At 37.4% G+C, this 72,089-nt stretch overlaps 1 protein-coding gene across 1 annotated transcript; it reads right to left on the bottom strand.

Moving 5' to 3' along the window:
• Positions 1–30,699: 30,699 nt before the first annotated feature.
• On the bottom strand, positions 30,700–48,777 carry LOC111915409 (uncharacterized). Its single transcript, XM_052768858.1, has 6 exons — positions 48,596–48,777; positions 48,325–48,488; positions 48,041–48,216; positions 47,754–47,996; positions 30,938–31,030; positions 30,700–30,789 (listed from the first exon to the last, which is right to left on the bottom strand). Exons 1-6 carry the CDS (start codon positions 48,775–48,777, stop codon positions 30,700–30,702), a joined length of 948 nt encoding a protein of 315 aa, XP_052624818.1.
• Positions 48,778–72,089: the final 23,312 nt, after the last annotated feature.

Consider the following 72,089-nt stretch of genomic DNA (forward strand, 5'->3'; position numbering starts at 1 on the left):
GTGAGGTGTTTAGCCAGTGTTAAGTGGACACGAGTGCCTTCCTCAATACCCCACCTTGGAAATTGCTTCCTAAGGCGTTCTACAGGAGTTGCCACTTGTTTCTTTATGAATCTAGATCCTAATGTGCATGTTTCAGCGGACCTTCATTACTCCGCCTATCACTTCGATTGATCGGGATCGTGTGGTTTTGGGTTTAATTACTTACGTTCTTCTAAATGTTAGCATATTCACTCGATGCATTAGGGTAGCTACGTTTTGAAGTTCATGGTTGAATTCACTACTAGTTTCTGGGTTTGGATTTGACTTCTTGCATGTGTGGTATTTCTAAATGATTTGTTGGGGGATACTACAGGAAGGTTGTAAAAATTCCTCATATGAGTACTTCAGGGTTTTGAAACTAGAAACCAATTGGGGTTTGTGTGGGGTTTGTCATTATAAATCGATCGAGTTTCGTTAGTCGATGGCTAAAGTGAAAGGGTCCTTTATAACACATGGAACTGGTATGGGTAGGGCCACACCAATCCACGTTGAATGCCAATGTCGGTACTTCTCTTTGTAAGACGTTCGTTAGTGGGATAGGGCATTCTACGTATGTGTTTTCAGTGCTTTTTAGTCTATCTCTATTATTACTATTATGAGAGTTTTGTTTAATGATTAGGGTGTTTGTTCGAGTAGATTTTTAAACTTGTGACTCACGGAACTCTTCCGCGTTCCTACTATCAATGGAATGTATGCAAATAAGTTATCAAGGAGAAATGTACCCAGAATAACCGTGGAGTCTTCAATAGCCTCCTCTTGGCCCATTGCGAATACTTGGCCTTCTCCGCCAACATTCATGATGCTTGACTCCAGGCAGTCCCTTCGGAAGTGTCCCGTTACTCCGCACTCATAACAAGCGCGGTCTACTCCTACATTTGCGGCTAGAGCAGTTGGTTGGGCTAGTTCTCTGCAGTAGCGGACGGTGTGTCCCTTTTTATTGCACCTAACGCAATACATTTCACGGCAGGATCCGTGATGATGAAAGTTGCATCGGTTGCACTTAGGCCGGTTGCCGTTGTACGACTTTTTGGGTGTAGGGGTATGGTTTGTTGATTGCTTTTTGGCGTTTCTTTGAGTTGATTTGCCTCCCCTCTTGCTCCAGGGTTTTCGTTTCATGTTCTTGTTTCCGTACCTTGCGGTATTCTTGTAGGTAGCTACTGGTAGGTGGCTTCGATTGTTTCTCTGATTAGGATTTTTGATACCGTTTCCTTCCCTGCTTGAGTTGACAGAGTTATTGTACACTATAATGGCTGTCACTGTGGCTATAACTGTAGCTTGCAGAGTGGCAGTGTCCAATTGTAGGAATGGGGTTGCGTTGGTAAGTTGATTATTTCCAGTCCTTGTTATGCCACTAAAGTTTGCTTGAGACAGTGCAGCTGTTACTGCCGCAGCGATAGCAGATTGCACTATGTTGGGGTCATATTGAGGAGGTGGTGGGGTTGCATTTCTACGTGCTGATCTACGAGGAGACATTGTTCTGATAAGGAAATAACATGAAAAACTATAAGTTTTAATGATTCGAAAGTCGCGCATTAGTGATTTGTTGTATCAGAAGTTTGGCTTACCCCTTAATAGGGTTTTGAGTTCGACTCATGAGGAGAGTAGATAAACTCATGAATTTGAGGGGTATGCAAAAGGGTTCAATAAAGGAAATACATCATATATTATCAAACATGGTGCGTTACATTTTGTAGTTAGGAAAATCTTGACCTATCTAAAGGTCTCCGGTTACAAGGTTTAGAAAAGTAAGGACTTTATCCGAGGTCTTATGCTATGACACAATTTTGGAAGTCAGACAGGTTTTATTTGTTACGCGAGCTGGCTACATAGGCCTTAGATTCTGCCAACTGACGCTCCATCTCGAGCATACGTAGTTCATGTCTTGCCTAGCGTGCCCGAAGTTCTATCACTTCGGTTTGAGTTGTTATTAGCTCTCTCTGTAACGCTTCAGTTCGATTTACGATTCTCCCGTGAGCTAATCCTAACTGTCGGATGCAAACTGTGTTGACTCCAGTGTTCGCATCATTTTCCTCAGTTCGACGGAGGGTCGATCGTCCTTGCTCACCAATGCGAGAAATCCGACAAACCAATATAGGAAGGGCTCTGTCTGCTAAGCCTCCCTCGCTTAGGTTGTAGAAGCTTCGGTCTCCGTTGAATGGAAGGGGTTGATCCTGATCGCGGCTCCACCTATCCAGGTAAGTTGCCCAAAGGGGCGTCGAGCCATGAAATTCCGGTCGAGGATTTGGATTTTGAATTGGAGCCGTTAAGGGTAGGTTATTGTTCTCTGGATCTGAGTCTGATTCTTCTTGCATTCCTTCTTCAGGATCATTCTCTATCCCTTCTCCGTTACTTTGGTTGAAGTAGTAGGGGTCACCGGGGTGATGGAATCCATCCATTTGAGTCTATACGAGAATAGGGTTAAGGATTGGCTATAAGCTAAAGCACATGGAATTTACTCTTTAAGTTTAAGGGTTGAAGGCACTCGAATACTCCCTTAGTATTCTTTAACGATATGCTTTTGGTAAGTTTTAAATTTGTTGTCCATTGCAGACACTCCTTGGCATACGTTAGTCGGCTCTTGGACAAATATAGTTGATCAGGCTATATTCTTCCCAGTTCCGATTATATGTCCCAAGGCATACTTGCACTGCACAACTTATTTATAATACTTCTATATTGTTTTAATTATGATACTAACCATGTTATTAGAATGAAATGAATGCATGCCTACTTTACAAAAACTAAATAAATTTAATTTTTAAAAGTATGACTCTTGCTCAGAGTGTTTTTGCCCAGTTGTGTTTATAGTTGTATACCAAAATGGTTTTGATATACTTAATTCACTATAAACAATGCTCTGATACCAATCTGTCACACCCACAAACCAAAACGGCGGAAACGTTCGGGGGCGGAGGACGTCATATTCAGTATCATAACAGTTCATAGAAAGGAAAGTACACACCACCATATATATTAAAGTTTCCAAAATGTTTACATAATTGTATTCGTTCCATGCTCAAAAGTCAAATACATAAACATTTTTCAAAAGAAGTAATTAACGTCAGCACATTAACCTCCAAAAGTTGATTTCCAAATCTGCTTAGCGGTTCCCTGAGAATACAAGTTATTTCAAAGAAAAAGTGTCAACAATTAAGTTGGTGAGTTCATGAGTAGTGTTTTGAGAAAATGTACGCCATTCGAAAGTTCGTGTATGTTTTCCAAAAAACGCAGTGTTTCAAATGTAAAGAGTTATGATTTGTTGTGTTGAAAATGAATGTATTAGATCTAGAAAATCCCATATTTTCCCTAATAGTTAAGATAAGACTTGTTGTTCTTTCCAAGAAAAACCCTTATTTTCTTATAAAAGTATGAAATGCATATGAATGTTCGTGTTATAGGTTGTAAGTAATTTCACCAGGAAAATCCCTTATTTTCCTAACATAACTGACAGTCTCTAAGACCGAAAATCGCAAGCAACTGACGTGCTTAAAAGTTGTGGCATAGTATTATATAATAAAGCTATACGAAGATTTCACTTGTTAGATGAAGAATAGATTTAATAGCTACTCGTTCATAAAAACATAACACTATAATAATTGTATATCCGATGAGTTTTATAACCATACTAAACATAATATGCCTGTTGCAACTTTCTTCAGGCGTCGTAGTGTTATGACAAACTGTCACCCCAAAGGAAGGACTGTAGCTTAACAGTTAGGGCACGGGATCATGACTTCCCGTATAGATCTATACACATTTGACACGTTCTCCGAACGGGAGACTCTGGTTATAGACAGGACTTGTAGCGATACCTTCTAATAAAAAGGCAGTAGTTGAAGATGTACGTATCTCATGGATTCTCAACTAAGTCTGTATTAAAGTAATAGTTTTGTGTGCAAAGTTTATCCTTTTTCACAATGTTTGACAAAGCATCAATCATAAGTTTTTAGAATGTATAAGACGGTTTAGTAATGAAGGATACTTTGGAATTACTAAATACTTTGTATAACTCTAATGCATGTAAAGTATGACAAGAGTTTTCACATTGCAGTACTAAATCACAAGTGATTCGTTTGATAAAAATAAGCAAGTGAAATATTATGAAATACACGATAATAACCGTATGTTTACTTGTATTCCCCCCCCCCTAAAAGAATATAAAAGCATTTAAAATATATTTAAAGTGTGTTTGAAGGGGTATGAACTCACTTGGAAGTTTGAAGATAGCGAGATGGAAAACCGGGCAGAGTTTCGTCTCGGGAAGCGGATCTTTCTCGGGAATCTCGAGAGTAAAATCGACTCTCGGGACTTTAGTAAAAATGACCAGGGCTTCGGGTTTGAACGGGCACGGAAAACGAGGCAAAACGCAAGAGAAACGAGAAGAAATTAGCAATTATTCCGGAGACCCTCGCATCTCTATTTATAGTGGTCTGGGAAGCCTCGGTACGCGGGGCGTACTAGAGTACGCGCTGCGTACTCATGCGTCATGCATGAGCGCATCCTCGGTCGAAACATCCGAGCGACGTGGACAGTTCGGAGCCCTTGATTCGAGTACGCGGGGCGTACGAGGGTACACAGGGCGTACTCCGGTCCTATCTGCTGACTCGCCTTCGGATATTACCAAGAGTTTTTATTTATTTTTATATTTATTTTAAATAAACTTCTAAAATTCACATCTCCTTCATACGAACTCCGTTTTCGACGTTCTTTATATCCACGCGTAGGTGAGACTAAGATCTACAACTTTCGTTTAGATTCCGTTGGCAAATTATGAAATTATTTTAATTATTTATTTATTAACATGACGTGATTAAGGAATTTCTTTAAAAATTCATAACTTCTTTATCTGACGTCGGTTTTTGCCAGACTTTTTACCGCTGAAATACCATTGACGAGACCTTTGATTCTCGTTTAGGTCATTCCGGCCAAAAATCGCTCGATCTCCGATTCGAGTTTTTACGTAACTTCATATTGTCGGTTTTTGTCGGAAAACTTAGAATGGTCATAACTTCTTCGTTATAACTCGGATTTTAGTGTTCTTTATATGCTTGGAAACCTTAAGACGATATCTATTACATAGCGTACTTCAAACAGAGCCTTTGAATACTTCATTTTTTCGATGATATTCTAATTACTTTTTCAAAGAGGTTATAAGACTCGAATTTCAAGGACCTGAAATGACGGGTTGTTACAGGCAGATCTGGGGAGACAAATGTCATAACATTCCAACGCCTGAAGAACGTTGTTACAGGCAGTCTGGGTCATTATCATGGTTATAAAACTCACATGGAGTATTAAAAACACATTGATTTATGGGGTTATCAAATACCTTAGCGATTTTATACGTACACAAATATACTATTTTAGGCATGAAAAACACCATTGCATTTCATTTTTGGGACTTTTAAACTACCACCCACTTATGGGAAAATATTGGATTTCTAAAAGCAAATAATCAAAATAGTCGGGTCTAGGTAGAAGGCTACTTTTTATACTAGTAGAAAATATGGGATTTTCTAGGGTTTTCAAACGTTTACAATTACTTACAAACATGTTCATTGGTACAAACTTTCCTTCAAACATTTATAGGTCTTTCTTTATAATTTTACAAATCAAAGTCACATAAATACTTATGAATTCACCACCATTATTGCTGATACTCGCTTTCAAAATAACTTGTATTCTCATGTCACAAATAGACAGGTATGACTATCAGGTTTTGTGAAGATGGAGCGGTCAAGACTCGTCTTTTATTTTGAATATTCATTTTGTATCTGGCATTCTTTTAGTATTACCAGCCATTTGGAGGTAAAAAGCCACTATCTTGATCACTTGTGTGCTAGATCTCTCTATTAGAGAGTTTTTGTGTGGTGCTCAAGAAGGTTCTCCAATCTCACATACTAGGTAATCTACTTCACTCCTAAGTTGAATAAATCCACATTGTGTTAAGATCTTCCTACAAAACCTCACCAATCTCGTGTTTATGCTCCTTAGAACTCCTTAAGTTCAAAGATCTCCTCAAAGGAGCTTGCTAGGCCAAAATCTCCTTCAAACTTCTCACCAAACCCGAATCCATCAACCAAAGTGAGTTTATACCCCTTGTTTTCGTTTTACATTGTTTTTGTTGCAGGATACAAGTTGCTTGTGTTAGATCTATGTGTTTATGCATGTTTATGTGTGTTTTCCATGTTATATGTTGTAATTGTGTGTTGAAACTTCATAAATTTCGAAAGATCTACTAAAGCATGGTGATGTTTGTAAATCAAAACACTTCATGCAACTTATCATGAAGATGAAGGATTAAACATGTTAAGGATGTTTGAAACTATTTAAAATCGTATAAGGGGCCATTTTTGGACAAATAAACAAAAAGGTGAAACTAGTAGTGCATTCACGATTTTTCAAGGACCAAAAGAATCATTTTTATATAAAAATGGGTCTTAAAGATATTTACGGTTTTAAAAGGGCCAAAAGTGTTAATTCTCACAGAACGGGATTAAAGATGTGCGCTCATACTTTCATTGGCTAAATTTGTAAACTTTGACTTTTGTGGGTTAAATTTTCATTTTTAACAAATTTGAGCCAAAAATGTAAATTTTCAGTTAAAAAGGCTGAAAATGTAAATTTTATTAAACTTGGGCCGAAAAGGTTAAGTTTACATACATTTGGGCCGGAAATGTCAAATTTCATCAAAATTGGGCTGAAAATGTTAAATCTAACAAAAGTGGGCTAAAATCATATTTTATTTAAAATAAGCTCTTAGATGTAGACTTTTAGTCTTAAGGGACCTAAAGTGTTATTTTTACCAAAAATGTGTCTTAATTGTAAATTTTCGGCTTAATGGGCCAAAAATGTTGTCATTACAAAAAGTGGGCCTTTTATGTCATTTTGGTAAACAATTGAGCTAAAACAAACAACATAATAACAAAGGGACTAAATACGTAAATTTTCACTTTTATTTGGCGTGGAATATACCTTACATGTTTATTGGGCCTTTGTAGTCCATTTACATGCTTATTGGGCCTGGAATATACATCACATGTTTATTGGGCCATAGTGTTCCATTTATATGCTATTGGGCTTGGAACATACCTTACATGTTTATTGGGCCTTAGTGGTCCATTTAAATGCTTATTGGGCCTGGAATATTCAGTTCACGTTTATTGGACCTTAAAACATAAACACATACACGGAAACATTATTTTGAAACGGTAAATAATGTGATACAATATTTGTGTAAATATAGTTAACGTTCTTGTGAGACGTGTTCTTTCATTCGTTCCTACCTAGTGTACAACCTTAGTCCTGTAGTTATAGCCAGAGTCTCCTGGCGGGAGAGCGAGAGTTTGTGTATAGATCTATACGGGGTTGACAGGCCCGCACCTGAGTTGTTCGCTAGCGGTAGACTAGGCCAATCTAGGGTGACAAATGTCATACCTTAAACAAGTCAACGCCAGAAAAACGTCATGACTGTTAGATCAGTCATATCAAGTATGGTTATAACAACTCACATAGAAATTAATTCCACTATAAAATTTACGGAATACACATATACGTTTCTATAGTGACAATTCTATGCAAATACCATTTTACAGTCTTTGGGTTTAATACACAACACTTTTACAAGCAGAAAATATCAGATTTTCTGGGAAAACATACATTATGAATTACTTTCTACTTACAACAAAAAACATAGGACTTTTCTGGAATACTCTCTTTATCCATTTTCAAAACAGAAAAAACACATGCTTTAATACAAGATTTGATACAAAGCGTTCAAACTATTTATTTCTTTTACAGAAAATTTTCGATGTTCTGGTGTTTACAAAGTGAATCAAAGTTTTGATATAAATATGCTTATGAACTCACCAACATTATATATGTTGCTCATTTTCAAAATAACTTGTATTCTCAGGAAATCGTTAAGCAGGTTGGCCTTCAAGAACTCATAGATTTTGTTGTATTTTTGCTATCATCATACACTTATATTATTAGAATGTAATTTGTAAACCAAAACATTGATGTAAACAACGACGGCTGTATTATTGTATGTCTGATGATGATCTTGTCGTGATTCAATTATATACACGGTGATGGTATTACAAGATGAAGTCACCCAACCCCTGGATGTTTCCGCCGTTCCTTGGGTTCAAGGTGTGACAAATATGGACAAGGAAGGTTCCCTCGTTAGCACATAACAAGGTTTTTGGTTGCGAGGCTTTCGTAAGACGAGAGAGTCACGACAAGCTCGAACCTCGTAGTGAGTGATGTATTTTCATCGGCTACCCACAGAAATCCTTTGGATATCTCTTCTATAGACCGAGTGACAATTTCGTCTTCATTGCAAGGAGAGGGGTTTTCCATGAAAGAGAACTCATACGCCAAGGGTATAGTGGGAGGCAAATTCACCTTGAAGAGATTCAGGAGTTAAGTGATGAAGGAACCTCAAAAACTAGCGCTCAACCAGAGGAGGAAGCTCCTGTTGAACCGATTGACGAGTCCGTACCTCTGAGACGTTCCACTAGAGTTACTGTTCCACCTGTGTTATATGGTTCTCTTATAACAGCTGAAGGTGATACGTTTATCAATGATAGTACATTGATAAATTTGGATGAACCTAACAACTACAAGGAAATCATGGTAGGCCCCAAGTCTGGAAAATGGAAAGAGGTGATGGACAACGAGATTCAGTCCATGTATGATGTGACAACACGAAATTTCCATTCGGTCAAACCCTAAAAGTCAACCACTTCGTATCGTGAATTAATATCATTATTTCTTATTTTTAAAAAATATAAAGTTCGTTTGATTATTTTAATATGATTTTTAATCGAACGGGTGAAAGAAAGTGTCGTCTCGGGTTTATTTTGAAAACCGCAAACACTTCGCGTATTAGAATCACCCGACTAAACTTTTATGTTTTGGGTTTAGGAATCACCCAAAAACCGTAAACTCATGCCTACGTATGAGTTTACTCCCCAAGAAACTAGTCATTGTGTTTACTCCCCAAATAGTCAAAAGAGTAAACTCCAAGTTTTCTCTCAAGTATCATCCAAGTTTTTATTCTAGATCTTCAAACTATGTGTTCTAACCCTTTCAAGTTAGTATATCACTTAATCTGGTGATTGTATATCCTTTAATCCATTCATTTATGTGTTTTGACTAGTTTTTCCAAAACACCAAGAACACCAAGAACACACAGTAGTGTTCTTGGACTTAAAGTTCATTTCAAGCTTCCACAACGTAAGTACTTCTATCCTAGAGTCATTTTAAGCTAGCTATACATGTTTATACCAAGGAAAAGTCCCAAGAACACCAAGAACAAGGTGTTCACGGATTTGGGAGGCTCCCAAAACCCTAAACACCAAATATAGTGCCTTAGGGTGCTTTAGGGTGTCTAGATGCTTCACAATGCCTTAGGGACTTGTCTAGATCCATCCTTGATGGGTGTATCACACAAAAAGCACTAAACTCATATATTTTTATGTGTTTATGGTTTAGGGATCTCCCAAAACCGTAAACATCTTAAATGTTGTGTAAATGTCCCATAAATGGCCCATGGTTGTTCCTTATGGCTAGAATCTAACCTAGACTAGTGCCGTGTTTGAGCTCAGGAATTGAAAACCGCCAAATACCAAACTTAGGAGTTTAAGGTAGTAAGCTCATGAGTTTAAGGTAGTAAACTCATGAGTTTAAGGTAGTAAACTCATGGACAAATGGTCCTTAGACCGTAAACTCCATTTAGGAGTGTTTTGATGCCACACAACACTTCCTAAGGCTAAATCATGAAGTAGGAATGCTTGGAATAGCTTAGAAGACTTCAAACCAACAAATGGTCATAAAGTGTAGAGTTCACGACTGTAAACCCTTGAGTTTACTGCCGTAAACTCCATGGGTAATGGTCATGAAAATAGTAAACTCCAAGGGAGTTTACCCTTGAACCCCAAACACACTACCCTTTCCCTACAACACTTAGATGCAAGCCTTGAGACTTATAACACTTGTATAAAGTGTTTAGCATGTCCTAGAGTGTCTTAACTTTGTTTATTAGTTGTTTAAAGACTAATTGTGTATATACATATATCCTTATATGTTATTAGGATCTTTGTGCATGTTTAAGTCTTCACTTGACACCAAGCACTTATCTGACACTTCCTTCCGATCCACTTACTACAGGTGAGTTCATACCCCCTTAATTAATGTTTTAACTATTTTTAAATGTTTTATGGGGGGGATACAAGTAGAATAATGCTAGTTATTATATTAATCACATGTGATTAATAAGCAGCATTTAAATGATTGGCTACTCATTAGCCGTTTTACCAAACAGTTTACTTCAAATGTTTTTCATAAACACTTTATGTGTTTAAAACTCCTTATTACACTGTACATTTTACTCTGTAGGTTTTATTTCAAACTTATTTACAATTGTGATTCAAACAAATGTTTCCTTATACTAAAGTTGTTTTATCAAACCCATGCCTTCAAACCGTTTTATAGATTGACATCAAGTCGATCTTTTCTTAGATAATAATTATGTTTCAAAAGTTTTACAAGACTTATTTTATGCTTTTATATTATACATTGCATGCCTCTATATGTATAGTTATATAAGAAATGTTTAAAAGACTTAGGAAGGCTACCCACCTTGTTTCCTTTTCCTCGATTTGGATGTGGCCTGATAGGATATCGGGTACTCGTCCGAAGGTCGTTTAAATATTAGTAATATATCATGTGTACATATATAGTCATAAAAGGTCCTTCCAGTTCATCCAATGCCCGTGGGTAGCAAGGGTATACATCCATGTTCATACGTACCAGTTATATTACTAGTAAGCTACCATATGGGTAGTTTAGGAAGATAATAGAACTATTACTAGAACGCAATACTATACAATGAGTCAGTTCATTCATGAGTCATACTTTCTTGAACATTACAGTACATTACTATACTTGCTAGATTGAGAGCACGTACACTACAGCTAGAACATTACAATACATTACTATACTTGCTAGATAGAGAGCACGTACACTATAGCTAGAACATTACAGTACATTACTATACTTGCTAGATAGAGAGCACGTACACTACAGCTAGAACATTAAAGTATATTACTATACTTGTAGATAGAGAGCACGTACACTACAGCTAGAACATTACAGTACATTACTATACTTGCTACATAGAGAGCACGTACACTACAGCTAGAACATTACAGTACCTTACCATACTATTACATAGATATGGTCACATGATCACATGTACATGAGTACACTTACAGGAATTACTAGTACATTTTATATGTATATATTATGTTATATAATCCTCATTCTTATCTTTACCTTGTGATTCAATCACATAATCGAAGAGATAGATTGGATTTAATATCCTAGTACCCAAGGATACGTTGCGGGACTGACCATTCCTAGAATCTCTGTTAGCTACAGAGGTAAAAGCACATCCACGGATGTCAACGGTTGATACCATTACTGGTATACTTTTGGGGACTGACTATTCCTATACCCAGCTGTTAGCAATAGAGGTAAATGTACATCTACAGATGTCTTCAGTTAACATTGTTATTTGCCCGGGTGCCAAAGGGTAATACTATTACAGTTAGGTCTTGGTAGAAGACTACATTCAGAACAGTTTGGTCTTAGTAGAACACTACATTCAGAACAGTTTGGTCTTGGTAGAAGACTACATTCAGAACAGTTTGGTCTTGGTAGAAGACTACATTCAGAACAGTTTGGTCTTGGTAGAAGACTACATTCAGAACAGTTAGGTCTTGGTAGAAGACTACATTCAGAACAGTTAGGTCTTGGTAGAAGACTACATTCAGAACAGTTAGCTCTTGGTAGAAGACTACATTTAGAGCAGTTATGTCTTGATAGAAGCTTACATGAGAACAATTAAGTCTTGGTAAAAGACCCCTTTTGTTACTAGTAGGAATCATAGGGATTTCTAGGGTTTTTCAAACGTTTACAGTTGTTTTACAAACATGTTCATACTTACAATTCATACACATTTTCATACTTATAGTTCATTTACATTTTCAATACTTAAAATCCGTATACATACAAATACTTACATTTCAAATACATACAAGTATTTACATACAAATTAAGACACTAAAATACTCATGATCTCACCAGCTTTAAAGCTGATACTCACTTTCAAAATTACTTGTATCCTCCGGTCATCATAGACAGGTACCGATGCAAGGATTAGGGAAGATGGAGCTCGTTGAAGACTCATCTTTTATTTTGATTTATGCTTTAGTGTTTATCAAAATTTGACAAAACACAATTGTATAATAAATATATTATTAATGCAATAGATGATGTTGTTGCTTGTTTACTACTTTTCATTGTTGTGATACTGTACATGACGTCCTCCGCCCCAGAAAATTTCCGCCGTTCATGGTTTTGGGGTGTGACATATGACAATCATGTTTGGAACTTGGTTGTAAATGTACGAGGTCGTAAGACGATCAGGTGCAAATGGATCTTCAAGAAGAAGACCGACATGGATGGGAAAGTACACACTTATAAGGCGCGATTGGTTGTGAAGGGCTTTACTCAAACTCCTGGAGTTAACTATGACGAGACCTTCTCACCAGTAGCGAAGATTAAATGTATAAGGGTTATCCTAGCATAGTTGCATTTGATGATTATGAAATATGGAAAATGGAAGTCAAAACCGCTTTCCTTATTGGGAAGTTGGCTGAAGATGTTTACATGAGTTAGCCAGATGGTTTTGTCAATGCAAAGTACCCTAATAGAGTGTGTAAGTTTGAGAAGTCCATTTATGGATTAAAACAAGCATCTCGTAGATGGAATCTTTGTTCGATGAGAAAGTCAAAGAGTTTGGTTTTTCGAGAAACAAGGATGAGTCCTGTGTATATGTCAAAGCTATTAGGAGTATAGTTAGCTTTTTGGTATTGTATGTGGATGACATACTACTCATAGGAAACTACATTCCAACCTTGCAGGAGGTTAAGTCCTGGCATGGAAAGGGTTTCGCTATGAAGGACCTTGGGGAAGCTGCTTACATTCTAGGGATAAGGATATTAAGAAATAGGAGTCAAAGACTAATAAGGCTTAGTCAAAGTACCTACTTGGACAAGGTGTTCAAACGTTTCAACATAGTGGATTCCAAGAAAGGAGAAATGCCTATCCAAAGCACTACCAAACTGAGTAAGACTCAGAGTCCGAGTGTCGATGATGAGATAGCATAAATAAGTCGAATAACATACGCTTCTACAGTTGGCTCGATCATGTATGTTATGACATATTCTCGCCCTGATGTAACATTTTCTTTGAGCATGGTTAGTAGACATCAAGGAAACCCGTTAAAGCTCACTGGACTGCAGTAAATAACATTCTTAAGTACCTTTGGAGGACTAAGGATTGGGTCCTTACCCTTAGTGGGAGTGATGACTTGAGAGTGAAAGAGTATAGTAACACTAACTTTTAGACCGAAAGATAAAATTTCCGCTCTCAGTCAGGCTGAGTACTTAACTTGAATGGGGGAGCAATAACTTGGAAAAGTTCCAAACATGAGACTGTAGGTGATTCAATGTGCGAATCAGAATACATAGCAGTAAGTGAAGCATCGAAGGAGGCAATATGGATAAAGAACATCATTGGAAACCTTGGAGTTGTACTAGCTTTAAAGGAACCTATGGAGATCTTCTGTGACAACGAGGGTGCGGTCACCTTAGCCAATGTACCAAGGGGTCATGGCAGATCTAGGCACATCGACAGAAAATATCACTTCCTAAGACATCGAGTAGAAGAAGCACTCCTCATAATGAAGGGGTATCGTCAAAACAGAACCCAACAGGTCCCCTTTCAAAGGGACTGAGTAGGGTAAAGCACTTGCAGCACGCTAGGAGTATCGGGCTGAAGGACGATATTAGTTTTAATAATTAGATAGACATTTAGTAACTTGTAATAGCTAAAATGTAATTGATATTTGATGATTGAATAAAAGGAGTTTTATTTATAAGTAAAGATACTATCTTGAGTCAATTATTTACTATTGTTTCATTTTTGCATGTTTTGACTTCCAGAATAATAATATTATTCAAACTATCCACAGTCGATCATACTTTGGTAGTCAGTTATGAAAGTAGACTATCATGAATGGGTTTTTGTAAGATTATCTAAGGTGTTAGACATTGCAAAAGTTTGCTACAAACACTCATGAGTTCTCTTGAAATAAGATTTGAGTATTGGACTAAACCTACACTCACATGAATCACTTCATGGATTTATCATGAGTGATTGTCAGATGATAATATTGTATAATATTCAAACCAAGATATATGAGTTTTTGATTATGAGTTAATTGTACATTGATAGTACAAAACCACATCAGTAACTAGATGTTATAAAACGTATTATTGTGTATGATTTAACAAGTAGTTAGTACAAGCATTTAAGTCGAAGTTTGTCTGTTCCTTTTATCCTAAGAGGATTCAAAGCGATATCTTGGGCCCCTCGACGATTTTGTTTTGACTTACGTGTCGGACCCGGTCACAGCTAAATTGATGTGTTTAATGAAGTTCTATGTCAAAAAAATCAGAAATCGGGAAACAAACTGCAGGACAATGAGCATGACTATGTTCCATGTACTCATCCTGTAACATCCGGAATTCTAGGCATGATAGTTCGTGTTTCGATTTTGAGGATTTAGGAGGGACTCAATGAGTCGAATGCCTGAATCGCCGAGTCACGATGGGTTGAACACGTGGATTTAATGAGCGGATTTGACGAGTCCAAGTATGGACTCGCCGAGTAGGTTCTGGGCCGAGAAAACCCTATGTTCCAGGGTTAGGCCCTATTTAAAGGAACTTATGACCTTGGGTGCGCCTCATATCTCCTGTGTGAAACCCTAAATCGACATTAGAGCCATGGGAGAGTTACTATGATGCAATCAAGTAATTTGGTGGGTTTTATAGAAGGAGAAGAGTGTGATTCAAGCAAGGAACGAGAGAGGGACTGTGGGTTTAACATTTCATCGCAAGGGACAACTGCAGGAGGTATATCTTGCATCCTTTTCACCTGTTTTTGGTTAGACCACGAGAATCGGGAGTTTTACGGTTTAACTCCCCTTCTATTGTGATTATGAGCTAAGTGAGTCATGATCTGAGGTGGGAAACCTCATATCTGAACCTTGAGAGGTCCAGAGAGTCCCACTCTTTCAACTTTATTCTGTTCCATTGGAGTTGTGAACCTAGATTGCCAATTTAGTAGCTATTTAACCAAATAAGACCCTATGAGTGGTGCGTGAGCTTAAAGGTTGGAGCTTTACGTGATTATTGGGTGTTAGAAGGTCAGATCTACAAGTTAGACAAACAGATCTGAATTCAGGAGAACGTTTGAGCATTGCCATGGAAGCAACTCGCCGAGTTCATAAGTGGACTCGACGAGTCGATTCGGGGTTGCCCTACAATTCGTGACAGCAGTAACCCGTCGAGTGAAGGGATGAATCGACGTGCCAAGTGAGGCTAGAAGGATTCAGAGGACCCGCATGGACTCTCCGAGTCTCCCATGTGCACTCGACGATTCGGGTCAAAGTTTGACTATTGACTTCAGTTAACCTTAGGGTTTTTGTCAAATTGATTCAAGAAAGGTCAGGGAAGGGTAGAATGGTCTTCTACACATTCTTTAGAGATGAGGACAGGAGAAAGTATTGATTAGAGATGTTATCATTTTCATAGGAGGAGGCTAGGTCGGGGTATCGAGTACGAGAGGGTATTCGACATCATGCGAGGTGAGTCTTCTCACTACACTTTACCTAGAGTGGTAATTATGTGTGACCGGAAGGTCTTATGTGCTACGAGTAGAATGCGATGTATGTCGTTATATGATATGTATGTGCTATGTATGTTATGAGTAGTATGGTATGCACCGGAAGGTCATTATGATATGGACCGGAAGGTCAACGGTGTATGGACCGGAAGGTCAAGATGATGAGGACCTGAAGGTCATTACGGGTAGAGCCGGAAGGTCTACTAGAGTTGGGACGGAAGTCCCTTGAGACACATGGATTGGAAGATACCATAGAGTTATGGCCTTGAGTGGTGTATGTGTTGTATGTGGTATTTTAGGGAACTCACTAAGCGTTTATGCTTACCATGTATGTGATATGTGTTGCAGGTACCATTGAGGATCGCAGGGAGGCGATGGCATGATTTGTACACACTGATGAAGATTTATGTACTTGAGATTCTGGGGTTGTTTATTGAGATAATATGTAATGACACGGAATTTGTTATGAATGAAATTATGTTTTAAAAATGAAAAATTGTTTTGCAAATTTACGTTGTTACAAGTTGGTATTAGAGCCTTGGTTTGAGGGATTCAGATGCACCTTCGGGTGTATTTGAACTCAAACTCAGGATTTGAGAAAGCTTTTCATAAAAGAAATAATTTTTCAAAAAAGTAAAGGAATTTGAGAAAAGCGGAAAGAAGCAGTGTGTACGATTAGCCAGCGCCCGAACGGTGATTTCCCAAAATACCCTTACATTATGTGTTATGAGATATGATATGATATGTTATGCATGTTAGAGTATGCTAGGTATTCATATTAGGACTAGAGTGGCCTGATTTGTGATGCCTTAGCCTAGGAGATTACTGATGCTATGAGATGCTTCGAGAGTAATTAGGTAGCAGTAAGGAGCTTATGAGAAGTCTACCGAAGGGTAGCCTATGCGTAGCGAGATGTAGAGTACTCGTGATCTGGGATCCTAAGAGGAGGACTTGGAATGAATGTTGATGCGGGGTGGAAGGTAGTATAGGGCCCGTACTACTAACAACACCGGATCAGTTTGCAGTCCAAGTAAGAATCCGTAGGGTACTAGGGAACAAGTAGGCCTGAGTTATCGAGTGTGAGTATACTCGAGTGAGTCTCTGATGTTTTTATGTTGTATTTCGGAGACATCATGGTTGGGACACGCCATAGACCAGAGACCAGCAACGTGAGTGACGAGGAGCTTCGTCAGATGATCCAAGATGAGGTGGTTGCGACTATCCTCGCAGAGATACCAGAGATGTTGGGTCTATCAAGACCACCGTGATTGAGACGTTTGTCGAGAGATACACAGAGGTTACTGAGGTTGTGGCTGCTACAACTACTGCAGCTGTGGCTGCTGCTAGACCTCAGGGGAAGAGGTGACTCGTTGCTGTTTCGATAGTTCAGCAACACGAAGCCACCGGAGTTTGATGGGACGCAGGACCTGATTGCTGCGACGAGATGGACTTCTGATATCGAGGGATGCTTCTACACCTGTTCGTGGCCGGAGCATCTGAGGGTTCAGTTTGCGCTGAACCAGCTTCGCTTGGGAGCGAAGGACTGGTGGGAGTTGTGTCGGCAAACTTCACTCTTTTAGAGATCTCAGAGGTGGCATGGGAGAGGTTCACCACCATGTTCAGAGACGAGTATGTTCCCTGGTGGAGAGGGAACAGTTGGCATAGGAGTTCTTGTCCCTCAAGCAGGGGACGGAGTCCGTGGCTATGATTACACGAATGTTTCATGAGAGGGCGTTGTGCTGCCCTGAGCACGTGTCGTCTGAGTAGGCACGCATGAGTCGGTATTTGAGCATTGAGAAGTGATGTCATGGTTCGAGTACCATGATAAGTAACAGGATGAGAAGTGATGTCATGGTTAGAGTACCATGAGTTGTAGCAGTTCAAGAGTTGATGTCATGGTTCGACTACCATGATTCGTAGAAGATTAAGAGGAGATAACATGGTTCAGGTACCATGATTCATAGCAAATCGAGAGATGGCCACATGGTTTGAGTATCATGACATGTGGCGGTTCGTGTTTCTGGTTTTTACCTTTTTTTCCGTGGGGATTGTCCAAACTGAGATCGGAGGTGAATGAGTATGGGGCTAGAAGGCCATGATGAATGTTGAGTGAGCTCCGAGGGATTGTGGGTGATTTGCCAGTTGGAGTCACAAGACTCAGGGATGAGTAGGGATGGTGCGTCATGGGAGAATACAGTCTGGGTCGGGCGACCGGCCGATAGTGGAAAGGTCACTTTTTGTGACCCGAGTGGTGCTAATTCCATTTCCTATGGGAGACAGAAGAGTTATTGAGATTTTGGTTTTTGAGTTTGGGGGTGAACCCTATGGGATTGAACGGACGGTGATCTTCAACCAGAGTATCTGGCGGTATGTCTGCCACGATGTAATGATATATCATGAGTAGGTTATCAGTTGGGACTGAGATGGTCAAGGACCAGGGTGAACCCTACTTAACTATAGTAGGGTGTATGTTAGTTGTAGCAGCGGATAATCTAGAAGAGTATATCGGGGCTGTGGCTCTGTTGTCTATGACGGGTATCGAGTGTAGGAATGGAGTCCCTGTTCACGTAATGATTCATGTGTTGGAACGTTGGTTGAGAAGTTATGGATGAGGAGTATGATGATTATTTCCGGACTAAGAGCCATGATTATTACCGGACAGTTGAGATGTCTGGTAATGGATTGGTATGAGATTCTGAATGATTAGAGGCACTCATGATGAGAAGTTTCTGAGGATTTCATCAGAAATCTAGGATATTGGAGTTGCTTGAGCCCCATCGGGGAGATCATCGAATGTTGCATAGCACCTTCCAAGAATAAGTGCAATATTTATGGTGGGAACGGTCTGTGAGATAGATTGTTAGTGCGCTAGTTGATGATGGTTCGAACTCTAAGCGGGGGAAAATCAGATATAAAGATTTATGGAATAGATTCATAAGACCATGGTTATTGATGGTCGAGGCGAGGTGCACAGCGAGATAATGCATGTGGTGTATGTTTGAGAACGAAGGAGTGTCTATATGGCAAGTGACCATTGGTCAAAGAGTTTGTGGTGGTTAGGAATTCTTCGAGGCTATAAAGGTGAGCTCGAGATGATTGGCTAGTAAGATTAGTCCGACAATGGAGGGAATTCTAGTGCATTGTATGGGATGTTATGCGGTTCAGAAAGGGGCAGGAATTGATTAAGCAATAACTTCAGGGTCGTTATGAGTATTCCTGCATGAGTTTTGAGCAATATAGAAGGAAGTTTTGGATTGTCATCAATGTGTTCTGAGTCATTGACGATTCCTTCATGTTTGAATTGAGAATTGGGATACTCCGTAGTGGCATGTGGTAAATGAAGATTTGTTGTGAGATTCTAAGGGAATGTGTGGGTGTATCTGTGTATGATGCTGAAAAAAGGAGATCAGGGGTTGAGGCAGTACATCGTGAGGTTCTGTGATAATTTGCTGAGGTATCCGTGTACGAAGACCTAACATTCGGATTAGTTTTGTGTATTTGCGGTATCTATGGGAGCCGTTGGGTATTGGCATAAGGAGGGATTATTTAAGAATGAGAATTGTTGCGGGAGAGGTGTCTTGGCTATGGAAGTTGTCATCAGGAATAATAATGTGTAAATTGTATAAGTGTGGGCACGTATCTATGTTAGTCCGCAGAGCATGAGTTAGTGGACGCAGGGTGGCGTTAACGTGAGAATGAGATGGTGAGGATAAGTCAGAGGTTGTTGTGATGCTACAGGAAGCCGTAGTACTCACTAGTCAGAGGTTGTTGTGATGCTACGGGAAGATGTAGTACTCACTAGTCAGAGGTTGTTGTGATGCTACAGGAAGCCCTAGTACTCACTATTCAGAGGTTGTTGTGATGTTACGGGGAGCCGAAGTACTCACTAGTCATAGGATGTTGTGATGCTACGGGGAGCCGTAGTACTCATTAGTCATAGGATGTTGTGATGTTACGGGGAGCCGTAGTACTCACTAGTCAGGGTTTATTGTGATGCTACGGGGAGCCGTAGTACTCACTAGTCAGAGGAAGGTTGTTGCGATGCTACAGGGAGTCGTAGTACTCTCTAGTCAGCAAGAGGTGGTTTCGAGGGAGTATCCTTTGATCATAGCATGACGTAGAAGAGTTTTAGTTCTGGGTAGCCCTAGTTATGAGTCCTTGGGAGCCTGGTGGTCGAACGAGGGGCAGGACCAGGGTCTCTTCATCGATCGAGAGTCATGTTATTCTGTGATTGGTCCCATTTTGAGGAGTATTGTTTGTCATCCGAAGATTTAGACCGGAGTGGGTCAGTTCTTTGGTGCGGAAGGTACCGCAAGGAGTATGTATCCAGGGAGTAGTGTTCGAATGAGGTCAAGGGTGAAGCAATTTAGTGGGATTGCGGTATCTGTTAGGGTAAAGAGAACTTTGTGTCTTGTGTGTCACCGGGCCGAGATAGTTGTTGTAAGAAGGAAGTCAGTGTGACATTTCAGGACAGGTTATGGGTGACCTCTGGAGGTGCAACTGTGTAGTCAGGAGTTGACCTGGTATTTAGTATTAAAGAGGAATATGAGAATCGAAGTTGGGGCTTATGATTGTGATGTCTGAGGACACTTCCAAACGAGCATGGTTATTCTCTTGGGTCTAAGGGCTGAGTGTTGAAGATTCTTTGTCCGGATGGGATCTGGTAGTAGTTTAGTGGAGGAGCCCTGGTGGAGTGTGAACCCTTCTGTCTCTTGGGTGTGATTCAGATCATTTAGCATGATGGGTATGAGTGGGCGGTAGCCGATTGTTGGATTTGGTTTTGAGGACCAACAAGTTATTAGGCTTGGATATTCGAGGAGCGAATAGCAAGGTGATCGTTTGAGTAGGTGGTGTGGCGGCAGGCCAGGCCACTAGAGTTTCCGGTTATTGGGAAGGAGTATCTTAGCGGCAGAAAGGGTTGGTTCAGCTCTGGACTCGGGAGTTTCTGTGTGGGTCCATGTGTCCATGAAGGAAGATATCACTTTAGTGTGAGATCCTTTCAGAAGTGTTTTTCGGGTGTTTGGTTTCCTTCTATATGGTATGAGGAGCGATTTCGAGGGCGAAATCAAATTAAGTGGGGGAGATTTGTAACATCCGGAATTTCGGGTATAATAGTTGGTGTTTCGATTTTGTGGATTTACGAGGGACTCGACGAGTCGAATGCCTGACTCGCCGAGTCACGACAGATTGAACACATGGATTTAATGAGCGGACTCGACGAGTCCATGTATGGACTCGCCGAGTAGGTTCTGGGCTGAGAAAACCCTAAGTTCCAGGGTTAGAGCCTATTTAAAGGAACTTATGACCTTGGGTGTGCCTCATATCTCCTGTGTGAAACCCTAAATCGCCATTGTAGCCATGGGAGAGTTACTATGATGCAATCAAGTAATTTGGTGGGTTTTATAGAAGGAAAAGAGCATGATTCAAGCAAGGAACGAGAGAGGGGTTGTGGGTCTAACATTTCTTCGCAAGGGACTGCTGCAGGAGGTATATCTTGCATCTTTTCACCTGTTTTTGGTTAGACCTCGAGAATTAGGAGTTTTAGGGTTTAACTTCCCTTCTATTGTGATTATGAGCTAAGTGAGTCATGATCTGAGGTGGGAAACCTCAGATCTGAAACTTGAGAGGTCCAGAGAGTCCCACTCTTTCAACTTTATTCTGTTCCATTGGAGTTGTGAACCTAGATTGCCATTTTAGTAGCTATTTCACCAAATAAGACCCTATGAGTGGTGCATGAGCTTAAATGTTGGAGCTTTATGTGATTATTGGGTGTTAGAAGGTCAGATCTACAAGTTAGAGAAACATATCTGACCTCAGGAGAACGTTTGAGCGTTGCCATGGAAGCAACTCGTCGAGTTCATAAGTGGACTCGACGAGTCAAGTCGGGGTTGCCCCGCGATTCATGATAGGAGTAACCCGTCGAGTGAAGGGATGACTCAACGTGCCAAGTGAGGCTAGAAGGATTCAGACGACCCACATGGAATCGACGAGTCTCCCATGTGCACTCGACGAGTCGGGTCAAAGTTTGACTATTGACTTCAGTTAACCTTAGGGTTTTGGTCAAATTGATTCAAGAGAGGTCATGGAAGGGTAAAATGGTCTTCTACACATTCTTTAGAGATGAGGACAGGAGAAAGTATTGATTAGAGATGTTATCATTTTGATAGGAGGAGGCTAGGTCGGGGTATCGAGTACGAGAGGGTATCCGACATCATGCGAGGTGAGTCTTCTCACTACGCTTTACCTAGAGTGGTAATTATGTGTGATCGGAAGGTCTTATGTGCTACGAGTAGAATGTGATGTATGTTGTTATATGATATGTATGTGCTATGTATGTTATGAGTAGTATGGTATGGACCGGAAGGTCATTATGATATGGACCGGAAGTTCAAGATGATGAGGACCAGAAGGTCATTACGGGTAGAGCCGGAAGGTCTACCAGAGTTGGGACGGAAGTCCCCTGAGACACATGGATCGGAAGATCCCATACAGTTATGGCCTTGAGTGGCATATGTGTTGTATGTGGTATTTTGGGGTACTCACTAAGCATTTATGCTTACCATGTATGTGATATGTGTTTCAGGTACCATCGAGGATTGCGGGAAAGCGCCGGCATGATCTTTACACACTGATGAAGATTTATGTACCTGAGATTTTGGGGTTGTTTATTGAGATAATATATAATGAAACGGAATTTGTTATGAATGAAATTATGTTTTAAAAATGAAAAATTGTTTTGGAAATTTACGTTGTTACACATCCTCTCGATATCTTAAAGACTAGAGGATTATATGATCCCTTATCTGATGGACGCATCAGAGTTTGACAATGGCTTTTTGAGAGCTATGATTGTTAATCAGATTTTGAAGTTACATTGGTAGTTATAGTTATTAGACTTATCCAAGTGGGAGACTGTTGTATTAGGTGTCTAAGCCCATAACTATGATTGGTATGTACTTGACCTGATAGTAGAATGCTCCATTTTCGGGTTGCCTTCACCAGAACAATTTGACAAGATGGATATTTGAGAAAGAGGTTATTTGTGATTTATTAATATATTATAAGAATAATTTATTAATTGAGAAATCATATTATTTAATTATTATTGATCAAGAATTAATTTGGAATTAATTTAGTGATCAAAAGAGACTGATTAAATATACAGGGACTGATTATGTAAATCAGTGAAACATACGGTTTGAGCTAATGATCCATGATTGGTTTGTGTTGGACTAAGCTTATGTGAAAGTCCATTAAGTGATAATCCAAATCAATTGTTGGATCATATGATTAAGTTTAATAATTAGGATTACAAAAGACTATTGGTATTCTACACTATAAATGTGTACCCTAAGCTCTAAATTCGGACACTACTTGCATTCCAAGAAGGGCTAACCCATTATGTGTCTCATAAACCTCTCTCATATTCATCTAATTATTTATTGGTGTTTGTGACTTGTTTGAGGCATCACACTTCTTTCAAGGCCAAATTCTACAAGCTACAGCAAAAGGTAATCTTCTAACTAGTTTTTATGATATATTTATCAAAGTTACATGCTAGTTAGGCTTTACGCTTTGGAAAAAGAATATTGCATGTATAATTAGAGAAAACTTATATCTAAAGCATTAGTGTTGTATGTGCACTGTAGGAATGTTAGAGTACACAAAAACCAACATAATCAAGCTACTAGGAGATACGGGCCCCGCCCACACTCCGTTGACTATGAGATATGGGCCCCGCCTACACTCGGCTAACCATGAGATACAGGCCTGCCCACATTCGACTAACTATGAGATACGGGCCCCTCCCATGCTCAGCTATTAACCATACATACAAGTATCACACAGACAACAAGGATAATCAAATCTATCAATCAATCATATATCCATAATCAAATAATGCTATGAGATACGGGCCTCGCATACACTCAGCTATATACGAGATACGGCCCACGCCCAACTCAACTACTAATCAATACACATATCATATATGGGCCGACCTTGGTGCCTTCGACCCATTCAAACTAGGAGGAAACTCACCTTACAAAGCTGACTGCGGAATCTCGTGGTAGGAAATCTCTAAGGGCTACTCTAATTACTCCCCGACTATCATTATCACAATAACACTTAGTCAAAATGCAATAATCCTTCTTAGGGTAAAATAACCATTTTACCCGTGGTCAAAGTCAACATTCTGCGTTGACTTAACTCGTCGAGTTGACCCATCAACTCCCCGATTTCCATAAATCAGAAACCCTGAAATCGCGATCCAACTTGTCGAGTTCTTCAGGAACTCGTCGAGTTTCTCCTATCAACAGAATATGGACTTTCCAACTCCACTTGACGATTCCGTCCTGAACTCATCAAGTCTTTCCTTCTATAGGGTCGGGGCATTTCGACCCAACTCGTCGAGTTCCTTTATGAATCCATCGAGTTATTCAGTTTGATAATCTATCTTAATAGCTCAAACCCGAACTCTTTAAGACCTAGATCTTGATCCAAAAGCCATTAATACTTCAAGCCAAGTCATACAAAATGAGATCTCGACCCTAGACCCTACATGAACACATAAAGTCTCTGACTTTATCTCCATGCATGGCCTTTTAGAGCTTAAAAGGCCAAAATGACATCCTAAAGCTTGCATGGGGCTTCAATGGCCATAAAGTTTGCACCTTTATGCCATGAAAGCCCTTCAAGATCCTAGATTTGGAAGTATACACACTTGGGACGTCCATTTCCCAAGGATCAAGATATTTGGACCAAAGCCCATTAAAAGTGAAAATGAAGAGATCTAAGATATCATTAAGAAAATTTGTGACTTGCTTACCAAAAAGTGACGAGGATGGGGTGACGTTTCTGGATCTACTCCCTCCTTCTTGAGTCCTCAAGCTTCTTCTTCTTCCACAAGCTTCAAATACATAATTTTTCTCTCAAAAATAGCTCACATGCTCACACAAAGGCATTAGGGTTTCGAGATTTAAGGTTTGGGACCTGGAGGCTGTAAATGAGGCTAGCCTTTGGAGGTTAAGTTGTTTAAATAGGATACAAAACCCTGAAAATTAGCGTTTCACTCTTCCATTCCTACTCATCGATTTGAGCCTCTCAACTCGTCGAGTAGACTTTACAACCCTCGTCCAATTCCATTCTTACTCGACGAGTTTGGGGCCTCCAACTTGTCGAGTTTAGATACAAAAGAGAATAAATTTTTAATTAAATACATACCAGGAACTAGTCATTAAATTCTCCCCCATTTTTCTTAGACTTCGTCCTCGAAGTCTGCTGCATCGGGAAATAACTTCGGGTAGTGCTCCTTCATCTCCTCCTCAGGCTCCCAAGTCCACTCTGAGCCCTTTCGTCTTCTTGTCGAGAATGGCTACCGGTCTCGCAATGTAGTTTAGGCTATCATCAACCTGGATATCCTCTAAAGGTACGACTGCAGAGTCATCCACTAACCACTTTCGCAGCTGGGAGACACGAAAAGTGTTATGGATCTGGCTGAGCTCTACTAGAAGATCCAAACGGTAAGTAACTCAGCCCACCTTAGCCAAAACCCTGAACAGACGACGTACCTAGGTCCCAGATTGGCCCGCTTCCTGAACCGGATTACACCTTTCCAAGGTGACACCTTCAGGAGAACCATGTCGCCTACCTGAAACTCCAAGTCTGAACGGCTCCGGACCTGAGCAGTGTGAAGCCTGCTCTAGACCAGATGAATCTTCTTAGTGGTTTTGAATACCACTTCGGTACTCCCCATGACTCTCTGACTGACCTCGCGCCAACATATTAGGGTCCTGCACTTCTTCCCGTAGATCATATTGGAGGGAGGTCGATCTATGCTAGCGTGGTAGCTGTTGTTATATAAAAATTCCGCTAACGAAAGATACGTATCCCAACTGCCCCTAAAAGCCAACACACACGCACGTAGGATGTCCTCTAGAGTCTGAATTGTCCTCTCACTCTGCCCATCGGCAAGAGGATGAAAGGCTATACTGAAGTGAAGATGTGTGCCCATCTCGTCATGGAACCACTTCCAGAACCTGGAAGTGAAATGGACATCTCTATCTGACACCACTGAAACCGACAGTCCATGATGTGCCACCACTTTGCATACGTAGATCTCGTCTAGCTTCTCAACCGGTATACTCTCCTGGATCGGAATGAAGTGAGCACTCTTGGTCAATTGATCCACGATGACCCATATCGAATCTACTCCATGTGCGGTCCTGGGAAGATTCGTGATGAAATGCATAGTGATATCTTCTCATTTCCACACGGGAATATCCAATGCCTGCATCTTGCTGTGAGATCGCTGGTGTTCGGCCTTGACTTTCTGGCAAGTCAAGCACCGCTCTACGTACCATGCTATGTCCCGCTTCATGCAGGGACACCAGTAATCAGGGCGAAGATCCCGATACATCTTCATCACCCCGGGATGGATAAATAACCTCGACTTGTGGGCCTCATCCATCAGAGTCTGTCGTACACCGCTCCAATATGGAACCCTGACCCTCATATGCAGGGTCAACAACCTACGGCTGTCATAGTCAAATGAGGCCACTTAGCCTATGATCCTCTTACACTTTCGGAACTTTTCCTTCATACCCTCAACATGTGCCTCTTAGATCCGCTCCAACAACGGAGTAATCACTGTCATCCTCAGAAATATATCTCGTATCGAAGCCGCCACTAGCTTACGGCTAAGAGCATCGGCCACCACATTTGCCTTGCCCGGGTGGTAAAGGATTTCACATTCGTAATCCTTCACCACATCTAACCACCGACGCTACCTCATGTTCAGATTCGGCTGATCCATGAGGTACCACAAACTCTTGTGGTCCGTCTAAATGCTACAGCGAACCCCATAGAGGTAATGCTGCCAAATCTTGTTGGATTAGTGTCTAATTCCATAACTATTTTGGTATGTACTTGACCCGATGGTGCATGGTCCTCTTGGGTTGCCTTCACCAAAGCAACTTGATAAGATGAATTACGGAGAGAGATGATTAATTATGATCTATTAATATATTATGAGAATAATATATTGAAGGAGAAATCATATTGTTTAATAAATATTAGTCATTAATTAATTATGAATTAATTTTGTGGCTAAAAGAGATTAATTAAACTTAGGGGCTAGAACTATCAATTTTGTGATAGTTGAATATTGAGCTAATGGACTCCATATTAGAGGAGTGAATGAATTCTATGGGGAAACACATTACAAATCATCCAAGGCCTCTAAGGAGGGAGTCCATGGGCTACTTAGGGCCTAAGCAGTCAAATTAGGGTTTCCTTGTTAGATAACCCTAATAGCCTCACATATTTAAGGACCCCCTAGGGCACCAAAAATGTGGCTAACTGATTCCTTAGGGTTTCTAAACATTTTTGAGTGCCTCTCTTCTTGTTATTCTTCATCCTCTTGCTCTTGGTGTTTGTGAGCTATTACAGGTGTGACATTTGTGACACAAAGCTTTCAGAAGCCAATTACAAGGAGGAATAGATTGTTATTACTACATAACAATCAAAGGTAATTTCTAAACCCTTAATTCGGTTCATAGTATGATAGATCTAGGGTTTATGGCTTTGGATGATTATTGCATGTTCATTAGACAAACTAGATCCAAAGCTTTGGGGTTTGCATGTACACCATATGAATGATGTATTGCTCAAGGCCCATCAGTACTATCAGAGCCTAGGGTTGTTTGTTAATGAATTTAATGCATATTTGATCGTTTATTGCCTGAAAATCGAATTTTTTGCCCTCTGCCTGACTGACTTGGCGAGTCAATGGATGAACTCAGTGAGTCCAATCCCTGACTCGGCGAGTCCCGGGGTCAGACAGAGGGAAAATCGGGATTTTATGCTCTTTTTGTTGTGGGATAATTACCAAAACGATTTTTATTGATAAGATTCGGATTTTTATTTATGCTCTTTTTGCTGTGGGATAATTACCAAAACGATTTTTATTGATAAGATTCGGATTTTTAAGATATTGGGTGATTATCCTTACCAAAATAGTAGATAATTACCAATTAATCAAATATTTGTTGCCTTATAAGATAATGTTTAATTTTTTAAGCTATTTGGTGAATTATCTTGCAAGTAACTGGACTAGGTCAAAATTAGATAACCATAATTAATTGTTAATTGCCTTATTTGAATTGTTGATCTAGAATATTCTTCATAATGTTTTGAAAAGTTTCAAAACTTTCCCTCAAGTTTTTGAATTTAAATTTTTTGATTAAAAGTTTAATTTTGAAATATTTAAATTCTAAACCCTAATGTTTTGAAATGTTTCAAGACTTGCCCTCAAGTTTTGGAATTTAAAATTATTTGATTAAAAGTTTAATTTTTGAAATTTTAAATTCTAAAACACTAATTTTTGAAAAAAATCAAATTGCACCCTTATGGTTTTATTAAATTAATTAGGTGTATAATTAAAAGAGAGTTAATAAATCCATAGTGATATGGTTTACATTTAATTAAATTAAAAGTGTATTTTATTCAATTAGACCACCTAGTATTTTAAAAGTGTAAAATACACCCTTATAGTATATATAACATTAAAAGTCTAATATTATATATGTATAACTTAAACTACTAGTCTTGCCGTTAGTAGGCCTCATTCACGAAGTCGTTCTATAAGGGGGGTATAAGGTTATGGCCTATAAAATGGCCGTTTATTGGGTTTCCACTCTCACCCACTGCTTCCTTGATTGGTGGAGGGTCATTAGCCAATCGGGTAGGATAGGGCAAACCCTTTCCATTAAAAGTATAATGAATTATAAAGTAACTAAATATTTTTTACAAAATTACCAATCCTAGTTACTTTAGGTAAAAGTGAATTGATGCAATTCCATGAAAATAAACTTTCTACCCTTGCGAAGGCGTTAGTGGAGCGTGTGTGGTTAACCTTCACATCGAATAGGTGACTGTAATATTGTGGGCACCATGTAAGTTTGCATGGTTATTCATACCCTGTTTTGTGATCCTCGGCATCCTAATCATAAATCGAGGGGGATATCGAGATTTAAACATGCCATTGAAAAGTTCACTGAATCTCAAAGAAGCTAGATGTTTTTCACTACATTTGAAACCTAATCTCTTTTTCGTTTTTCATAGTGGAAAAATAGTGAATCGTCATTCACTTACCTTCAAATGTTCTGCAATTTGGGTTACGACATCCCTCTCCCAAGTTGTGGAGTATTGTGTTGGGTCCTAGCCTTAATATCTCATTTTGGTGATTTATTAAGGAATGAATCAATCAACTAACTTGATTTTTCTCCCGTTATGTAGATGTCTGAATCTAACCGTGGTCTTCCGAAATCCCATTGAAAAGTTTTTCCTGCTCGAAGTGCAAATCTGTTACACAATGAAGGTGAAAGATCGATCCCTGCATTGTGGACTAGCTTGGTTTCACTTCCTCCACCTCCTCCTGTTGTTCTCCTAAACCCACAAAATCGAAGAATTGAAAAATTCGAAATTACTCAAGCCCTGTTGGCAATGAAACATGAAGATGGAAAATCCGTTTGTGCTCACGTCCTAGTGATGAAATCACACATCGATAGGTTGACAATGTTGGGTGCATCTTTTCCAAAGAAGTTGGTTGTAGACTGGTTTCTTCAGTCACTCCCTAAATCATATGATTAGTTCATAAGAGAGTATTATATGATGGATCTGTTGGTTTTTGAGCATTCTAACACTCTTATGGTGTACATGCAACCCTATAAACCTTGGATCTATGTTTTCTCTATTATACATGCAAATATTAACTATTCCAAGGTTTCATCCTAACTAGCATATTATGAAGCACCTATACTACAAAGTTCTAGTTAGATGACATACCTTTTGATGTAGCTTGATGTGTTCAAGCTTTAAGAGATTAGCCCCAATAGTGTGGAAGCCTCAAATGGAATCACAAATCACCAAAACACCTTGGAAGAACTTGAGAGAATATGTATGCACACTAAAATTGGCCCACTCTTATTTTCACACACTTGTGCCAATTTTGTGAGCCAAGGACCCCTTTATATATTATGGAGGATTAGGGTTACATCCATGTAAACCCTAATACCCATGACCTTTCATTTACATAGGATCCATGGGTTAAAAGCTCCATGGACTATCCATAAAAGCTTAGCCCAACCTAAATGAACTTGGCCCATTCCATATATATAAGAGTCCATATTTAATTAGTTACTTTTGATCACTTAATTAATTCTAAATTAATTCTTGATCAATACTAATTAAATAATATGATTCCATATTAATATATTAGAACTTATAATATATTAATATTAATCATAAATATACTATTCTCAAAAGACTATCCATATATATTATGTCGGTGAAGTGCAACCCAAATGGACCATGCCGGGTCGGGTCAAGTACATACCAAATATAGTTATGGACTTAGACATTAATCCAACAGTCTCCCACTAGAATAAGTCTAAGGTGGTGTTTGGTTCACAGAATGTTGTTGAAGGAATTGGAATTAGAATTGGAAAAGGAATCTGTCGGGAATTTCAATCCAATTCCATATCCTGTTTGGTTGGCAGGAAATGGAATTGGAATTAATTCTAGATTACGTTTGGTTGGCAGGAATTGGAATTTAAATCCTTGTATAATGACAAAATTGTCCTTTTTGTCTATTTTGCTTAATTTTACATTATTTTTCAACTCATTTTTAAAGATACGTTATATAAATTATAAAAATAGTAAGAAAAGAACTTTAATCATATTGACAAACAAAAACAGTCAGGATTTTATATAATTGATGCATAAACAAGACCAAAATCAAAGTACAATAGTAATTAAAGTTCAAGAAAACTTTAGAACTCAATTGTAACAGAACTCTATCTTTCCCTTGTTACTCACATAGTTACCATCAAGAAAATTTTGGGTATCCTTGTTCTTCATAACACATTTCTGCATATACGAAATCACAATCACTAAACCATTATCAAAAATGATAAAAATAGATAAAAAAAAAAAAACAGAGAACATTGATAATTTGATATAGAAACTCGTATGTGTGAAAGAATAGCTGGTTAATTAGGACTGAAGATCGAGAAACAAGCTCATTGTCAATTCCATCTAGAATCAATTCATCCTTAACGTTATTATATCTGACCACAGTCACTCCATAAAGCATGTCCACCTTCTTCACCTATTTGTAAATAAAATAGATATATTAACAAAACACATTAAAGAAAAAACAAAGATAAACTAAGTTCGTATAAGGAAAATATCTCAAAACGAAATAACATGCATCTAAACTAAAAACGAACTGTGTGCAGAAGATTAGGCAAGAAACTACATGTTTTTTTTCACATTCCTCTGAAGTAAACAATTTTAGAGCAAGATTAATTCCATAAAAATGTTATTAGCATCGATTGAAGAGAAAGAAAGGGATTTGTTTTCAAATTATCATATCAACAGGGTCACAGTTGCGATTGAAGAAAAAGAAACCCTCTAGCAATGTCATAGTAGCTGCATTTGGGGTCGACTTCAAAAGGGGTTGTTTGGTTTGAATGTAACATGTGATTAAAGAGAGAGAGGGCGATGAAGATTGAGAGAGATACACACACACATAGAGAGAGAGAGAGAGAGAGAGAAATCACTTGTGATGAAGCTCGTCGGACAATGGTTGTGACAAAGTGGAGAAGACGCGGTGCAGAAGAAAGGTTGTCTACTACACGCGAATAAGATGAATATGATAGGTTTACCTGATGAATCATGTTTAGTGAGGGAAAAATCGTAATCTGCTACTTTCCATGTTATGAAGGAATTAATTCCATTAACATGGTGAAGGAATGAACTTTCCTTCATTTGAAGGAAAATTATCTCATTTAGGATTCCTTTTCCTTTCCTTAAATACGAACCAAGCAAAGGAATTTGAGGGAATTGGAATTCTTTTCACTCAAATTCTATTCCATTCCTGCCTAACAAACAGCCCCTAAAACTATTGTTGAGTATGACTTCAAAACCTAACTGGCAATCGTAGCTCTTAAAGTCGCTGTCGAACTCTGACCTAGTCAATGACTTGTCCATTAGATAAGGGATCATATATTCCTCCATTCTAGATATCATATGGACTGAGACATAAATTATAATCATTCTCTCTGTCCATTTGTTGTTTCCCAATTTTCAATTTATGATGACTGACTGATTGAACAAATCAACTCAGTCTTGGCTTGGCCAACATATGACCGACTGTGGATGGTTTGAATAACTTAATCATTCAGGAAGAGCAACTTAGTTATTCTGGAAGTCAAAAGATGCAAAGTGAAACACAAGAATAAATGAATCAAATATGGTATCATACCCTATGAATATAAATAAACATTTTTATTTATCACCATACTGATTACTCATTATTCATTGTTTCGGTTTTATCAACTTTATACTTGAATTAAAAACACTAGTTATCCTATGCTCCAAGCATGTACACTATGTTTTTCTTAAACAATAGCTTTTCCATACACCAAGTATGCACTCTATGTTTGTCTATGATCCTTACTTTGTGAACTAGATCGATTGAACATAATTTCAATGATTCTCTTTTCACACTCCCAAATCGTTATTGGAAAAATTTAAGAATTCCAAATTCCTATCATTTATTGAAATCTGTTTATATTTTAAATTTAGATGCACTGAATCTCTTGTAATGATCATGCACAAAGTCACAAGGACTTGTCAACAAACATTACAGAGTATTCTAATGGAGATCAACTCCATGAAACAAAGTCTTATATTGCATTAAGTTTTCTAACACAAATAAATTCCACCTATGGAGATAAATCCATGTTCCCATTTTAACTACCACTTTTGAACAAGAGTTGTCTCTTTTCAGACTATGTCAATATGGTCCTTCCAATATTTAGAGTATACTTCCAATTGTCCTTGAGCAACCAATCTTTGGTAAAACCTTAGATTGTCCTCGACAATTGCTTAATCACTTTAGTCAGATCCAATTCTAAACCTTTCCCTCCTTTATGCCCCAAGGCATTTGGAAAATTTAGAAAGGATAAATATTATAGCACATGTATTCGATCTTGTACCCAAAGAAAATGAGACACGATTCATGATGTCTTACATAAAGACATGGTTATAGACCAGCCTTTTGCTACAATATTTTTATTTGCCATGTTCTACAAAATTTGACTATGAAGAGGGATGTCGTAATCATAATCGAATTTTGAGAATGCAGTATATAGAATTTCCTTAAGTTGAACCAATCCAACATGAAATTCATATATATATTCTTGACTAAAGATGATTAAAATCTCAATCTAAGCTTAAAATCTCATGCTAAGCTTTTTAGAATTGACATCAAGTATAATTTCCTATCCCTTAATTATAACAAAACAACTTTTTTCAACCCATACAGCCTCACGAATTGAAACTTTTGTTTTCTATAATTAACATTTCTAACTTGCAATACTTATCATAATTATCATGCTCCCACTAACATGATGATTATTAGCATAACACTTGTGCTCCCACTAGCTTTGATATGTATCTAGAAAACAAATGGACTTCTAGAAGTCAATACACTTTTACTTTCTTACCAAAGTTCTGATTTCTGATACTAGATTGCTTTGATAAGACTTTATCAAAATCATACACCTTATTTTAGATAACTCACAGGTGTGTATAAACAATTTCAGAACTATGAAAAGGGATGTCGTAATCATAGTCTCAATTGTTTAGACTTTTTCCATTTCTCATAAGTCCATGTTAGAGTGCCGGATAACCATGCATGCTCCACTAACGACTTTGAGAATGCAAAGATTACAATTGCTATCTTACTTAAAATCTACTTGGTGGAAGTGTTTACTCACCATCATTTTCATGAATCGGAAAAAAAAAAAAAAAAAAAAAAAAAAAAAAAAAAACCTTATGACCCTTAGATTTTATGGTGTATGTGTTCTTATCCACGTGAATTTGTCAAAACCATAATCACAAGACTAGGTTAGTGACAAATCCTAACTCATATGGATTGAACTTTTGCAATCTTAACCTCTTGCCACCTGGCAGCACAAGGGCCCGCCATTGCTTCCAAGTAGTTATGCAAACAATTGAGAACATGTAGAACTCAAATGTTCTCACCAACTTAACTGGAATTGGCACAAAAATGTCAATACAATAGGTTATAAACCTCAAGTTGTGTGCTAGTGATGAAATACAGGTTTTATTCTTGATTAGTTCTTAAAATTATATCAGGATTTGTTAGACTCCCACTGTCTTCTTGACCTATAAGACTTGCTTGCCAAATATTCAAGGAAATAGTGTGGATTCTAATCAGGACTAACACTTCACACAATTGGCCTTAGTTAGTCTTTGTTTTATCCAAAACATGACAACTTACCAATTTCAAATGTACAAGAGTAGAAAAGTTTTACTCTTACATTTAACAAGTGTTATAAACCTTCTTTAAGATATGTCGCTCAAGTTACAATCTTGGAGTATGACTCTAAGATTTGTTTTGGAACGAAGTATGACTCATCTTCTTAATTTAACCACTTCAACAATTCACGACCCCTCTTCTTAGCTATCTGAATGCACTTAGAGGATGAATTGTGATAAGGTCTCTTAATCATTAAGATGACCATATATACATGATACTAAAGTACTCTCCCATCTTTTCAGATTTGAGAAACTTTTATCCTTTTGCCTAATTTCATTCTTCTTATTCACCCTGCCATACATTTGGAGCTTTTCCAATGTCTCAGAATTATACTTAAGCTTGTAAGTATAATCATATTTACTAAACCTTAGTAAATCATGACGAATAGTCTTATCCATCTTTTGTGGTGAACTTTGGCTAGTGCACAAGAATGTGTACTTGATCCCTTAGTACTTATCTTGAGTCACATATACATGTGAACAAGGAACTAGTCTTAATTTTCCAAAATGAAACTTCTCATACATCATACTATACAACTTGTATGATTCCAAGTTTCGGTCCAATTGAAACTTGGGTGATGAGAATCTTTCCTTATTTGGTAAATTTAGACACTACCACATACGAAAGAATCAAATTCATATTTCTAATATTGCTAGAAACATACAAACATCAAGTTTTCATAAATGCCATTGCAAGGAGATATAAAGTAAAACTTTTATTTATTTATAAAAATGCAGAAAACCTTTTCCTTATACTGCAACTTGAAATGAAAACTACGTTATTAAATGTTTCCTAGCAATTTATCGTAACTCCTAAAAGTAGCTCAAGAATCCGATCTTCAACCAAGCGATTGAAATCCATTTTCGCGATCCAATTCAGCATACTCTTTTCTTTAAGTTTCCTTCCATTTGCTTGATCCTACTAAATATCAAAATGCAACCGAGTCATATTTTGTATTAAGAGTCATCAACTGGGAACTTAACAGAGTTTGATAGTGGACTTACCTGAAGCAGAGTCAAACTTTTTGATTCTTCTTTCTTTCAGGTAGCTTGGGCAGCTTCACTTCCAATTCCCCTTTTCTTCATAATGAAAACATATAGACTCTTCGGGAATGGTACAAAAGGCTATTCCAGACTTAGACTTTCTCTTTACCTTCCGTTCAACCAGGTTGACCAAGGCCGATCCCTTTCCATTGGGAAGAGAAAGCTTTTCTGGACTTCCAATGTTACCATTATCCATGTCCATGGAAGTTTGAGAAATAGACTTTCCATCCATATTTTCTTGACTATTGCACCAAATCATTTCTGATTCAGCAGCAATAAGCAAATAAGAAAGATCCATTATGGTCATGTTGTGACCTATCACATAGTAGTCTTTCTATATGACTCAGAAAGTGACTGAAAGACCTAGTCAATAGCCAACTTCATTAGGACGACGACACCCAACATTCTCAACCTGTCAATGTGTGACTTTAGTCCTAAGACATGAGTGAAAATAGGACTTCCACCTTTATCTTTCATTGTGGATAGAGATTGAGTGATCTTGAACTATTCAAGTCTTTGAGCTTGTGGGTCAGGGAGAATAATTAGAGGAGGTGGAGGAAGAGAATTATGATTTCCATGAGCCAAACTCGGGAAGTCATATTCATTAGGAAAGCTTGGTTTGCGAAGATCATTTTTGTCTAAACAAGACATCAACAATGGGAGAAATTCAAGTAAAGTTGATTTAAGTCCTTAATATAACACCCAATATGAAATAATAATGCTAGGATCCAACAAACTATTTTATAACTGGGAAGAGGGATCCCGTAATCCAAGCTATAAAATATTTAAAGGTAGGTGAATGATGATTCACCAATTTCCACCAAGATAAACTGAATGTATTAATAGGTTTTAATTGGTTTTGAAACTCCTAGATTCTTTTGAGATTCATTGAACTTTTCAATGGCATGTTTCAATCTCGAGTGTGCCCTTCAGGTTTTGTGACTGGGATGCCGAGGATCACAAAACAAGGTGTGAAGTAACCATGCAAATATACTTGGTACCCATAATATTTACCCCTCAATCGATGTGCCGGTTAACCACACACGCTCCAACAATACTATGATAAACATTAAGTTACCCTTTTCCTACCTTGTTAAGTCCAGGTTAGTGTGTCGGTTAACCACGCACGCTCCACTAACAGCTTAAACAAAGTGCAAAGTGTAATTTCATGGAATAGCACCTTATTCATATTTTCCTAAGTAACTAAGATTGGGAATTTATAAGTGTTTAGTTACTTAGTATTTATCATTATACTTATAATGAAGGGAAAAGTATAGTCCTTGTCCTACCTGTTCGGCTAACAACCCTCCACCGGTCATGGAAGCGGTGGGCGAGAGTGGACATCCATTAAACTACCATTTTATAGGTAGTAAGCTTATACCCCTCTTATAGACCGGCTTCGTGAATGAGGCCTACTAATGGTAAGACGACTTGCTCTTATACATATAATATATTAAACTTTTAATATTATAATAGTATAAGGGTGTATTTTAGACATTTAAAATACTTGGTCGTTTGATCTAGTAATTAAACTATACTCTTAATTTAATTAAACTTAAATCATGTCATTATGGAATTATTCATTCTCTTTTAATTAAACATGTTAATTATCTATTAATAAAGTCCATAAGAGTTAATTGAATTATTCAATAAAAACATCATAATTTCAATTATTAAATTCAAAATTAAAACCATTTAATTAATTGTTTAAGTTATGAACCCAAGAGTTTTAGAATTCAATTCTTTTTTGTTTTCATAAAAACTTTTTCCAAATTCCAAAAATTGAGGGCAAGTTTTGTAACTCTTGAAAACTTTTGGATTCCATAACTTATGGAGTTTAATGTTTGTAAACTTTTCATGTTCCATAACTTAAGAAAAAGTTATCGAATTCTTTAAAACATTAAGACCAAGTTTTGTAACTCCATAAAAAAACTTTGAATCAATTTTTTTTTAAAACCTTTTAATATCCATAACTTATGGAGGTTTCAAAAAACTCTTTAGATCAAACTTTTAAAACTAATAAAATAATCATATCATTTTATCTTTTACTAAATTTGACCTAATTCAACTCATATAGCAAATGATTCAAATTTTACTAATAATTAGTTTTCCACAAAAACAAGTAATTATCTTAAAATTTGACAAACGTCATGTTTTTTTTCCTTTTTTTTTTGAACTTTGAAAATAAAACATTTGCATCAATATAACAGAAAACAACCCATGGCTTTGATACCACTGTTGGGTTTTGAGCATTCTAACACTCTTATGGTGTACATGCAACCCTATAAACCTGGGATCTATGTTTTCTCTATTATACATGCAAATATTAACTATTCTAAGGTTTCATCCTAACTAGCAAATTATGAAGTACCTATACTACAAAGTTCTAGTTAGATGACATACCTTTTGATGTAGCTTGATGTCTTCAAGCTTTAAGAGCTTAGCCCCAATAGTGTGGAAGCCTCAAATGGAATCACAAATCACCAAAACACCTTGGAAGAACTTGAGAGAATATGTATGCACACTAAAATTGGCCCACTCTTATTTTCACACACTTGTGCCAATTTTGTGAGCCAAGGACCCCTTTATATATTATGGAGGATTAAGGTTACATCCATGTAAACCCTAATACCCATGACCTTTCATTTACATAGGATCCATGGGTTAAAATCTTCATGGACTATCCATAAAAGCTTAGCCCAACCTAAACAAACTTGGCCCATTCCATATATATAAGAGTCCATATTTAATTAGTTACTTTTGATCACTTAATTAATTCTAAATTAAATCTTGATCAATACTAATTAAATAATATGATTCCATATTAAGATATTAGAACTTATAATATATTAATATTAATTATAAATATACTTCTCTTAGAAGACTATCCATATAAATTGTGCCGGTGAAGTGCAACCCAAATGGACCATGCCGGGTCGGGTCAAGTACATACTAAATATAATTATGGATTTAGACATTAATCCAACAGGATCTTGACGCGACCCTCATTGACCTAACTTACATGCTTATTGCTGCTAAATCAGAAATGATCTGGCAAAGTAATGGAGCATATTTGTCTGGTATCTCAACCAACCATGCTTCTGCGGTCGCTCCAGAATAAGCCACTTGTTTCTGCTGCCAAGAGAAGGGGCGTTGGATAAAAAGTTGCCCAAAGAACCTGAAGAATCTAAGAGATGGGAGAGTCAAGAAGTATGGTTCTACTTCAGGTAAAATCCACTATTTAACTCCATTAAGTTCCTATTCATTGATTCTTAATACATAACGTGATAAGATTACATTTGAATGTTTTGCAGGATCAGAGAAAAGAGAGGAAGTTTGAATGGAAAAGCAAGATGAGCCTGATCACGAAGAAATGGATCACGATCGCATGGATTCAAAGATCAGATTTTGAGCTTAGAAAGTTATGATAGAGTTGTTAGGAATATTTGATTACATAGTTTTTCAGTTGATTTTGCATTGTAAGGACATGTCTTCCGCTGCTTTTATGAATAAAATAAAATTTTGATTTCTCTTATATATACATATATATATCCTTGCAATGAAATCGTTGTGAAAAATTGATGTTTGTGTATTTCAATAAATGGATGTGATTCTTAGTTATGTTATTTATGGCAATGTCAAAATTTTCTAAGTAAGGAAAGATTCTTATCACCCAAGTTTCAATTAGAAAGAAACTTGAAATCATACAACTTGTATTGTGTGATGTACGGAAATCTTGGTACTTAGGAAATTAAGAGTAATTCATTGATCACACAAGTATGTGAGTCAAGTGAAGGACTAAAGAACTAGAACACAATGTTGTGCACTAGTGAAATCCACCATAATTAACAATAAGACTATTCGTCATAATTTACTAAAAGTCTAATAAGTGTGATTGTACTTACAAGATTAAGTGTAATTCTGAATCACTGAAAAGTTTCAATGAATGGCAGAACGAATAAGAAGAATCATTTAGGCAGAAAGATAAAAGTTTCTCCAATCTAAGAAGAAGGGAGAGTACTTTCGTATCTATTTTATGATCGTCTTAATGATTAAGAGCCATATCACAATTGATCCTCTAAGGACATCTTAGTGTACTAGTATGGCTAAGAAGAGGAATCGGGAATTGTTGAAATGGTTAAGTCAATAAGATGTATCGTACTTCAATCCAAAATCAAGTCTTAGAGTCGTACTCCTAGATTGTGAATTGAGTGACACGTTTTAAGAAGGTCTAACACACTCATCAAATGTGAAGTAGAAAATTGTTTTTCTTACTCCTACACGGTTGAAATTGGTAAATTGTGATGTCTTGGAAAAGACAAAGACTAACTAAGATCAATTGGGTGATATGGTTTGTCTTGACAAGAATCCACACTAACTCTTGAATATTTGTTTATCAAGAAATGTTTCTTGACAAAAGAATATGATATGTCAAGAGGTCAAGACAAAGACTAACTAAGATCAATTGGGTGATATGGTTTGTCTTGATAAGAATCCGCACTAACTCTTGAATATTTGTTTATCAAGAAATGTTTCTTGACAAAAGAATCTGATATGTCAAGAGGTCAGTGGGAGTCTAAATGATCTTGAATAAAGGTTTCAAGAACTAATCAAGAATAAACCTATTATTAGCCACTAGCACACGACTTGAGGTTTGTAACCTACTGTGTTGACGTATTCTTGTTTCTGTGCCAATCCAATTAAGTTGATTATGCATATGAGTTCTACGAGTTGTCAATAGGCTGCGTAAGGGTGAACACCTTATTCAATGAAAGTACATTGACTGGCATATGTGAGCTGCTAAATAACATGGAAGTAATGGGGGACCCTTGATGGCAAGAAATTAAGAATGAACAAGTTCTGTCCATAGGAGTTTGAATTCATCACAAACATTATCTTATGATTATGCTTATGACAAACTCACATGGATAGGAACACATGCACCATAAAATCTACCTGTCATAAGGTTTCTCTCCTTCAAGAAAATGATTGTGTGGAAACGCTTTCACTAAGAGAGGTTTTAAGGAGATAGCGAGTATGTAAATTGCATTCTCAAATTCTATTATGACTACGACATCCCTCTTCATAGTTTGAATTGTGAGATTTGGCAATTAGTCTGAACAATTGGGATTTAGTAATATAAGCTCTGAATTAGTTTAGACACACATGTGAGTTGTCTAAGGAAAGGTGTGTGAGTTTGAGAAGCTTAGATAATGGCTTATCGAAGCACGTCGTATTGGAAATATGAACTTTTGAAGTCAATAAGTATTGTCTTTTAGAAGTCCAACTGTTTTCTGAATACGTGTCAAAGCTAGTGGGAGTATAAATGTTATGCTGGAATGGATATAATCATCATGTTAGTGGGAGCATGATTATTATTATTTAAGTATTGCAAGTTGGCAATATTAATTATAGCAAAACAAAAGTTTCACTTTGCAAAGTTGCAGGGGTTGAAAAGTTGTTTTTTGCTATAATTAAGGGAGAGAATGCCGTACTTCGTTTCCAATCTAAAAGCTTAGATCGAGAAATTTTTAAATTGAATTTAGTCAAGGATATATTTATTATTTGAATTCTCAAAGTTCGATTATGATTACGGCATCCCTCTTCATAGTTCGAATTTTGAGAACACAGCAAATAGAAATATTATGGCAATATTATAGCAATAAACTGGTAAAGTATCATGTTTTTCATTATGAATCGTATCCCACACACTTCAGGTATAGGATCGATTGCATATGCTGTAATATTTAACCGTTCCAAAATTTTCCAAATGTCTAGGGCATTTAGAGGGAAAAAGGGAATAGAATCAAGATTTGACTAAACTAATTAAACAACTGCCAAGGACAATCTAAGGTTCGCCAAAGATTGGTCGCTTGTGGACAGTTGGAAGTATTCAAATGGATGCACCATATTTCCAAATGTCTAATAGCTCTTGCAGCAGTGTACACAACTCGTGCATCTTGGGAGGATCCAGCTGATATGGTACCTTGGCTATCGGAGTCGCACTAGGGACTAGGTCAATCCTGAACTCTACCTGTCTCTCTAGAGGTACCCAAAAAAATCCCCTGGGAATACGTCCGGGTACTCCCATACGATCAGTTCATCATCCACGATCGACTTACCGTTATCCCGGGTATCCGTAACATAGGCGACATAACATGCGCAACCCTACTGAAGGTAGCTCCTCGCTCTCGCTGCTGAACATAAAGTTAGTCCACTCTGTGGTCTCTCGCACTAAATCACTAAACCTACCCCACTTGGGGTCCGAACCCGGATAAGTTGCTGCTCGTAATCTATCACTGCCCCATTGGGGCTCAACTAGTCCATACCCACTATAACCTTATTCCGTCGCAGGGGAATAGGGACTAAATCCACAGAAAACTGTTCATCAAATAATTGTAGTGTACATCCCTGATGAACCTTTGCAACCCGTACGGTCCTATCATCTGCTATCTCTACATCTAGTGGGCTGTCCAGCTCCCCTGGAGCTCCCACAAACTGCTTGCTGAGTGCGAGCGACACAAAATATCGGGGCGTACTCCAACCACGTGTTGCGATCTCGTTCCAATCCATAGGTAAGAAGGTGTGGCCCATATCTTGCCATGTCTTAGTACCTAGTAAATCCCAAACATTAATTATCTTCTAAATTTCGTAACTTTCGCGTACAAACTCTGTTTTTGACATTCTTTATAACCACGCGTAGGTAGCGACGTGATCTACAACTTTCGTTTAGACTCTGTCAGATAATTTTGACTTTATTTTTAAAGTTATATTTTAATAGGCTTACACAGTTAAAGTCCATTAAAAAATCATAAACTTGTCATCCGACATCCGATTTCGTTTCTCTTTATACCATTGAGCTCCTATTAACGAGATCTTTGATTCTTGTTTAGGTTATGTCGGCTAAAAATCGAGCGATCTAAAATTAGATTTCCGGGTTGTGCACTGCTATGCTAAATCTAAGAAAAAATCATAACTTACTCATTCGATTTCACTTTTTACATTACGCGGCGTCATGTCGGTTTAGTCGTAAAACTTTGACAAGTCATAAATTCTTCGTTATAATTCGAATTTCAGCATTCTTTATACGTACAGAATCCTTGTGACATATATTATAACTTGGTTAAGATTATTTATTCTAAATAATCTTTTATCAAAAAGTCATTTTTAATTCTTACTGTCTCTAAATTGAGTAGCCCGAATCTGCGTGCGTTACATCATGAAGCATAACCTCATTTTCGCAACAGGGGAATAGTCGGTACGTGAAAGCTGAGTAGGAAACCTTTGGTAAGGAAGTTCCCTTTCATATGATCCTCATTGTATTACACATCACAAGTAATATAACTATGATACAAAAATAAGATTTATATAAATAACTATCTAATAATAAGTTATTTTCCAATAAAGCTATTATTTTGAAAGGTGATAATATTATTTAGCGAAATTATATGTATAGTGATTATGAAATAAAACTAATGTTAACAGATTTGATGTATTATAAGCTATCGGAAGAAGCCTCTCACATTTGAGACGAATGTTTAGATTGAGAGTGCATTACAATTTAAAACCATATTTATAGGATTCATTTTCTTAGATAAGCGAGTACTATCATTTTCTACTCCTCTAACAATAAACTCTCCTCATTGATTAAATTTCCCATCATATGCACCATCATTATAGTGTTATCACATCCACTTCCTTTTCACATCTGGATTATTTACCCACGTAATGTTTTTCATAATATGTAACATCTTGTTTCGAGAAGTTTCTTATTCTAGGATTATGGACAATAAACTGATCAAGTAAAGGCCTTGGGATTTAAGGTAATCGGGTTTAGACCTTATTAGATGATGATAATGTTGGATAAGTGATTAAAGCCTTCGATTTGTGCTTGGAAGAAAAAAGGTAAGATGGGAAAATAAATATTCCAGGCTTCTTGCATAAATTATAGTTTTAGTTTGACATGTTTTAAGTCAAAATTAATTAGATATGGTTGTGGAACTCGTCAATACATTTACATGCTTATAAAGAACTCCGAAAACGGAGTTCAAATGAAGAAATTATGACTGATTGAATTTGTAGTGAAGTTGGGTGAAAACATATTCTCACGAGGTGAGAATTAATTCTCATGAAATGAGAGTTATCAAGAGGTGAGAATATATTCTCATGACATGAGAACTGTGCAGTCCAAAGCCCACGAAATGTTTAGGGTTTCCAAATTAATATATAATTAATATATTAATAATTATGTCGATATTTGATGTTTGTTTGACATGGATTGTTTATTTGATTATACTTGATGTACAATGTATGTTGCTTTCTTATCCCTATGCTTGAGGTGACTCATTATGCCAATGCTAACACATGTTCTTGGTTGTTGTTATGGTTGCATTGGACATGTAGCATGATATTTTGTCACACCCCGAAACCAAAGGCGGAAACGTTCCGGGGTGGAGGACGTCATGAATATCGCAACCAATGTACATAGTAAGCATAGTAAACACAAAACTTTACATTACATAGATTTATTTACATTGTCTAAAAATAAAGAGTTACATACGTTATACATATACATATCATATGAGCAAAAGTAAAGACGTGTCTTCTACATTCTTCGCGTTCGTTAAAAGGATCGCTGGGTACTTGTCTAATATGGACCTGAGAATACAAGCAGTTTAAAAATCACCATAAAGCTGGTGAGTTCATAAGCGGTTTTGATTTGTGAAAAATGTACAAGCTCCTTTCCGTTTCTAAAAATGTTAAGCACCAAGAAAATCCCATATTTTCTTAAAAGTTGGTTATTGAATCCCAAAATGTAATGTAAAGATGTACACTGAAAACATGTTTACCCTTGTGAAATGTAAAGTTTAGTTATCTGGTTTGTTACACATATCTGGTTATGTACAAATGTTTTCCCCAGGAAAATCCCATATTTTCCTAAATGTTGGTTATTGAATCCCAAAATGTAATGTAAAGATGTACACTGAAAACATGTTTACCCTTGTGAAATGTAAACTTTAGTTATCTGGTTTGTTACACGTATCTGGTTATGTACAAATGTTTCCCCAGGAAAATCCCATATTTTGCTAAATGTGTGTGAATTGTTACCGAATCTGAAACTAATGTACAAGTATCCACCATACTTAAAGTGTGTGTGTGGAGTCTCCTGAAAGTCTGATTACCTTTAAATGTACATTAGTTTTAATACATATATAAAACTAATAAATGCCTGCAAAGTGTTCATAATCTTGATTGCGAGTCCTTAACCATACTTCAGACTAGATATGACTCGAGCCGTGGTCAGTATCTTTTTATGACTTTTGTCACCCTTGAACCTTGCGCTTCGGCTGTAGCTAGCAGCCAGGTGCGGGATAGTCAGTCCCATATAGATCTATACACTCAAGTCACGTTCTCCCTTCTGGAGATTCTGGTTACAGGGACAGTCCTCCACTCTCTCGTGCCAAGGGAAGTGTTACAAAGGACGTGTCTCCAATCTTTAAGATTACTCTTTACTCTAGTGTCTAGGGGAGTAGTATCTATAACTGACTAAGTTCTAATGATACATGTCCTTCACACTCGATCCTTAGGGGTCTTTTATTAAGGACAATACAATGTTCTATGATTTCTATCAGTAAAAGTGTGAACAATCAATTGTGAAGTATAAAGTATAACACTATATAATAAGAATTGAAATAGGTTTTGAAGAACAATTCTATAAGTTAAACCGTTTGTTAATATGTTTTCAATTCTTAAAAGTGTGCGGATTATGAAACCATTTAAATGAAAAAATGAATTTAAGTACAAGATATTCTTTTACTTTTGCTTGTATTCCCCCCCCCCCCCTGAAAACATTGAAAAACCATTGAAAAAGGGTAGGGGTATGAACTCACCGGTTGAGAAACGCGTCAGTTTGGATCCTAAACGTTGGTTCGGGGCTTGTTAACACACAAGGTTCCTATGTAATATGAAATGATATACAAATATATCTAATTAGATTTTAAATCACTAATTAGATATTATAATATACTCCAAGACACGAAAACACTTCAAAATAAGTGTTTGGAGTGACCCGGGTGACGTTTTCGGACGTGTGGGACTTAGGAAATGAGTTTACTCTTCAAGAGTAAACTCCTTATGGAGTTTACGGCCCTATACACTACACACACATGATTTCACGGCCGTGAACTCATGGTTGAGGCATTTTTTATGCTAAATGGCATGATAACACTTGGGAAAATTAGCTAGGATATAATCTAGGGCCTTAGAATGGATTAAACTCACTTAAGGACCATTTATTGGAGTTTACGGCAGTAAACATGGAGTTTATGGCCGTAAACTCCCCCATACCCATTCCTTAATTTATTTGGTGATGCTAGGACAATCACATGTGATTTAAACTATTTTTCCAAGCCTTACGATGAATTTTGGGCACCTTTTGACTTATGAATATGAGTTTACAGCCCTGGAACCTTTTCTTGGGGGGTTATGGCCGTAAACTCTCAAATGGAGGGATTTCATCATGTTCAAGGTCTCCAAATTGATTTTGGTTGGTTCTAGGATTTATTCCAAGGCTAATTGTGTGTTTAAATGGTTTTTAAACACTTGATTTTGAGTTTACTCTCCATAGATGATGAGTTTATGGCCCAAGCATGTTCTTGGGCAGTAAACTCATGTTTACTCCTCAAAAATGATGTTTAGGGTGTTCTAAGTCGGAATTGGTAAGCCATATAGTCGTATCTAAGTCCCAAAATTGGTTTGGAGAGGTTTAAAGACATAAAAACCCATTTTATTCGAGTTTACGGCCCAAGCATAATCCATGGCCGTAAACTCATGAAGATGGTCCTTTTCCAAGTCATAAACACGAATTTGAAGGCCTATGGTGCTATACTATGAGTTAGAGAAGTTAGCTTAATGGATTTGAGCCTTAAATTGATGTTTTTGGACCTAGTTCTTTGGTTTGAGCAGAGAGGTTAGAGAGAGAGTATTGAGAGAGGGCAAAAGCTTCAAATGGAAGCTTAAACGTCTTTAAATAGTGTCTAAGATTTGGACACGGCGGAATTCTACCCGATACCGACGTTAGACGTGGCTTTTGGTCACACCCGATAAAGTTGCCGTAACCCGATATGGTTGATTCTAAAATTTTTCCGATTACTAGAATAGGGTGCTAAAATAAGTTCTAAACGCGTTGAGACACCCATTAAGTCATAATAATAATTTCAAATTAATGACTTAATTTAATTACGAAATTGAAAACAAATTGCTAAAAACGGGTCTTATGGACGAATTGGGTTTCGGCGATGGATAACTTCGGGTTGTCACATATTTGATGGCTAAAGGAGGATGGGAATCTTTGGGCTAGTTGTTATTAGATGTTTTTAGATAATACTATTTTTGAGACTCATGTGATGTTTTCATTTTACATTTGGTTTGGACTCATGTGATGTTTTCATTTTACATTTGGTTTGGAGTGTCATGGTTTGAAATTACAGTACTTCATTTTGAAGGACATGTTTTAAAATTAAACGTGTCATTGTTGATATTTTCATTCAATTTTAAATAATACTTCCAACAACGTTTTCTGATCTAAAAATGTTTAACATAAAAGAAAATTTTCCACAAAAAATCACGGTGTTAGATAGAGGATCTTCTAGGTTGCTGAATTTCAACTTTTTCTCTAACACCTTCTTCAAAATTAATTTTTTTTCAATATATCAAGTATATTCTTTCCTAGCATCAAAGTTTTTATTTTATCAACTTTATTGAGTTGTGCATTCCTCTCTTAGCATTAAGGACAATGTTTCATTTTAAGCTTGGAAAGGAGGTAAGTCAAAATTTTGCATTCTTTCTTAAAAATCAGAAAATTTTTAGCTTTTCAGTTAATTTTTTTCTGTTTTATTTTATGTATTACATTTAAAACAAATATATGAGAAAAAGTTCAAAAATATTTTTTTTTCTGTTTTCTACATTAAAAAACCCAAAAAAGAATTTATTTTTAGTTTATTTTCTACATAAAAATGGAAAAAAATTAAAAAAAATTTACATGACATGATGACATTCTTTGCATTTTGATATCTCTGCAAAGATGAAAAATGAAAGTCCGAAAACAACAAGATGAATAGCGGTAAGTGTAGTAAGAGTTTCCATAACCCTGGCTTTGCAAGACACTGTAAGCTACTTGACTAATTGTAAAAATAAGAAGAATATTATGTTGAAACACAACGCATGAAAAATAAAACAGTTTTTGAACCAACTTTTGAAACTTCTAATTAAGAACCTGCCTCGATATATCTTCGTGGTAATAAAGAGCTCTATATCGTACTCACACACAGTGGCGGAGCCAGGGTCAAAGTAAAGGGGTATCCAATTTTTTGTTTGTGATATACAATAACGAAAAAATATAAAAAACGCAATTTCATTTTACAAAAACGAGTAATTACATTTTTAGTCTTAATATTTTCTAGTGCTTCTTTTTCAACACTACAAATCAAGGCACCATTCATAAAATCGTCACCTGTTCTATTACGCAAATCAGTCTTCAAGAACTTTATTGCAGAAAAACATTGTTCAACGATTGTGGTTGAGACAGGCAAAAAGAAAGTTAGTTTTGTTAATTTATAAACCAAATGAAAAGAGATGTGCTTCCCGGTTTCCACCAACAAACAAGAGAGGTCTGTAATTCTCTTCAAGTTGAAAAATTTCTCATCATGGAGCAAAGAGTGATAACAGATATCATGTTGCCCATTAAGTTGTGCCTTTTTGAATCGACAAAGTCGTTTTTGTATATCTCGATTAGCTTTAACAATTTTGCTTTACCAAAACTAGAAAATGAGTCACAAGGACTCAAAGCCGCCATGTTATCCATCAACTCCGTGCCAAGTTTACTAAATCTATCCCCAAATTCTTGAATTTGCATATCCAAAATCATGTTAATAATCAGAACTTCAAAATGATGTTGATTAGTCTTATTGGTCCTACACATGTATGGGGTAACATAATATTCCAACATACCCACAATTCCAATACTATCATTTTCACAAAAAGCACATACCTTCTTCCAAATTAATGGAAACCCGTCGTTTCTAAAAAGTAGCAATCCTTTTTTGTCCTTTTTACTAAGGAAGCCGCTTCCAAAATATTTTTGATCTTTTTTTGAAGATGCTTTGACAAGGTATCTGAGAGACATAGAATTTCCAACATCAAGTGTAAAAGAACCACAAAATCAAGTGTCTTGAAATATAACAAAATACCCTTTGCTTGATTACGGTTAGATAAAGTGGACCCCTCCTCTTTGACATATTTAAGTACCGCAAGAACTTTTGCAAACAAGTTCACCAAACTTACAATTCTTCTAAAATGTGAACCCCATCTAGTATTTCCAGCTCGAATAAGAGAAATCTCTTCATTCAACCTTTTTCCTATTTTAGTTTCACTAATACCAATTTCAGGTCTATCTTTTTGCATCTCTCGTATCATATATTTTCTCTTACAACCAAAATATATCAATTGTAACTTGATTTCAAGTTTCAACTACAAATAATCATTAAGTATTAACCCTAAATCCCTCATTTAAAAAAGTTAATTGTTAATTTCTAATTTTTCGAACATAATGACAAAAAATTGGAATTTGAATTAACCTAAATACATAATAGGATCGAGTATTTTGGTTATAATAACTTGTTTCATAGTGATTGAGGAGCCAAGGAGGAGGTAGCTAGAATTCTCCCTCCGGTAGGCCGCAGGTGACATCTATTGAGAAGGATTGCAATGTGATAATGTCGACGATCCTATCAGTGCCAGAAGACGAGTCGACTTCGACAATTGAGAGAAGTCAACGATCACAAATTACGTCCGTTTTCTTCATTAAACTATTGGGCTTAATACCTCTTTGTTTCAATAAATTAAATGGTGTTAGCTTAAACATTTTGGACCATTTGGGCTAGTTGGTATTTTGGACCATTAAGAAATAACATGAAAGTTTTTAGGGTAGCCCAATTTTTTCTGATATAAAACCGCAACATAAAACAAATTTTTACGAAAAAAATTAACACTACTAAATTTTTTTTTAGGGGTATCCTGAGATACCCCAGGATCTATAATGGATCCACCTATGCTCACACAGCCAATAGAAATAAAGAAGCAATCAAAATTGTCATATCTGATGCTCTTTGCCGGTGCAAATTGTCAAAACCGGTACCCAAGTCAAGTTTCAAGTACTTAGTTGAAGAAATTTCAAGAAATACACAAAGAAGATTGAAGAAGTTAAAGATGAAAGCAAAAGATACAAAATTCAAGTTTCAATAAACTCAAGAGCCGCATCATAGTCAAACTTGGTGCAACTGAAGAACGGTGTAATATAGTATATGATTCTCTCAAAAAAAGTGAAAGCATATGAGCTTGCCCCCCTATGTGAAGTCTGACTACTTCTACGAAAAGACGTGAAATTCTTAAATACACTATTTTTGTGAGCAAGGTAAATTAAGGTATAAAATTTACATAAAATATATGCTTCGTTTATCAGCTTACACCATTGAGCATCTTTCCATAATATTTATGGAAACAAAAAAGAGAGCTGACACCATTGACCATCTTTCCATAAAATTTATGGAGCTTCCACAATGTGATGTCTAATCATGGAAACAAAAAAGAGTGAATTATTTTTAGTTTTTGAAGTTCAAGTTTTTAGTTCCCTTATATTTTTTTTAGTTTTTGTTCTACGTTCCTTTTAGGCGATCTACATCTTTATTTCTTGTTTAAAACGATTAATCTTTTTATCACTTGAGGACAACAAATGTTTAAGCTTGGCGAGATCTGTTAGATGCCATTTTATCCATCTTTTATATTAGTTTTTATTAGTGTTTTGCATTATATTTTATTCTTTTTTGCATGCATTAGTTTAAATAATGATCAACTCATGTCTTTTGTCATAATTCCCGTACTGCACATTCTTTATGTCATCTTCAGATATTTCAAGTGGAGTTGTACTTCAGAAGCAACTTGGATGCATGTTTGGAGATCAATGGAGCTAAAAAAACTATGGAAGTTGGAACATGCGTTATATTTGCTGAAATTTAAGAGTTCGCGTCCGAAATGCATGTCTTATGGTTTACAAGATCACGCTTTTCTCTACGTGATCGTGTTTTTTATTGTGCTTCATATTCACAATTTTTTTGGGCCAAAAATCAAATTCCGGGACTTCGAAGCATTTACACGATTTTGTTTCTTCATAAAGCACGATTATGTTTTTCATATACGAGTCAGATATGCAACGTACTTCATTAAAAAGCAAAAACAAAACTTTTTTTGAAATATACATCACGTCTTCAGAAGGCCGTGGCACGCCTCTATTCATGTTTTTCCGGATTCCACATTTTTTGTTGTTGTCTTCGTATACATAGCCCCAATTTGTTCTAGATAGAAAACTATACATTCCCAGATGACTAGAGATGACTTTTGGATGTGGTTTCTATATTTGGTGAGAGTTACAGGTTTTCTGCTAACAACGGTGTTACTTAAAATGTTCAAAAAGTATTTTCACTGTAAATAAAACCATACTTAATATTTATTTGTAAAAAGTCTTCAAATAACCATTGAAAACCAAAAGATGTATTTGCGTAAATTAATCCGTACATAAAACTGTCTTGTGATAAACCAAATCCATGGTTTTGTAGTGCGAGAAAGAGAGAGAGAGAGAGAGAGAGAGAGAGAGAGAGAGAGATTCTAGTTAATGTTCATAGTGAGTCCTATAACCGAGCTATGTGACTGAATGCACTCCCCTTCATCGCTTTATTGTATGCCAGAGTATTTATTATAGATACTTATCATCCACTTCGATTGATCCGTCGAGGTTGTAGGTAACAACCGTAGGTGAGGATGTGAACCCTGTATAGATATATATCTATGTATCTTAATCCAAAGATTAACGATTATGTTAGTGTGGGTATGCTAAGTGTTTAGACTTAGCTAATGAATAAAGTATCAATATAAAGCCATTAACTAAGGTATGTGAGTAACTCCCAACTTGAACTTATATGTGGATAAGGCACTTGGCATAATGAATTTCGTTGTCTAAGCCGAGCATGTTTGATAAGTAAATATATGAAAGTATATGATACTCACTTAAAAGTAATGGTAAATCTCATAAGTAAAACTAAAAGTTCTCATCTTATAATATTTATAACTTGTATACATATCTAATTAAGCGCGCACACACACACACACACACACACACACATATATATATATATATATATATATATATATATATATATATATATATATATATATATATATATATATATATATATGCATGCGTGACATAAGATTTGATCTTTGGAAATACTACAAAGGTGATATCTTTTTCATGACAAAGGTTTTATGACATACATTTTACACATGAAATGATAGCATATATGTAGTAACTAGGATATTTTCATTATGAATTAGTTGTTTTATTTTAACAGCATAACATATGTATATAATAATTTTGAAATTTAGATTTATGCTGTCACACCCCCGAACCGAACGGCGGAAACGTCCGAGGGCTCTTGTGACTTAAATTGATTACCATCACAATGATTATACATGAATCATAACATCATTCATCACCATGCATTGAAATATTACAATTGATATTGTTTACATCTATTACATTGTTTTAGTCATTACAATTTCATAACATAGACTATTCGATAGGAAATCTAAGCAAAACACCATGACATAACTTGATACATATTCTTCGGTTTACCTGTTACCTGAGAATACAAGTTATTTTGAAAACCGTCAACATATGAAATGTTGGTGAGTTCATAAGTAATGTTATGGAAAAATGATTTTTGTGAAGATTGCAAACCCAGAAAATCCGATATTTTCTGAAAAGAGTATTTGTTAAAAAAAGTGTGAAGATCCGTAAATATGCTTGTCGATTTTGAAAACATGTATAATTGTTGAACTTTGTATACATCACATTGGTTAAAATGTGGAACTTCCCGGGAAAACCCAATGTTTTCCCAATACGTAAATCACATGACTTGTTTATTGTTATACCAATACGACGATTGTTTTTTATTACTCAGGTGACATTGGATTAATTAAGGTTTGTGAGTTGTTACAATCACGCATTAATGAAAATGACTAGTTTATAACTACAAATTACGAACGATCCATAAGGCGTCGTCCGTACTACTCACATAATCCAACCACCCTGACTTCTATTGATTAACGCCACAAATCTTATTACTCGAATTCTCATAAGTCGGTCAACCGGGGAGAAAGGAGGGTATGAAGCCCCCTTTATTTCCGTAGGTTATTCAAGGCTAACGGGAATGCAAAAAGCACTTGGCCCAAATCGCATTTGACTTCTCGACCTCACTAGCAGTACTAATGGGCCATTAGGGCCCAATAGCACAATAGCACTATTGAAAGTCCTTTTACATGAAACTAGGTCATAGAAGGCCCATTAACATGTAAGCGTGTTCCCTTCGGGCCCAAAGATCATGTTATTGGGCTAGTGAGGCCCAACAAGCACGATTTGAAACTTTCAAGCCCAAAGATTGAATGTTGACTCATCGTAGTTATCGCGTGTTTATTGAAATCCTATGATTTATTGATTTTTGTTTTGTTATTGATTCGAGACCGAATCAATTCGTTTTGTAACGATATTGGGTGTTGAGTGTGTATTTGTTCTTATCCTTCGTCGGTAATCATGGGTCTTGTATTTCGTCTTTATGAATTAATTCGTTTAAAAGTAAGATTTTTACTTTTTCACAACCTTTCTTTTATAAAAATAGCACTTTTAGTCCTTTATATAAAAGAATTTCATTCTAGTCCTTAAAACATTATTTTCACTTCAAATCCCCTGTTTTACAGAAAGTTGCATTTTCAGCCCCTCCAATTTGGAAATTTCGCATTTTGAAGCTTATTGGGCTGAAACGCCCAAATTTAGCCCATTAAATTCAAAATTTATGTTTAAGCCCATCCAAAAATGTTGATGTTCAGAAAAATTATCATAGAAACTGTTTGGACCCTTTTGACCCTCCAGAAATTATAATTAGTCGGTTTGGACACCAAGTTTTGTGTTTTTGACAATTTAAGCCCAAAAATGAGTTTTATGTTCAAGTATGTTCATCCTAACCATATAAACTATTTTTCTTGACTTGATTAGTATAAAATAGTTTAGGTTATGTTTATTTCCTTCCCCATGTTTTAGATCTCGGTTTTACACACTTGTTGAATAACATATTCATCATAAACACATAATATCACACACATACATGCATCAAATCACACATAGCATACATTTACTTGTATTCTCCCCCCCCCCCCCCCCCCCCCGCGTAAAGCTCATAAAAACCGAAAAGAAGGGGGTATGAAACTCACCTTGGGTGTGGTTTCAGTTTTGGAAGGAAAAGATGAGAAGAATTCGATCCTAGCAACCTTTCTTGGAAGACCTCAAATTTAAAGAGCTTCTAAGGTGCAAGATCACCAAATTGAATAGATTTAGAAGAGATTTTGATGAAATGAAGGGAGTTAGATCATAAGTTAGCCATTAACTTACCTTAGATGATGAATTACTTGATGAAGATCCTTAGACTTCAAGCCAAATTTTCGAGATTTTGGATGAAGAAGAAGAGATGATCTTTGAGTAGTTTAGAGAGAAATCTAGTTGGGATGTGTGTGTTTGTTTGGTTTCGGCCGAGAATGAGAGAGAGTGAGAAGAAGAGAAGTGCTTGCATGGAAAGATGAGATTGCATGGATGTTTGAAGTGTAAAACATGGATATCCTCCATATAAAAGTGATGTGTCATGCAAGAAGTCAACTTCCTCTTTTCCTTTGGGCTTGGACCGAGAATGGTGAAGAAAAAGGTAGGGATTGAGCCTTAATTCCTTAAGCCCAATTTTCATGGTTATGTTGAGTGATTTTTGGTCCAAATAATTATAAATGTGATTTTTATGACCCATGAAGGCTAAATTAGGTTCATTATGGCCCAATATGGTTCATTAAATTAATTTATTTCATTCTAGGCCCAATATGGCCCAAAATATGGAAACAAATGGAAGTGGGTCCAATTAGAGACCATTCAAGAGTTCTAAGCCCAAGATAGTCCAATTGGAAGCTTATTGGTCCATTGGGCCCAATAAGGAAATCCTAATCCATAATGGACTTATATAAGGATTTCTAAGGATTCTAATTGATTGTTGACTATTTCCAATGCTTGTATGAAGTGTTTGATTGAAATTTTGTTGTCTTAGAGTAAGCATCATACATGCTTTCATGTCTTTGATTCATAATTGGCATAAGTGTTGTAGTTACAAGGCATAGAAATTTCTAGTTGTGACATCATCCCCCGTTAGAGGGAATTTCGTCCCGAAATTCTTTTGAAAGCTAGGTTTTGAGAATGCTAGAATAGGTGAGGGTACTTTTGCTTCATTTGGTCTTCGCGTTCCCACGTGAATTCTGGCCCACACTTCGCGTTCCACCATACTTTCACGATCGGGATGCTACTTTGTTTAGTACGCTTCACCTCTCTGTCCATGATTTCGACTGGTTCTTCAACGAACAGGAGATTCTTATTGATTTCAATTTAGTCAAGGGGAATGATGAGAGTTTCATCGGATACGCACTTCTTCAGATTGGAAACATGGAACACGGGGTGTACACTGCTGAGCTCAGCGGGTAGCTGCAGTCTGTACGCCACTGGACCTATTCGGGTAAGGATCTCGAAAGGTCCAATGTATCGTGGATTCAATTTTCACTGTTTTCCAAAATGAATGACCCCTTTCCAGGGAGAAACTTTTAACAGCACTCGATCCCCGACCTAAAACTCTAAGGGTTTTCGCCGTTTATCAGTGTAGCTCTTTTGTCGGTCGCACGATGCTTGTAGTCGAGCTCTGATTTGAACTATCTTTTCCGTGGTTTCATGTATAATCTCTGGTCCTGTTAATGTCTTGTCTGATTTTAGTTCCTTTGCTAGTTGGGTGTCACCCACCTCATCCCAACACAATAGTGATCTACACTTACATCCATATAGCGCTTCAAAAGGAGCGACTTTGATGCTCGAATGGTAACTGTTGTTATACGAGAATTGAACTAAGGGTAAGTGGGTATCCCAGGACTTCCCAAAGTCTATCACACATGCGCGAAGCATGTCTTCGAGCGTCTGGATGGTTCGTTCGCTTTGACCGTCCGTTTGTGGGTGATAAGTGGTGCTCATGTCAAAATGGGTTCCAAGTGCTTTCTGCAGTGATTGCCAAAAACGTGAAGTGAACCTACTGTCTCTATCTGAGATGATAGACACTGGCACTCCGTGAAGCCTCACGATTTCTCGAATGTATATTCTTGTCAGTCACTCCATCTTGTAGGATTCTTTTATTGGGAGGAAATGGGCGGATTTCGTCAGTCGGTCAACTATTACCCATATAGTGTCTAATCCATCTGACGTCTTGGGTAGCTTGGTCACAAAGTCCATAGAAATCCCTTCCCATTTCCACTCAGGGATTACTGGTTGCTGTAATAACCTCGAGGGCTTCTGGTATTCCACATTTACTTTGGCGCAAGTAAGGCATTTGCTGACATAGGTGGCAATTTCTGCCTTCATGTTAGGCCACCAATATGTTGCTTAATATCCAAGTATATTTTGTCCGAACCTGGATGGATGGAGTATCGGGTCTTGTGAGCTTCGTTCATGACTACCTCCCTAAATCCCCCAAGTTTAGGGACCCAAATACGATCCACGAAATAGTATACTCCGTCCTCTTTCGCCTCGAGATTCTTTTCCATTCCGCGTAATGCTTCGCTTGCTCTATTTTCTGCCTTCATGGCATCTGACTGGGCTGCCCTGATCTGAGTGGTTAGGTGAGATTGGATGGTTATTGAGAGAGTTTTCACGCGATGATTAGAGTACTCCTTCCGGCTCAAGGCATCAGCTACCACGTTGGCCTTGCCTGGGTGGTACATGATTTCACACTCGTAATCGTTTAATAGTTCAACCCATCTTCGTTGCCTCATATTCAGCTCTTTCTGATTCAAGATGTGCTAGAGACTCTTGTGGTCCGTGAAGATGGTGCACTTCGTACCATAGAGGTAAAGCCTCCAAATCTTCAGAGCAAAGACTACTGCTCCCAATTCCAGATCATGGGTTGTATAATTCACTTCGTGTGTCTTTAGTTGGCGGGATGCGTAAGCTATCACTCTTCCACGCTGCATGAGAACACAACCTAAACCCTGATTTGATGCGTCACAGTAGACCACGAAATCTTCCGTTCCCTCTGGTAGAGATAGTACCAGGGCACTGCAAAGTGCTTGCTTCAGAGTTCGGAATGCCACTTCTTGTTTGTCCGTCCATTTGAATGGTACGCCCTTTTGTGTAAGCGAGGTAAGTGGCTTGGTGATCTTAGAGAAGTTCTGAATGAACCTCCTATAGTAGCCTGCTAGGCCTAAGAATTGGCGAATTTTTATGGGTGTCATCAGAACTGCCCATCCTTCAACAGCCTTGACCTTAGAAGGATCCACATGTATTCCTTCTTGACTAACAACATGACCCAAAAAGTTCACGCTACGGAGCCAAAACTCACACTTGGAGAGTTTTGCGTATAGCTGCTCCGTTCACAGGGTTTCCAGGATTTGTCGGAGATGTTGGTCATGCTCTTCTTCACTTTGGGAATAGACTAGAATGTCGTCAATGAAAACGATAGCAAAGTTGTCGAGGAATGGTCGACAGATTCGGTTCATTAGGTCCCTGAATGCGGCAGGGGAATTCGTTAGACCGAAGGGCATTACGACAAATTCATAATGTCCGTAACGATTTCGGAAAGCGGTTTTGGGAATATCCTCTTCCCGGACCTTGAGTTGATGATACCCGGCTCGTAGATCTATCTTAGAGAAGTAACTAGCTCCTTGGAGATGGTCAAATAGATCGTCGATTTGTGGGAGTGGATAGCGATTTTTGACAGTGAGCTTGTTTAGCTCCCTGTAATCGATGCACATCCTAAAAGATCTGTCCTTCTTTTTGACAAAGAGGACCGAAGCTCCCCATGGCGAGTAACTGGTTCGGATGAATCCTTTGCCCAGGAGTTCGCTGAGTTGGCTGGACAATTCCTGCATCTCAGCAGGAGCTAGTCAGTAAGGCGATTTAGCAAGGGGAGTTGCTCCTGGAACAAGATCAATTCGGAATTCAACTTGTCTCTCTGGGGGTACTCCAGGAAGATTTTCAGGAAATACATCTGGGAATTCACGTGCTACTGGAATGTCTTGAATGCTAACCTCTTCCTTGGTTTTATCCACCATATGAGCCAGGAACGTCAAATCGTTCTTTCGCAGACGCTTCTGTGCCTAGATGCACGAGATGAGGCGAAGGTTCGTGCTAGGTTTGTCTCCGTAGATAACTAGGGTTTCGTGATTGGGAAGGTGAAGGCGAACGGCCTTCTCGTGACACATAATTTCAGCATGGTGGGGGCTTAACCAGTCCATGCCAATAATCACATCGAAACTCCTAATGGAAACAAGCATTAAGTCCATTCGAAAGACGTGTTGATTTAGAGTTAGGGTACATCCGATGTAGATTTCCCCAGTGGATTTGGTTTTCCCATTGGCCATTTCCACCGTAAAGGTTTCATTGAGCTTCTGGTGTTGGTTTTTTAACAAATGTTTAAACTTATTGCTCACAAAACTTCGCTCTGCTCCGGTGTGAAATAGGATGCACGCATAAGTGTGGTTTAGGAGAAACATACCGGTAACAACAGCGGGATCCTGAATCACTTCTCCCTGACCCATGGTCAGCACCCTTCCTGTTCCTCCATTTCCAGGATTGTTGTTGTTGGGGCAATTTCGATGGAAATGCCCAGTCCTTCCACATCCATAGCAGGTGTGGCTAGGTCCTGCATTGTTCCCGCCAATGTTGGTGATGTTGTTGTTGCAATTATTGTTGTTGGTTCTGAGGAGGGTAAGTCCTGCAGTACTTTGCCGTGTGCCCCTTCCGATTGCAACCGGTGCACTACATCTCTCTGCATTCTCCATTGTGATGGAGGCCACACTTGTTGCACTTGGGAAGATTACCGGAATGAGGTCTAGGCGCACTTGGAGCAGCTGAGGCTGGAGCATGTGGTGTGGATGGAACTTGAGCGGTTGCAGCATGAACTGCCACTGTTTGCTGCTTCTTGGATGATTCGGAGCCTTGGCGTCCCTTCCTCTTGTTGTTCTTCCCCTTCCTGCTATCATTTTCCTTCCTAAATTCTGTTTCCACTGGCTTCTCACCCTTTTTTTGTTGTGGTCATATAGCTTCTTGGCCAATCTCTTGGCACTGTCGAAAGTTTCGGGATTTGCAGCTATCACGTTTCCTTTGATCGGGGAGGTTAGTCCCCAGATGAATCGTTCGATCTTCTTACCCTCTGAGGTAATCATGCCAGTGCACAACAGAGACAGTTCGCTAAACCTTGATATGTAGGCATCTATATCAGCGTTCCGGACAGTGAGATTCCACAGCTCTTGTTCCATTTTGTGAATTTCACCACGAGGGTAGTATTCGGCCATCAGCATTTCTTCCATTTATGCCCATGGCATGGAATTGGCTACGGGGAGCGTCATGGCTTCCACGTGTCCGTTCCACCAAGTGAACGTTTGGTCAACGAAATTGCATGCGGTAAACTTCACCTTCATCTCCTCAAGACAATCGCATATCTCGAATATCGATTCCACCTTCTCGATCCATCGTTTCAGGGTGATCATCCCTCCAGTGTCGTTAAAGGTTCGTGGTTTGGTGTTGGTGAAGTCTTTGTAGGAACATGTTTTGGTCGGTCCTTCATTCATCCCATTGTTCGAACTTCTGGCCCCTTGTCCGTTGACTCCTCCATTGTTCCCTTGGTGAATTTGTGCCATTGCCGCGGTGACCGCAGCAGATACAGCTGCTTGGAACGTAGCTGAGTCGACTTCGGGTGGGGTTGGTCCAGGGTTTCTGCGAGTGGCTCATTGAGGCATCATTCTGTCATGGAACGGAAATATGTTGAGTGTCTGTGGTTTTTTTGGTGAGGTTGTGATCCTATAGACTAGGTGCGTGGCATAACTTAAGTACTTCTACAATTTAGCATACAATCATGGATTCGTAACACATAGCAGATTATAACGTCACAATAAAACATGTAAAATCTTTCATTACTATTACCCGCACTTTGATACATGAAAATTTTGCTCAAAAGAGCATACATAAGCGGTACTAGTTTGACAGCATAACGGCTCTATGAGTAGTGTAGTCACTTAAACATAGAGTCAAGGTACATAACATAGATCCTAATGACCTAGTACTAAAAACTGATACTGCTATCCCTAGTCGTGGTGAGATGTGCCCGGGGGTGGTGCTGAGGAAGTGGATGATCCCTAAAGGCGAGTCACCTGTCGTTCTGCGTCCCGAATTCGAGACTCCCACCTTACCATCCTCATGTGGAACTCTCGAAGAAAGTCTCGTGTCGCCTGCTCTGCACGCTCGACCCTAGCCCACATCTGGCGTACCTGGTCGGCGGTGCTCTGAGCTAGGTCGCCGGTGTTCCGTAATCGTTTCACCATGCCGAAAGGGCTCGATCGGCCGGTCCTCCGTCCCTCAGGTCAAAGAACTCGTGTGACATGCCAAAAGGGGGTCGTTGTCCCTGCTGTCTGCTCCACCTCTAAAGATCAATACCCCAGGGGGGTGTAGGACCAGTGGGGCCCACCCGGTAAGCGGGCACCCTAATCGGGTAATGGGGGTTGATGAATTCGGACTCTGCGTCCGAAACACCCCCTTCATTATCACTGGGTTCCTCCTCAAAGCTTCCTTCATCTTCTTCCTCCTCCTGTTCTTCTACTGGTTCGGCAGGTTCACCATCGACTTCTGCCTCTGGTTCCCCGTCAGATTCCTCCTCGGGGTCTTCCTCAGGATCTTCATCCAACCATCCGTTATTTCCCTGGTTAGGGAAGTAAGGATCTCCGGGGTGATGGAAACCAGCCATGTTGTCTGCGAGGGTGTGTAAAAATGCTAACATTATTCCTAAGACGCTACAACTATTGTATAGACTGAACGGATGTTCTCTTCTTGGTGATAAAGGGGTATGTTTTTAGGTTCCCTAGCTATCACGATTTCCTCAGAACATGTGATAGTTGTACCTTGGAGGGAATGTAGTTGATCAGGCTACATCCAATCCTTGATACGACTAAGAACGATCCTGGCTTAAACGAGATACTAGCATTATCTTGTTTGGATCGGTATTATGTTCTTTTTCCTAATACAAGCAAGGATGTTTTTAGTGTTATGTTTTACTTGTTTTGTTTAGAGTTATGTTAGTCCCTCTTTTTGGTTTATAGTTGCATATCAATGTGTGGTTAGATATGCTAGTTCACTATAAACAGAGCTCTGATACCAACCTGTCACACCCCCGAACCGAACGGCGGAAACGTCTGAGGGCTCTTGGGACTTAAATTGATTACCATCACAATGATTATACATGAATCATAACATCATTATGTTGGATTAGATGTCTAAGCCCATAACTATTATTGGTATGTACTTGACCCGAGAGTAGCATGGTCCATTTGGGTTGCATATCATCAGAACAATTTGTTAGGATGGACTTTTGAGAGAAGGTTATTTACGGTTTATTAATATATTGTAAGTTATAATATATTAATATGAAATCATATGTTTTAATTAGTATCGATCAAGAATTAATTTGGAATCAATTTAGTGATCAAAAGAGACTAATAAAATCTATGGGGACTAATTATGATAATTAGTTATATTTATATGTGTTGGGATTATGACCCATGTTGGACCAAGTTTATGTATGGATACATAAAGAGTTGGGCCACATGAACCATGGGTCATAAAACCCATGAGTATGGATTATGGGTTATACCCATGACCCTTGGAATTCTACATATAAATAGGTTACTCCATAGCCAAAATCACCACTTCTTTTCTTAGAGAAATATGGAGGTGTTTTGGTGCATGGAATTCTCTCTCAAGAGCCACCTTTGTCCTAGGTGTGTTGTGATTCCATTTGAGGCATTTCATACTATTGGTGCTAAGATCTTAACGCCAAATACATCAAGATGTCAAGCCACATAAAAGGTATGTTTCCCTAACTAGTATATTATATGGTTTATGTCAAATGCATGCTAGTTATATGCTTAGTGCCTTGGAAACCATTTGCATGTATAATTAGTGAAAACATAGATCCAAGGTATTTAGGGTTGTATGTGCACCATAGGATGTTGTATTCTACCAAATCCCAACAGTGGTATCAGAGCCATGGGTTGTTTTCTATTATATTTGATGCAAATGTATTTTTTTTCAAGTTGATGAAAAAAAAAGAAAAAAAAAACATGAAGTTTGTCAAATTTTATGATAATTACTTGATTTTATGAAAAACTAATTATTTGTAAAATTTGAGTCACTTTACTACAAGAGTTGAATTAGGTCAATTTATTAAAAGATAGAATGATGTGATTATTTTATTTGTTTTAAAAGTTTGATCTAAGTGGTTTTAAGGAGTTACAAATTTTGTCATAAAATTTTGGAAATCAAAAGTTTTTTTTTAAGTTATGATCTTAAGAGTTTTGAAACTTCCATAAGTTATGGATGTGAAATGTCTCATTTATTAACTCTTTAGGTTATGAAGTCCAAGAGTCTTCAAAGGATAATTGTCAAAGTTTCAAGATTTGTATTAGTTTATATGATTATCTAATTTCTTCAAAATTGTTGATGTGAATTATCTTTACTTATGAGTTTAATCTAGATCATAGAAAAATTATTTGATTATTGTGTTAATTGGAATATTTGATCTTAATGGTTTTTATGAACTACATAACTTGTCCTCAAATTATGGAAAGTGAAGAGTTTTTCTTTTTAAAGTGTCATTAAGTCTCATAGGTTATGAAAATAGAAGAGTCTCTATTTCTAATGTCATCATTAAATGATTTAATGTCTTCCATAACTTGTCCTCAAGTTATGGAACTTTGATTTTTTTCATTAAACCTTAATTAAACTCATAAGTTATGAAAAAGCCAAGAGTTTTGAAAGGTTTCAAAACTTATCCTCAAGTTTTTGAATTTGTAAAGTTACCCCCCATGTATACTTTAATTCCAAACTAGACCTTAGAATTTTAAAAGTTAAAATTCAACCCTTATACTTTATAATATTATAAGTTAATAATATATATATATATATATATATATATATATATATATATATATATATATATGTATAAGAGTAAAGTCAGTCTTACCGTTAGTAGGCCTCATTCACGAAGCTGGTCTATAACGGGGTATAAGGTTACTGCCTATAAAATGGCAGTTTAATGGGTGTCCACTCTCACCCACCGCTTCCTTGACCGGTGGAGGGTCGTTAGCCGAACGGGTAGGACAAGGACTATAATTATCCCTTCATTAAACGTATTAATGATAAATACTAAGTAACTAAACCTTTTATAAATACCCAATCTTAGTTACTTAGGAAAATGTGAATAAGGTGCTAATCCATGAAATTACACTTTGCACTTTGTTTAAGTCGGTTAGTGGAGCGTGTGTGGTTAACTGGCACACTAACTCGTATTTAACAAGGTAGGAAAAGGGTAACTTAATGTTTATCATAGTATCGATGGAGTGTGTGTGGTTAACCGGCACATCGATTGAGGGGTAAACACTTAAGGGTGCCAAGTAATTTGCATGGTTACTTCACACCTTGTTTTGTGATCCTCGGCATCCCAGTCACAAAACCTGAAGGGCACACTCGAGATTGAAACATGCCATTGAAAAGTTCAATGAATCTCAAAAGATCTAGGAGTATCAAATCCAATTAAAACCTAATAAATTATTTCGTTTTCCATGGTGGAAATTGGTGATTCGTCATTCACCTACCTTCAAATATTCTATAGCTTAGATTACGGCATCCCTCTTCCAAGTGATAAAATAGTTTGTTGGGTCCTAGCCTTAATATTTCATATTGGGTGTTATATTAAGGACTTTAAATCAACTATCTTGAATATCTCCCAAAAGATGTCTAGTTCAGACATCTATGATCTTCCCAAATATCTTGGAACTTCACTTCCGCCACCTCCTCCAATTATTCTCCCTAACCCACAAGTTTAAGGTCACTCAAGCCCTGTTGGCAAGGCAAGGTCTAGGTGTGATCACATCTTGGATATGAAGTCACATACTGACAAGCCGGGAGAGTTGAGTGTCAAAGTCTTAAGAAAGTTAGTCGTTCAATCACTTTCTAAGTCACATAGTGAGTTCCTTGGGACTCCTATGAAACAGACTATGACAAGACCCTTAATGATCTTATCTATTTGCCTGGTGCTGCTAAATCAGAAATGATTTAGTGTACTAGTAAAGCAAATTTGATTAGGAGATCAACATCCCAAAACTTTATGGACAGGGACAATAGTGACACAGGAAATCCAGAAAAGCATTCTCTTCCCAATGGAAAAGGGATCGGCCATAGTCAACTCGGTTGACCAAATGGTAAAGAGAAAGGCTAAGTCAGAGATAGTCCCATGTACTATTACCTAATGGTCCATATGGTCCTATTGCCAAAAGGAAAGGGCATTTGGTTGCGAAGCTGTCAATTTTACTTGAAATATCATATGGCTAGTAAAGTCAATAAGTTTGACTCTATTTCAGGTAAGGTCCACTATCTAACTCGGTTAAGTTTCTATTCTAAGATTCTTATTACAAGATGTGACTAGGTCACATGTTGATGTTTAAGAATCAAAGGAAAATTGAAGGAAACTTAAAGAAAGAGTATGTTGAATCTGATCGCGAAGATGGATTTCTATCGCTTGATTGAAGATTGGATTCTTGAGCTACTCTTAGGAGTTATGATAGATTGCTAGGAAACAAGTAATAACATAGTTTTCATTTCAAGTTACATTGTAAGGAAAAAGTTTTTTCCGCATTTTAAAATAAATAAAAGTTTGTTTTACTTTATTTTTATCTCCTTACAATGGCATTCATGAAAACTTGATATTTGTATGTTTATAGCAATATTGGAAATATGAATTTGATTCGTTCATTTGTGGTAGTGTCTAAATTTACCAAATAAGGAAAGATTCTCATCACCCAAGTTTCATTTGGACCGAAACTTGGAATCATGCAAGTTGTATAGTATGATGAATGAGAACTTTCGAGCATTGGAAAATTAAGACTAACTACTTGTGCACATGGATGTGTGAGTCAAGAGAAGGACTAAGGGATCAAGTACACTTTCTTGTGCACTTGTCAAAGTCCACCACAAAAGATGGATAAGACTATTCGTCATGATTTACTAAGGTTTAGTAAATATGATTATACTTACAAGCTTAAGTATAATTCTGAAACATTGGAAAATTTTCAACGTATGACAGAACGAATAAGAAGAATCAAATTAGGCAGAAGGATAAAAGTTTCTCAAATCTGAAAAGATGGGAGAGTAATTTAGTATCATGTTTTAAGGTCATCTTAATGATTTTGAGACCTTATCACAATTCATCCTCTAAGTACATTCTGATAGTTAAGAAGAGGAGTTATGAATTGTTGAAGTGGTTAAATCAAGAAGATGATTCATACTTCATTCCAAAACAATTCATAGAGTTATACTCTAAGATTGTAACTTGAGTGACATGTCTTAAAGAAGGTTTAAAACACTTGTCAAATGTAAGAGTAAAAGTTTTCTACTCTTCTACATTTGAAATTGGTATGTTGTGATGTTTTGGATAAAACAAAGACCAACTAAGGCTAATTGTGTTAAGTGTCTGTTTTGATTAGAATCCACACTATCTGTTGAATATTTGGCAAGAAAGTAGTATAGGTCAAGGAGACAGTGGGATTCTAAAAGATCCTGAAAAAGGTTTCAAGAAGTAATCAAGAATAAAACATGTATTTCATCGCTAGCACACAAGTAGAGGTTTGTAACCTATCGTGCTGACATTTCTGTGCCCATTCTAGTTAAGTTAGCTATACATTTGAGTTCTACATGTTCTCAATTGTTTGCATAACTACTTGGAAGCAATGGCAAACCCTTGAGCTGCCAAGTGGCAAGAAGTTAAGATTGCACAAGTTCAATCCATATGAGTTTGGATTTGTCATTATCCTTGTCTTGTGACTATGGTTTTGACAATTCACATGGATAAGAACACATATACCATTAAATCTAAGTGTCATAAGGTTTCTCTTCGATTCATGAAAATGATGGTAAGGAAACTCTTTCACTAAGTAGATTTTGAGTAGATAGCAATTGTGGGAATGACAACAAGGTCTAAACATTATGATTATGGCATCCCTCTTCATAATTGTTTAGACACACATGTGAGTTATCTAAGAGAGGTGTATGATATTGATAAAGTCTTATCAAGGTAATCTATTATCAGAAATCTGAACTTTGGTAAGAAAGTCAATAAAGTATTGATTTCTGGGTACATGTCAAAGCTAGTGGGAGCATAAGTGTTATGCTAATAATCATCATGTTAGTGGGAGCATGATAATTCTGATAAGTATTGCAAGTTAGCAATGTTAATTATAGAAAACAAAAGTTTCAATTCGTGAGGTTGCAGGGGTTGAAAAAGTTGTTTTGCTATAATTAATGGAGAGGAAATTATACTTCATCTCAAATCTAAAAGCTTAGATTGAGGTATTAATCGTATTTTGTCAAGAATATATATGAATTTCATGTTGGGATGACTCAACATAAGGAAATTCTATATATGGTTTCATTATTTGCATTCTAAAATTTGATTATGATTATGGCATCCTTTTTCATAATCTAAATTGTGAGAACTTGGCAAATAGAATTGGAAATATTATAGCAAAAGACTGGTTAGTCTTTATGTGAGACATCATGAATCGTGTCCCATATGCTACGCATACAGGATCGATTACATGTGCTATATTCACTCATTCTAAGTTTTTCCAAATGCCTAGGGCATGAAGAAGGGAAAAAGGTCTAGAAATTTATATGACTAAAATTATTAAGCAATTGTTGAGGACAATCTAAGGTTTACCAAAGATTGGCTGCTCAAGAACAATTGGAAGTATAGTATTAATTCTGGAAGGACCATATTGACATAATCTGTAAGGAGGCAACTCTTGTTCAAAAGTGATAGTCAAAATGGAATATGGAAATGCTTCAAAGTTAGAAAGTATTCAATCTGTATGATTAGGAAAATTAATGCAAGAAGGATGTTTCCAAGGAGTTGATCTTCTTTGGAATACTCTGTAATGATTGTTGCCAAGTCTTTGTGAAATTGTGCATAATCATTACAAGAGGATCAATGCATATAAGTTTAGAATCTAACAGATTTCAGTAAATGGCATGAATTTGGAATTCTTGCATTTGCAGTAAGATTTGGGACTGTGAAATGAGAATCATTAGAGTTATGTTCAATTGATCTAATTCACAAAGTAAAGATCATAGACAAACATAGTATGCATACTTGGTGTGTGGCATGATTAGTGTTTAGAAAAACATAGTGTACATGCTTGGAGCATGGGACAACTATTGTTTTAATTCAAGAATAAAGTTGATAGCTGAAATAGTATACAATGAATAATGTGTAATCATATGGTGATAGATAAAAGGTGTTTTATTTATATTCATAAGTTCTGAGACCATATTGGATTCGATTATTATTGTGTTTCACTTTGCATGTTTTGACTTCCAGAATAACTAGGTCATTGTTCTGATTGACTAAGTTATTCAAACCATCCATAGTCGGTCATATGTTGGAAGTAGATATGAATCAAGACTGTCATGGGTTGGCTTGTAGAGGTCTAAGATGTTGGACAAAGGGCTACAACACTCATGAGTGCTCATAAGTTCTGAGTATTGGATTCAACCCGTGCTCATTGGAATCACTTCATGGATTTTATCACAAGTGATCATGAGACGATAATATCTTATATTCTTCAAACCTAGAGATATGAGTTGTTACTATGAGTTGGTTATACATTAATTGCACGAAAACGCATTGGTAACTCGATGTTATAAAACATGCTTTTGTGTATGATTCAACAAGTAGTAGAACAAGCCATATGAGTCGAAGTTTATCCATTCCTTTTACCTTAGTGATAAAAGCGATATTTGTGGGCCCCTCGATGATTTGATGATGACAAATAGAAGTGCTCGGCCGGGCCAGGACTGATTTGATTTGTTCAATTAGTCAGTCGTCATAAATTGGAAATCGGGAAACAACAAATGGACAGAGAGAATGATTATAATCCATGTCTCAGTCCATATGATATCTAGAATGAAGGAATATATTATCCCTTATCTAGTGGACGCGTCATTGATTTGTTCAGAGTTCGACAGCGACTTTAAGAGCTACGATTGCTAGTCGGGTTATGAAGTCGTACTTGCAACAATATTTTAGAATTATCCAAGTGGGAGACTGTTGGATTAGATGTCTAAGCCATAACTATTATTGGTATGTACTTGACCCGAGAGTAGCATGGTCCATTTGGGTTGCATATCATCAGGACAATTTGTTAAGATGGACTTTTGAGAGAAGGTTATTTATGGTTTATTAATATATTATAAGTTATAATATATTAATATGAAGTCATATGTTTTAATTAGTATCGATCAAGAATTAATTTGGAATTAATTTAGTGATCAAAAGAGACTAATTAAATCTATGGGGACTAATTATGATAATTAGTTATATTTATATGTGTTGGGATTATGACCCATGTTGGACCAAGTTTATGTATGGATACATAAAGAGTTGGGCCACATGAACCATAGATCATAAAACCCATGGGTATGGATTATTGGTTATACCCATGACCCTTGGAATTCTACATATAAATAGGTTACTCCATAGCCAAAATCACCACTTCTTTTCTTAGAGAAATATGTAGGTGTTTTGGTGCATGGAATTCTCTCTCAAGAGCCACCTTTGTCCTAGGTGTGTTGTGATTCCATTTGAGGCATTTCATACTATTGGTGCTAAGCTCTTAAGGCCAAATACATCAAGACGTCAAGCCACATAAAAGGTATGTTTCCCTAACTAGTATATTATATGGTTTATGTCAAATGCATGCTAGTTATATGTTTAATGCCTTGGAAATCATTTGCATGTATAATTAGTGAAAACATAGATCCAAGGTATTTAGGGTTGTATGTGCACCATAGGATGTTGTATTATACCAAAACCCAACACATTCATCACCATGCATTGAAATATTACAACTGATATTGTTTACATCTATTACATTGTTTAAGTCATTACAATTTCATAACATAGACTGTTCGATAGGAAATCTAAGCAGAACACCATGACATAACTTGATACATATTCTTCGGTTTACCTGTTACCTGAGAATACAAGTTATTTTGAAAACCGTCAACATATGAAATGTTGGTGAGTTCGTAAGTAATGTAATGGAAAAATGATTTTTGTGAAGATTGCAAACCTAGAAAATCCGATATTTTCTGAAAAGAGTATTTGATAAAAAAAAGTGTGAAGATCTGTAAATATGCTTGTCGATTTTGAAAACATGTATAATTGTTGAACTTTGTATACATCACATAGGTTAAAATGTGGAACTTCCCGGGAAAACCCGATGTTTTCCCAATACGTAAATCACATGACTTGTGTATTGTTATACCGATACGACGATTGTTTTTTATTACCTAGGTGACATTGGATTAATTAAAGTTTGTGAGTTGTTACAATCACGCATTAATGAAAATGACTAGTTTGTAACTACAAATTACGAACGATCCTTAAGGCGTCATCCGTACTACTCACATAATCCAACCACCCTGACTTCTTGTGACATCCCCAAAATCACGGCCAGAAAAGACCGGTTTGTTTATGCTTTGTTTAAAAATCAGAGTTACATTTTAAATGGAAGTGTTGCGGAATTTGACCCAAAACAAATATATGATAAAGATTTATCAAAAGCATTTCCATAGAAATGTATTTCATTAAAAGACTTGGGATGTCATGTTCATACAGATCAAAAGCATAAACAGTACAATATAAGCCTTACTACATTATTTCATATCTACAGGCCTATATCCGTAATCCCTCGTCCAAAACATCACACCTATGTTCATGCGCCACTACCTGTAATACAAGAAACTGAGTGGGTCAGGCTTGGGAGCCTGGTGAGCATATAGGGTTTTCAACCCACAATAAATAAGTTTATGAATTTCATCAATCAACAATAACCCGATTACCCGTTCCCGTTATCCTCACTTTACGTTCCTAAACACCTATCATAAGGGACCTAGCCTAAGGATCATCATCGGGATGGACACTACTGCTAAGGGGATTCCTCGGCAATAAATGTCCTAAAGGCAACCATGTGGGGGATGGAGTACACCGGTGAACACATCGTTCACAAACACCTACAGGTTGCGAGCCTGCTAGTGTTCCACTGGACTGTCTAGAAGAGTCTGTGGTCGTCATCCATACTCCGCTAGATGACAAAATCAACAACATCAACATCGAGGCCACTCATCATTTTATCACACATCACCTATTACATCTACCCATGTTTTACCCCAACATTTTCGTAGATATAAAATACATATACAATTTAAATCATTGAAAACATGTATAACAACGTTCATCTAGCATAGATAGCAAGTATTCAGATAATACGCACACATAGCACGTAATTTATATAAAATACTTCATATCTATGTGTAAGTTGAAAGTAACTATGCACTCACCTGATTAGGTGGTGACTTAGCACTCGGACAGCGCTTCGATACTCTCAAAACGATATTCCTTCGATAAAACCTAGTATCGATACCACTAGGGTTTAGTTTAACGATAACCGCGACAAATTAATTAGTTCGAGTATTATTAAGCGTTAATAATACTCGATACAACTCATAATAATAGCCCAAATAATTATTTTAAGGACCTAATAACATTCCTATAATTATTTGAAAGCTATATTAAAAATTGCGTAAGCGTAGCACACTTACAGCGAATTTTATCGAGAACCGGGACTTAATTGGAGCAGCGTTTCGAAACCGAAAAACTCCTTTTTCTCGGGACTCCGGGAGCCTCTGGGCTTCCCTAGGGTGCTAGGGGGTTCTTCCTAGGGTTTAGTGGGTTAAAATGGGCTAGAGAGAGAAAGTAGTTTAGAGAGAGAGTCAATTTTGGTGTGAAAATGAGGGCTGCCTTCGGACCCCTTTTATAGGTGCGCAGCTCGGACATTACGCTGGGCGTACCGAGGGTACGCTGGGCGTACTCCTCGGATAAGAACTCCAGCTCGGACCCAGCTGTCTTCCACTCGTCGGATGGATCAGACCGAGGTTACGCGGGGTGTTCCGGATCTCGTACGCGGGGCGTAGGGCGAGGCTTCGTGGCATGATCCGAAGCGAGATCTGAGACCTTCATCGGACGGCCCACAACGCGCCACGTCACCAGACTTCGCATTTTCATACTTCAACTTTAAAAATTCGTAACTTTCTCATACAAACTCCGTTTTTGATGTTCTTTATATCCACGCGAAGGTGGGAACGTACTCTACAACTTTCGTTTAGACTTCGTCGGCTAATTTTGGCTCGATTTTAAATTTTATATTATTAACGGGCCGGGATACGATTGGTCCGTTAAATCCTCATAACTTCTTCATCCGACATCCGTTTTCACCCATCTTTTTCTCGTTACGCTACTCTTAACGAGATCTTCGATTCTCGTTCAGGTTGTGTCGGCTAAAAACCGCTCGATCTAATATTCGAATTTCGGGCTGTACACTGCTATTCCGAAACTTCGAAAAATCATAACTTCTTCATACGAAGTCAGATTTGGGCGTTCTTTTTATCGATGTTCTTAGTTTAACATATTCTACGACTTTCATTTAGATCGCTAAGGCTAAATCTCACTCTATCGTAAGTTTACTATTCATGCTTCCCGGTATCGTGCCGGTTCTGTCGCGAAACTTCGACGGGTCATAACTTCTTCGTTATAACTCGGATTTCGGCATTCCTTATATGCACGGAAACCTTGAGACATATTCTACAACTTTATGTAGAGATATCGGGCTTATATTACACTTTAATTTTGACGCTTATTTTTATTATTTATTAATTATACATTTATAATTAAATTATAAGCACATAAATACACATAATTCACATAATACTCAAATATTTCATCTTTATTACTTCAAAAAGAGTTACAAGAGTTGACATAGACTATTACATTGACAAAAATGCTTAGCCCTGAAACCCGGGCGTTACACTTCTATTGATTAACGCCACAAATCTGATTACTCGAATTCTCATAAGTTGGTTAACCGAGGAGAAAGGAGGGTACGAAGCCCCCTTTATTTCCATAGGTTATTCAAGGCTATCGGGAATGCGAAAAGCACTTGGCCTGAATCGCGTTTGACTTCTCGACCTCACTAGCAGTACTAATGGGCCATTAGGGCCCAATAGCACAATAGAGCTATTGAAAGTCCTTTTACATGAAACTAGGTCATAGAAGGCCCATTAACATGTAAGCGCGTTCCCTTCGGGCCCAAAGATCATGTTATTGGGCTAGCAAGGCCCAACAAGCACGATTTGAAACTTTCAAGCCCAAAGATTGAATGTTGACTCATCGTAGTTATCGCGTGTTTATTGAAATGCTATTAGTTATTAATTTTTGTTTTGTTATTGATTCGAGACCGAATCAATTCGTTCTGTAACAATATTGGGTGTTGAGTGTGTATTTGTTCTTATGCTTCGTCGGTAGTCGTGGGTCTAGTATTTCGTCTTAATGACTTAATTCGTTTAAAAGTAAGATTTTTACTTTTTCACAACCTTTCTTTTA

Source organism: Lactuca sativa, chromosome 2 (assembly GCF_002870075.4).
Source record: "Lactuca sativa cultivar Salinas chromosome 2, Lsat_Salinas_v11, whole genome shotgun sequence".
Classification (NCBI taxonomy): Eukaryota; Viridiplantae; Streptophyta; class Magnoliopsida; order Asterales; family Asteraceae; genus Lactuca; species Lactuca sativa.

Coding starts and splice junctions, on each gene's coding strand:
- LOC111915409 (XM_052768858.1), bottom strand. CDS start 48,777: ATGCAAAAAGATAGACCTGAAATTGGTATTAGTGAAACTAAAATAGGA. Junction 48,489..48,595: donor AAATATGTCAAAGAGGAGGG/GTCCACTTTATC, acceptor TATGTCTCTCAG/ATACCTTGTCAAAGCATCTT. Junction 47,997..48,040: donor TAATGGGCAACATGATATCT/GTTATCACTCTT, acceptor TTCAACTTGAAG/AGAATTACAGACCTCTCTTG.